Genomic DNA, 54,997 nt, shown 5'->3' with positions numbered 1-54,997 from the left:
AGAAAGTATCAAGATTTTCAGTTACAAATGTTCAGTCCATTTGTCAGAAAACATCCAGTGTGATATTTTTGAATTTATAACTTGTAACACTTCAATTAAACTGATACAAATTGCACTTACACCAAATTTTTTAGAATAAAAGGAATAAAGAATGATGAAGTACAACAGTGTTCAAGTTCAACTGCTGGATCTGGGATGTAAAATATGGAGAAAAATATTTATTTTAAACAGCAAATTTTGACTTCATTCAAGCTACATTCCAAAAAGAATAACAGAAGTACAAAATATTATAATGAAGATAATTTAATATGTGGGTTTATCAAATTGTCAATAACATTCTTAAAATAAAAGCTTAAAATCTTCAAAATTAAAAAGTTACTTGGAAACAACACGCTGAACCTACTGATAAAGAAAGAGAAAAAAATACATTAAAGTTCTCAGTCTAATTTCTTCATCATTTCACCATTGTTAGCGATAAAACTTTACTATCATCCTTAAGGCATATTGTGAGACAGAAGAAAAAACAACTCACACAGTTTCTTCCAGCATGTATAGATATGGTGTGTATTAACCTTAAATCTCAGCTAATTAATTAAAAACTATGCAGAGTGACAGCACAGTAGCTCATTTATTTTTTACTGCTGCAGAACATTTAGAAGCAATACTTATCACAAGTCTGCAGAGATTTCAAAATCCAATTTGATGAGAACAAGCTGAATAACACTTTTAGTTTGTTGGATATATGTAGCAAGATCAGTTAGTACAGGATATGTTATGTTGTTTAAATACAACTTCACACAAAACTAAATTAGATATATTTATAGTAGATAATATATTGCTGGGTAATATAAACTTTAAAAAATGTGTTATCATGGGAAATTGCAAACACACACAAGAACAGAGACAATGGTATAATAAACACCCCCATGTATCCAATATCTGGCTTCAATAATTGTCAACTAACACACAATATAACAAAACTCTTTCATCCAAAGACATTCTGCTGCTTTCACTGAGGTATTGAAAAACACAGTGAAAGTTATTTTTACTAAATATTCAATACTACTTGGTCAACTATTTTTTCCTAGTTGAAAAGCAATTAATATTTGGCAAACATTTCCAAAGACAATATCTAATAATATCACATATTTAACTATTATTTTCAGCATTTCTGATGAACTATCTTTACAACAACGGGTGTTTATACAACACTCAAATATATCCAAGGGTCCCAAAAGGCATTACTGTCATGGCAGTAATCACCCTAGCTATTACATGCTCCCTTAATTTTCACCACATATGGAAGGGAACATTTTCAAGACATTTTGAAAGAAATAAAATTAAAGATATTGTTAACATCTCACTTTCCTGACATAAACTTTGTAAAAGCTTTATGGAGGTATAACTGACATACAATGAACTACACATATTTAAAATGTATGATTTGATGTTTCAACAAAGGCATAAACACAAGAAACTATCACCTGAATCAAGACAATGAATATCTCTACTATGCCCAAGTTTCCTGGGGCCATTGGTAAGCCCTTTCTCTTGCTTTCCCCAGCCCCACCTCTGCCTCTCTCCCCTAGGCAATTACTAATCTTCCTGTCTCTATGACTTATATCCCATTTTCTAAAATTTTATATAAATGGAGTCACTTGGAATATATCTTTTGTCTGGCTTCTTTCACTCAGCATAATTATCTTTGAAATTCATCCATGTTGTAGTTATGTATCAACAGTTCATTCCTCTTAATTGCTAAGTACTATTCTATTGTATGTGTTCTATTGTATGCCAATTTATCTAGTCACTTGTTGATGGACACTTTAGTTATTTCCAATTTTGGTTATTAGAAAATAGAACTACTATGAACATTTTGTAAAAGTTTTTGTATGGACAAATATTTCCTTTTCTCTTGAGTAATTATGAGTAGAATGGCTAGATCATATGGTAGATGTGTTTAATTTTACAAGAAACTGCCAAAGTATTTTCAAAGTGATTGTACCATTTTACATTCTTTATCCCTGGCTATATTCTTTGTTCTAAAATTTTCCTTGTCTTATAACAATAGTCACTCCAGCTTTCCTTTGACTGCTATTACCATCATATTTCTTTTTCTATCCTTTTATTTTTAATCTATTTATGTTTTATAAGCAGCATATAATTGGGTCTTTTTTATCCAATCCAACAATCTCTGCATTGTAACTGGGATATACAGCCACTGGTCCTCAAGAGGTAGTTTTGCCCCCCAAGAAGCATTTGATGATAACGTCTGGAGATATTTTTGGTCTTTTTTTTTTTTTTTAATAACCTTTTAAAAATGTAAAAGCCAATCTTAGATTGCAGGCAGTAAAATAACAGGTTGCAGACCATAGTTTGCTGGCCTCTAGTGTATTTCCACCTGCTTGAAAGAACTGACTTGAACATTTCTCGTATTACAGTTCTGCTAATGATGAATTTTCAGCTTTTGTCTGAAAAAGTATTTTGCCTTTTTTTGAAAGATATTTTCTCTGAGCATAGAATTTTAGATTGACAGGGTTCTTTCTAGTAACTGTGTTGGTCTAATTTCTCGGTTGAATTGTTTTCTAAAAGAAATCTAATGTTATTCTCAATTTGTAACATTGTATCCAAATTACTTGGTGTAGTTCTTTTCAAGCTTCTTGTGCTTGGAGTCCATTGATCTAAGATCTGTGGGTCTATGGTTTCCATCAAATTTAAAAACTTCTTAGCTATTTCTTCAAATTAATTCTTCAAATTTCTTCTTCTACTCCTTAGTCTCCTGTTACAGGCCTAGTAAACTGCTTCAAGTTGTGCACAGGTCACTGGTGGCTTTTTTTTCTGTGCTTGATTTTGGATATTTCCATTGATGTCTTCAAACTCATGAATCTTTCATTCTGCAGTATCATATCTGCCATTACTTCCATCCAGTGTTTTATATTTCATACATTATAGTTTTCATCTCTAGAGGTTTGGTGTCTATCTTCCATGTCTCTAAACTTTCTGAACATATGGAATAGGTATTTCTGCAAATTCTAACATCTGTTTCAGTTTCAACTGATTTGTCTCCTCATTATGAGTCCTATTTTCCTACTTATTTGCATCTGTGGTAATTTTTGATTGGATGCCAGACATTGGAAATTTTACCTTTCTGGGTACTGGATATTTTTGTATTCCTATAAATCTTTGTTCAGGGAGTTACTTGGAAACAATTTGACGCTTTCAGGTGTTGCTTTAAATACAAGGCAAGACAGAACAGTGCTTGGCATCGGGCTAATTATTCCCCACAAGTGAGGCAAGACCCTTCTATGTACTCTACCCAATGCTCTGTGAGTGACATTTTTCCAATCTGTCCTGTGGGAACAGCCATTATTCTTAGCCCACTCTGAGCTGGACTCTATTACCTATATACTTTTGGGTGGTCCTTTTCTTGGCCTCAGGTAATTTCTTCACCTGCATGCACTGATCAGTACTCACCTGAAAACTGAAAGGAGATTCTTCACCAATTATTCTAGAGTTCTCTTTAGTGCAGCAATCTCTTCACTAGCACTCTGTGCTGGAAACGGTAGCTGCCTTGGTTTCATCAGACTCTCAGCCCCGCCTCATCAAATCAGGGATCCCACCCAGGTTCTCCCTGTGTTCTCCCCTCCCTGTGCTGTGACTGGAAACTGTCTCAAGGTAGTTAGCTGGAGCAATCATAGAACTCACTTTGTTTGTTTCCTCTTGCTCAGGGTTCACGCCCTTTATTGCCTCTTCTTTGTTGCCTGATGTCCATTATCTTTAAAAACATTGTTTCCTATATTTTGTCTATTTTTCACTATCTGTCCTGTCTCAAACTTTTAACCATTACATCCCAGGAATAAAACATTTGATACATTCAAGAAAACTATCTGGACAGATTCATTTGCTTTCCAAAACTATGAATCAAAAATTGAGTTATACTTGGTAACTAAAGAATATGAAATATTAAAGCTTACTTTTCATAAACACTAAAGAATGATTATGAGACATACATTTATCATTCTTTTGGATGAAATATGTGGGGGACCAGAATTGGCCACCTCAAAATGTGTCTCTTTGGCCTGATTATTTTTAAGATCGCTTGATTATTTTAAGAACAAAAGACTCTAAAAGAAACTTTGACCTTCCCCTTAACTGCCTAAAAGAATTTAAGATAAAAGGCCTCTCCCCAGGACAGGCCATTACCATAGATAACTCTGGGTATCATAGACTGTGAGGGTCCTGGCTAAGCCCATTCTTATCTACCAAACATTTGCTTTTCCATTTCCATGTGAATTGCCTTTCTCCCCTTTGAAGGCCCAAACTACTACCCTCAACATCCTCCTTTGTCTTTAGCTGAAGATGATATTTAAGCTGTCAGCCTTGGCCATTTTGGTGAGTTACTCGGCTTTCCTGGGTTTCTCCCATGTACATGTTATGTTTGATTTTCTCCTGTTAATCTGTCTCATGTCAATTTAATTTTTAGACCAGCCAGAAGTATCTAGAGAGAGTAGAGGAATTCTCTTTCTCTCCTACAAATACCACTGCTCATTGCAAAGTAGAATTAATGTAGTACTACTTATTAGTATTTTCTTTTTGGGGAAGATTAGACCTGAGCTAACATCTGCTGCCAATCCTCCTCTTTTTGCTGAGGAAGACTGGCCCTGAGCTAACATCTGTGCCCATCTTCCTCTACTTCATACGGGGGATGCCTGCCACAGCATGGCTTGACAAACGGTGCATAGGTCTGCACCCAGGATCTGAACCAGCAAACCCTGGGCAGCAGAAGCAGAAAGTGCGAACTTAATCACTGCGCCACTGGGCCGGCCCCTACTTATTAGTATTTTTAATACTTAATCCAATTACAAACAAAGGAATTGGGGCCAGCCCTGTGGCCGAGTGGTTAAGGTCACACGCTCCGCTTTGGCAGCCCAGGGTTTTGCCGGTTTGGATCCTGGGTGTGGACATGGCACAGTTCATCAAGCTATGCTGAGGCGGCATCCCACATGCCACAACTAGAAGGACTCACAACTAAAAATGTACAACTATGTACCGGACGGCTTTGGGGAGAAAAAGGAAAAATAAAATCTTTTTAAAAAAGGGAAAAAAACAGGGTTAATAGAGTATTAGATCTGTGAGAATTGCCCTTGTGTATCCCAGAATGGAATGAACTTATAAATAGACAGCACACTAATCACATTAAGTAAAATGTTCCCAAGTGTTTTTATGTGTGTGTGAGGAAGATTGGCCCTGAGCTAACATCTGTTGCCAATGCTTTTGCTTGAGGAAGATTGTTGCTAGCTAACATCTGCACCAGTCTTCTTCTACTTTATGTGGGATGCCGCCACAGCATGGCTTGATGAGCCGTGCTAGATCTGGGCCCGGGATCGGAACCTGTGAACCCTGGGCCGATGAAACCAGAGCACGCAAACTTAGTCACTAGGCCAGCAGGCCAGCCACAAAACGTTCCCAAATTTTTATTTGTGTTATGTTTTGGGATTATTTCTCTATGTTGTATTTAAATATTAGGGAAATTTATGTGATCATAACTTTGTTTTTCTTACAAAGTAAAGGTATCATTTCATAAAACTTTTATTTCAGTCATAAAACCTTCCTTTCTCCCTAGAAGCTAATTCATTTCTCCTATGTTAGAAAATGATCAAGGTAATGGCTTTTAATGATAAATTAATTTGTCACATACCTACAATCATTGTTTTTGCAAATTCCCGTCAGTTCACTGGAAGTCACTGAAAAAGAAAGCAGTGAACCTGCCACTACAGACTACTTTTACACAATAAACAGATGAAGCAACTCTAAGATACTTCCCAGCCCAGTGAAGTGGAACCATGCTTGTAAAAGATTTTTTCGCATCACTGATTTCACAGCATCTGTTCAGTTATGTAAGCTGAAGAGGAATGTAACTTCCTCAAGTTTTCACTTCCTATATTTTGTTACATAATTTTCTTCAAATTAATATTAATTTAAGTTTATAAGTAGAAACTAAAATGAGAAACTAAGCATACCAGAATAAAACAAAACGAGGTAAACAAATACCACAAATAAAACTTACTTAGGGCCAAATAACCAACTGCTATTGTAGCCAATAAAGATTTGCTTGCATTCTTCCTATCTGGGATTTACCAGGCTTCAGGCTTAGGTCCCATCTAAGCCCCTCTCTGACTATTTCTTAGCTATTACACTGGCAGTGCAAAGAACAGAACTCAAGGGAGTTGAAAGTTTACCATGTACTATGTCTTACCCTCTCAGTCACAAAACCTCTACTTGGACAGGCAGAAACGCTATGCTGACCACCTCTAACAGACTTTTTTCTGATGCACAAATACCTTCAGCTAAAGGTAAATACAACTGAGGCAAAATTTTAAAAGTAGTGGAAGGTAGAAAAGAGCCCTACTTCTATTAAATTAGCTGTTTGGCCTTTGGCAAATATTTAACTCTCTGGGCCTTAGTTTCCCCATCTGTAAAAACAGGGAGGTTAGAGATGATAAGCCAACAGAGGAACAGAGCTTATGGAAATTATATCATTGCTTTATAATTTTTAGTTCATATATATGAGGGCACTTTCAAAAATATTATTGAAGCCTTTCACTTCCTGATATGGATGCAATAGAATATAAACCACCACATAAATATTTCTGCCTCCCTCCCTGAAAAAGAAGTCAAACTTTAATCTAGCTAATCATCTACACTTAACTATCAGTTTACAGGAAATATACATGATAGAATAGGTTGAGTGACAGTATGAGGATGAAATCAGCCAAATCCAGAATATGGGAATTTCAACTGCACAGATGACCCAATCTTTACAACAAATAAATGTCAAAGAAAAAAAGGAGAGGAGAGCCTATTATATATTAAATAAAGAGACATAAGAAGTATCAATCAAATGAAATGTATGGACATAGTTTAGATTCTAATTCAAAGAAACAAGTGTGAAAAATCATCTTTTTGAGAAAATTAGAAAAATCCGAACACTGGATATTAGATGAAATACTATGATAGCCAAGATTTGCTTTAAAATAATTCTCGCTGAGAGTGGGGTGGAGTGATGAAGTATGTTTATGTGGTGGGGGCAAGGGGGCGGGAGTTGGGGGGGAAAGCAATAGAAACAAAATTGGCCAAATATTGATAATGGTTGAAACTAGGAGTTGGGTTGTTGGGTTCATTTTACTATCCTCAACTTTGAAATTTTCATAATAGTAAGAAAAGTATGACTTTCAAATCTATTAACTTATGTACATGTTACCTGACATATCACTAGTCCTTGTTGAAGAAACGGAATTCTCTGAGCTAAGTACAAAAGGACAAAAAATATAGTCATTAAAGGCACAATTATCTAACAAGTGATGCATTCTTTACCAATTAAGAAAATAAACCACTGAAACTTTAAAATTAATACACTCAATCAGCTTCAACAATTATCAATTCATGGCCCATCTTTTTTCATCTAAAACCCCATCCAAGATACCCCAAAAGCCCTGGTCCCATATTAGAAATGGCTTTTTAAAAAGGCTCTAATGAGCCTTTAGACTTTGATTTTTATTGAGTTGCTTTGAAAGGAATTTTGTTTGAGTCTCTAGAGCAACAATCATTTCCTAGGCTTAAATACACTTAGTCAGCTCTACTCCCCACATTTGACAGGTTCAAAATCATGCACGTAATGACTGAAAAATAATGATACGTATCATTTAAAACAAAAAATTTTCAATTATTATCAGATATCAAGATTTATTATAAAACCATAATAATTAAGACAGTGTGATGTTTGTCTAGAGGTAGACAAAAATCCATAGTTACAACAGAATAGAGCCCAGAAAGAAAACCTCATGGTATGCAGACTTGATGGATGACAGAGCTGCCATTGTTGATCAGCTAGGGAAAAAAAAGAGTATTCAAAAAATAGCCTGGGACAACTGTTATTAATATGGGAAAATGAAATTATTCATCTACCTCAAACCAAACATTAAAAAAAATCAACTCCAGGTAGATTAAGGATTTAAATGTAAAACATTCAGAAAAAAATATGAGTATACCTTCTTTCACTATAGCGGCTTGGAAGAACTGCTTAAATAGACATAAAAGAGGACAGGCCATTAAAGGATAAATCTTACTTTCATTAAAGTTAACTCCTACCCATCAGTAAGAAAAAAACAAATAGCACAACTGAAAAGTAGACAAAGATATAATAGTCATTTTATTGATATAGAAACAAGAAACATATAAAGTTATTTAACTCTCAGTTATCAGGAAAATGCAACTAAAATGACAAGATTCCACTCCTCTCCAACCAGACTGGAAAAAGTCAAGTCTTACAGTATCAGGTTTGCACAAGGATGTAGAACAAGATTTCTCATACACTGCCAGTAGGATTGTAAATTGACCCAAGCACTTTAGAAAAATATCAGCAATACTAATTAAGTTGAACATGTGCATAATTCTACCATCTAGCAATTCTAACTGTTATTAGTCTGATAGGGCTGCCATAACAAAAATACTGTAGACTGGGTCACTTAAACAACAGAAATTTATTTTCTGTTTTGGAGGCCAGAAGTCCAGGAGCAAGGTGTGGGCAGGCTTGGTTTCTTCTGAGGCCCCTCCCCTTGGCTTGCAGATGTCCTCTTGCAGACATCCTCACACAGCCTTCCCTCTTTGCATGTACACGTGCAGTGTGTCTCTGTATATCCTAATTTCCTCTTCTTATAAAGACACCAGTCAGATTAGATTACTGCTTCCCCTACAGGCCTCATTTTAACTTAATTACTTCTTTAAAGGCCCTATCTCCAAATGCAGTCACATTCTGAGGTATTGAGAGTTAGGGACTCAACATATGAATTTTGAGGAAACACAATTCAGTCCATAACACTACCTCTAGGCATATTAGCCAGAGAAACTTTTGCACACATCTGAAAATACTGATAACAGTTGAGCTGACAATAGTAAACAGATAATGGATAACTCTAGTGTGCTGTATTTCTAAAAGAAAATACTATATACTAGTGAAAAAGAATGAACTATGGCTACATGCATAAATTTGCATTACTCTTAGAAACTGTTAAATGGAAAAAAATTAGTTACAAAAGTATACATGCAATATAACTCCATTTATATGAAGGTAAAAAAGGCAAAGATACATTGCATATTTTTGGGATACATCTAGGTAGCCTTATAATAAAGTAAACTCTAAAGAAAAGCAAGGTAATGAGTAACAATGAGTAACAAAATTCAGGATAGTGGTTTCCTGTAGGAAGGAAGGAGGGGGAATACACTCAGAAAGTGACAAGGGAGACTTAAAAAGCTGTCTTAAACATTCTATTCCTTAATTAGATGTAGGCTACATGTGTTCATTTTATTATTCTTTTGTGGTATAATAAAAAACATATTTGATCTTTGTCCCTGATTCCTGGTACAGAGCTCCTTAACCCTTGGAATTTCCTGAGTGATAGGAGTGTCTTTTGTTATTCAAGAGTCCCTTTCAACCATACCCGAGTTTATGCTAATTAAGTGACTCCTGCTGGGTTGGGAGCCCTAGATAGCTTCAGGATGGAAGCTGGTCACCATAAAAACTAGGCAGGTGACTATAGGACTGAAACTTTCAGGCTCATCCCCCGAATTCCAGGGAGGGGAGAAGGACTAGAGATTGAGTTCAATCAAATAGCCAATGATTTAACCAATCATGCCTACTCAGTGAAATCCCATAAAAAACCCTGAAACAAACAGGCTCAGGAAGGTTTCAGGTTGATGAAGACATCAATGTACTGGATAACATACCCAGACAGGCCATGGATGCTCCACACTCCCTGCTCCTCATATTTTGCCATATCTATCTCTTCCTCTTCGATGTTCCTCAGTTGCATCCTTTATAATAAAACTTTAACAGTAAGTATAGCACTTTCCTGAGTTGTATCAGTCAGTCTAGAGAATTATCACACCAGAGGGGAATCCTGGAATTTGCAGTCTGGGTAGAAGTACAGGTAGCTTAGGGATGCCCAAAACCTGTAGCTGGCATCTGAAGAGGAGGGCAGTCTCATGGGATTGAGCCCTCCTTGACCTATGGGTCTGCTCTAACTCTGGGTAGTTGAATTATAGGACACCCAGTTGGTGTCAGAGAACTGTTGTTGGAACTACATATCTTTAAATTGGGTGTGTGTTTGTGTACCATATCTCTTCTCTCACTATATATTATATATTCAATAAGGGAAAATTCAACTACTATGCATTTAAAATCAAAGAAACGAAAACTATGAAGTTGCACATACCTTTAACCATGCGGTAGTCATACCTAGAGGTCTTAAGTCTCGAAAGAGCCAGGATTGCCTATATTCTCATATTTGGAATTTTATCTTTCAGTATAAAAAGGAGGGCTTCATTAATTTTATATACAAAATATTATCAGTCTTGGCATTTTCCAGCATATTTCCCAAGAACTTATTTAGAATCTGGCATAATAAAAATCGAATTTCATTGTTATTTGCCTCAGTCCTGAAAAAAAAAAAAAGATCAAACTTATTCCCAGGTGGCATTATAATGACAACCACTTGATTTCCCCACATTCAGAATTCAAGACTTTAATAACGCATAAGGAAGAAACAATGCATGCAAAAAAGAGAGAAGTTATGATGATAATTTCATACAGAGGTATACTAAATATACATTTAACATAGTCTCAAAATAATCCTTATCTGAAACATTTGCCAAATAACAAGAATGCAATAATTTTTGGAGCAAAAAAATGGTCTTCAGCACTCATTTAAATATACTTACCTGAAACTGTTTCTTAAATTTTTTTAATTGAAGCCAGCGTTATCTAAGAAATCAGCTTCTAGTCGTAATCGTATTTTATCCTATATAAAAAGATAATATTTATAAGGTCACTTTGATAGGACATAAATATGTGTGTGTATATATATATATTATAAATTTATTTATTTATATCACATATATATCTAGACCCCTAGCTGTTTTTTCTCTAAATTACACAAGTCCTTAATGCTTCAATCCAGCAATTTTCAATGATACACACACTCACTATGAATGCTAACAAAAGTTGGCAAAACTTCCAAGGTACTTTCAAGAACAAAGTAAAATAATTAAAATAATTTGAAATGTCATTGTCTTCATCTTTCTTCCGTTTGACTAAACGAAGTAACAAACTGCTGCAAATTCTATTTCCCACTTTGCTGCAGGTTCATATTTACAGACCATCCTAGCATATTAAAAGCATGAACAAATGCCTCCTGAAAAAATGTTTTCTTGACAGCCAGAAATACAAAACAAATCCTTCACAAACTACATTGATAAAAGTCTTTATCCCCAGCATTAACCTGACTCTCAAAAATATGAATTGCTCATCAAACTAAAATCTTTACTCTTTAATAACCGTTAATTGTCCATTCAGAAGAAGAAATAATTGAGGAAAATAGACTTGAGTAATCATTTACCTACGTCTCTCTTGTTTTTGAGTTACTTCTCTCATGGAGCAAGGCAAACCCATGGAACAAGGCAACACAGATTTTGATCACAAAAGATTCTTTTGCTCTTCTACAAATCCTTGAATCTATTTAGAAAAATGTATCAAAGGTACTGTGCAATAAAAAGAAAAAAAACAAAAAACCCCACTGGTCTCAATTCAATACTGCCTTTTATAAGGCTTCCCTATCACATGCAATTTCTTTTTGATATATATGTTATCATTCTAAGTCATATTCCCTAATTGTTCAAAATTTCACTTACAAATTTTGTCTATCAAAAAACATGCCCCCAATTATATTGTAGCCAGCCCTGGTGATCTAGTGGTTAAGACTCAGCACTCTCACCGCTTTGGCCAGGGTTCATTTCCCAGGCAGGGAACCACACCACCCATCTGTCCATTGTCAGACTGTGGCAGCTGCATGTTGCTGTGATGCTGAAAGCTATGTCACCAGTATTTCAAACACCAGCAGGGTCACCCATGGTGAACAGGTTTCAGTGGAGCGTCCAGACTAAGACAGACTAGGAAGAAAGACCTGGCCACCCACTTCCAAGGAAACTGGACATGAAGACGCTATGAATAGCAGGGGAACATTGCCTGATACAGCACCGGAAGGTGAGAGGATGGCTCAAAAAGACGGGACAGGGTTCAGCTTTGCTGTCCACAGGGTCACAAGGAGTCGGAATCCACTGGATCACACCAACAACAAAATTATATTCTAGTTCTTCCCAATCCCCCTCAAAAAGAAGCAATCTCTCTCATACTCTCCCATCTGCTGATGGGAGCATACAATGGACCACTCTACGAAGGGCAACTGTCAATATTTATCACATATGCAAATACATTTCCTCTTTGATCCAGCAATTCTCTGCAGAGACTCTGGCAGTTGCCTTTGCCAACGGAGGAAATGCCATGTATTCACTAAAGCACTGCTCCTAATATCTCAGAACTGGACATAACACGTGTCCATCCAGATGGTACTGGCTATAAATTGGAGTATATCTGCAACATGGGCTATATGACAGCTTAAAAATAAAGACTGAGGAAGTTTAATTAAATAGGGATAAGGAGGACTATCTGGAATATATTGTCAAGTGAAAAAAGCCAAGCGCAGGACAATGCGGGGAGTACCGAAGGAGGAGCGCGGGCGAGAGGAGGTGCCCTCGCCCGTGTGCGCGCAGAAGGCTGGAAGGATAAGATCCCGCGGCGACCCGGAGGCCCGGCGCCCACCAGCCCGGGAGCGGGCTTCCCAGCGCGCGGCTGTTGATGGAGCTGGGCTGAGCCACGCGAAAGAAACATTTATTCACCCAAAAACAGTTTAAGGGGGTCAGGGGCCCAAGCAAAGTGTTTTCAAAAACCTGCCTTTGTGTAAACCTGCAAGTAAAAACAGTAGTGGCCCGAGGCTGGCGAAGTGGCGGGACCTCGTAGAGCGGAAATGAAAACTTGTACGCCTGACTGCGGTCTATTTCGTAAATCATATTAGAATCAAAGGCAATAAACATATCTGCCTTAAACAGCTGGTTTGTAACAGAGAGGCACTTACTTACATTGACTTATTTTGTTAATAATTAAGTGTTTTGCGAAACTCATGATAGGGCAGGAATATAAATATAGATATTTAATGTACCTTAAGCCTATTTAATCAGATGCAGATTTATGTTGAAAATCAGTGAACTGCTATCCGAGACACAAGACTCCTATGATTATTAAACACAATTATTTCCCTAAAAAAGTAAACAAAGTAAAGTGACAGCAAGGGTCAAAGCTCTCACTCTCTTACACACACTGTCAGCTGCCACCCGGTGCGCCCGCGGGTGGACCGGACCCGGGCCGTGGGTGCGGCTCAGCGCCCTCACCAGCTTCGCCTGGTTCTGGTGCGGCTGCTGCGCCAGCTGAAAGGCCTCCTTAATCGGCAGCAGCCTCTTCTCCACCCCCATGGCGCCGGGACCCCGCGGGCACGAGCCCCGTCCGCGTGCGGCCACCGCAGCCGGACCCACCACCGGCCGAGTCTCCACAGAACCGCCTCAGCCTCCTATCAGCGGGCCGATGGGCGCCCAGGGCGCGGTTACCGCCCCAGCGTTCAAAAATCTCCCGCGGGCGAAGGAAACACCGCGAGACTGCCGTGGGAGAGTCCGGGAGCAAAGTGGAACACGCGCCGGTTTCGCGCATGCGCAGAGGGCCGAGCCAGCCCTTTTCCGGTGAAAAGTGGGATTTGTGTGGGTGCTGAGGTTAGGCCGGAAGTGGTTTGGGTAGGGAATGTGGAGCGAGCTGCACCGCTGCTCGACCGGCTAGACGCGAGGCTCGTGCGCTGGGCTGGAGGTGAGAAGGAAAACAGGCAATCTCTAATGGAAGTGAACCAGAGTCCGCTAAAGGGAGACATTCCGGGGTTCGTTCAGGGGACGCACATTGTGGTTTTGCTCAGGTGACGAATTGAGGTCTCTTGGGGGAAGGGGGCAACAATCTGGATCTGAAGGGAGATATTCTGGGGTCGGCTGAAAGGGTCAGGCTGAAGTTCTTAAAAGGCCTAGTTGGGTACCGAGAGGACTGGAGGGAACACTCAGGAATCTCCTGGGAAGAGAGTTCCATTCTAATCTACCTAAAGCTCCTGTCTGGAAGTTCCTACTCTTAAGGCTTGGTGTACTAATGTGTGCATAACGACAGAACGGGAAACAGGGGAGTACAAGAGATGGAAGGTAACTTTAAGTTATTGGTTATGAGACAGATTGGCAGTGCTATTAGGAAGGAATCAAGCGTTATACATCCTTTTGAAAAATTGAATATTGTAGACAGACAAAAGGTAGAAATAAAACTATAACAAATGCATGTGTACTCCCCACTCAACTGGAGAAATAAATTATTATGTAAGTAATTGAAGTCCTTTGTCTGCATCACCCTATCCCATTCTGTTCCCTCTTGCCCAGGGTAACCACTGTCCCAAACACCTTTATGTTTTAATTTTTAATTACATATATAGTGCTGTCTTGCATAATTTTAACACTCAGTGACTTATAAGTCCTTTTGCAGCTTTCTTTTACTTAATGCTTTTTAAGATTTGTCAGTGATATGTAACTCTAGTTTATTCATTGTAACAGCTGCAGAGGTATTCCTTTATATGAATATATCACTATTTATCTGTTTTCTTGTTTTGAATTCCCAGCATCGAACACATTTTAAGTACTTAAATATTAGTTGAATGGATAAATGCTGCAGCATTTGAGCTAAATCATAAAAAACGAATAGGATTTCAAACGACTTGAGGCAAGAAGAGAATTCCAGGCAAAGGGAATACTAGTCAGAACAAAAGCAGAAGTGTGAAAGTGCATGAGATATTTCAAGAACTCACAGTCTTAGAGCTTAATGTGTAGAACTGTATGGAGATATGTGATGCAGGAGAAACCTAGAAAGATAGATTGAGGCTTAGATTTAAAGGATATTATCCCGAGGAGATTACACTAGCTCAGAGCCATTAGAGGTTTTTGAATTATAAGGAAATTGATCAGAGCTGTATTTTTACAAGATAATATTCATAGCACCATGGATATATGTCTAAGAAGTAAGAATTAGTGGCAGGGAATTAAAGACCACCTATCAAGGATCATAATGATAATGATCATTGCATTAAGCACTTAAGACAATTGTGCAGACTTGCTTAAAATCCTGAAACATTTTCCTAGTCCAGTCATCATACCACTTTCCTAGACAACCATTGCAAACCTTCTGTCAAACTTGCAACATTTTCTACTGCTCCCTCCCATTTCGCTGATACGCTGCATCCTATTTCAATTAGAAAAGGACTTCTCCATGCTTTCATCCCCACATCTGCCAGGTCACACACTACCTCTACTGTCACTGTAGGTGAATCGTCTGATTTAGGAAAGAGAGTAAACCCTTAAAGAATGATTTTTGAATGCAACAGTCTGAAGCACAGCCTATTGCAAACTCCCAAGGAAGATTGGATTGAAAAGGGAATAGTAAAAATATAAAAGAACGAAATGATTAAAAGCCAATTGTTTTTATCTAAAAGAATAAATGATAACCCATACATATGGTAATATAAATGAGATATTAGTTTTTTTATGTGAGTTTCTTATTTTTAGGTAGATTTAGGTGTTAAGCTTTATAAGCTAAATCTAAATATAGTTTGCATTTATGTTTTTATGGGACCATTGTTTTTACTGCTTACCATTATAAGCAGTTTCTTTTGAAATAGGATATGTTTGATGATCCTGTTTTAAAGAATGTTTTCCTTGCCTTTGTCTTACATATTACCAAATTGTCCAAATATAGTTTGGTAATTTATTTTTCGTTGACTGATAAAAATAGAAGGTACGTTGAACAGTTTACTACAGGTGTCATTCATTCTCTCATTTATTCTTTCAGATACCTTTATTGAGTACCTACATATGACAAACACTATTCTAGGAACAAGTAGATAAAAAGATTCATTGGTAGAAAATCACTAATCTGAAACCATATCACATGACTATATTAATGCACCTTGATATGTAAGCAACTTTCAACTGGAAGTATTTGGTCACCTTAATTGGAATTCTCTCCTAAAGGATGACTAAGCTAGATGCACAACTGACTAAGGAACATTATTGCTCTGAAATGTGGTTATGTATCCCAACAGTCAACCGCAGTGCACACATCTTTAGCATCAGGACACAGATTTATGGATCTCTGAAGTTTGGTCCAGGAGGGATGTGTCCCAGCAGAACCCATCTGGTTTATGGAATCACACTGGTGTTCTTGCTCATGTTATATGTGTATGCTCTGATTTACATGGAGTTCTAAATGAGAATATCTCTGTTTATATTAAAGTTCCAAAACTTAGACCAAAAACTTCAAATTTGAATTTATTCCCCCAAACTCCTGCAACTTCCCATTAAGGCACCTTTCAGAGACATAGGTGAAGAAAAGAGAGGACAAACAAGATTTTGGAGTATGTTTTGTTTAGCATCGTTTTTATTTAGCTGTATGAGGTAAATATCCGTAAAATATCTGGAGAGAGGTGACATACAGCATAAAGTTCTAGTGGTTTGAGATTTCTTTGGGGGGAGGAGGAGTATTAAAAACAAGTGAGCATCCTTATTGGAACTTCTAACTATGAGAAGAAGAGGGTCGATAATTGTTCACATTCACCTATTAAGGGCAGCTGTATATCTGAGTCAGATTGCTTCAAGCCTACTGTGATTTGCCCTCCAGTTGCCTTGAAGCAGTAAGAGAGCTAGACGCAGGTGCTTTTCGAACAGTTTAGTTCTGGTTTATTATATTGATTATGTACATCATGCTCTGACATCCAAGAGGCATCTGCCATAAACTTTTTAGTACTGCTAATCTACCTTGGCAGACAGGACCTAAGACCTCCATAGAAAAGTCTTTTGCCTCTTTCAGACCAAGATAAAATATTTGGAACGTGTCATCTTTCAAGGAAACAGCTAACCAAAATTAAGTCAAAGGCATTTCCCAGGACCCGAATTCTCTTTGAGGCACACCTTTTTAAGTATAACCAGGTACCATATACAGTAGATCTCTAGCTACTAGGCAATAACGAATTTATAATAACTAAGCAAGTTGATATTTTCAAGGCCATCCTAAGGCAACCAATATCTAATATTGCCACCACCCTAATAAATAAACCCTGACCTCTGCCCCTATTTGTAGGTCTTCTGGATGACACCCACTGTTTATATTACTATAAATAGAAAACTATGCCAACAGAGTGCTAGCCTGGAGACAAGGTGATACATTTTGCTCTATTACGTGTTACAACTTTATTCTACTCCCTGTAGCAACAGCTCTTTTCTCAGATGGCTCCTGCTGCCACCTTCCCAGCACCCTCCTGAAGCTGCATTCCAACATTGTTCTAGGATGCCCCTTAACGCTTTCAGTCTCATATAAAAGTTTAGCTCTTAAATTCAGGATTTAACATTTGTCCAGTGCTATGCTGACCAAATCGGAGAGTCTTCTCTTGACAGCTGTCCACATCACTCTTTCTCACCGAATTAAACCAAATCACGTGACCCATCTCAGCAGCCACCTTCACCCCTGCCTGTACCGTCAGGTGTATGCCCTCTTCAGTTCTGACTTGATTTTGTTTTCTAACAATTTGTATCAGAGAGACCAACAAGGTAACTGAGTAGCAGTCTAGGTCATCACAACCCGTGAGATCCTAGAGCAGTCCCTTTGGCATTATTTGAAGTCTGTCAGTATGAATGAGTTACCTTAACAAAAGTTGGCACCATTGCAGAAAAAAAATGGACAATTATACTTTGTCTGTATAGCGTAATCTGTGCCCACAATTTTGGCATGCTCCAGCAACAAAAAGATACATAACCTTTGCTGGGGTCCTCATTAAAAATGCACTGTACATACAACCTAGCAGTCAGGCTCCTTAGTCTTTACCCAAAGGAGTTGAAAACTTACCAAACTTGCACAAAAAACTGCAACCGATGTTTAAAGCAGCTTTGTTCATAATTGCCAGACTTTGGAAGCAACCAAGATGTCTTTCTTTAGGTGAATTGCTAAGTAAACTGTGTTATATCCGGACAATGGAATATTGTTCAGTGCTAAAAAGAAATGAACTATCAAGCCATGAGAATACATGGAGGAACCTTAAATGCATATTACTAAGTGAAAGAAGCCAATCTGAAAAGGCTACACACTGAATGATTCCAACTATATAACATCCTAGAAAAAGCAAAACTGTGGAGAGTCAAAAAAAACAGTGATTGCCCAGGATTGGGGCAGAGTGAGGGAGGGATGAACAGGTGGAGCGCAGGATTTTTAGGGCAGTGAAAATACTCTGTATGATACCATAATGGTGGATGCATGTTATTATACATTTGTCAAAACCCATAGAATGTGCAACACCAAGAGTGAACTCTCGTGTAAATTAGGGACTTTGGGTCATTATGATGTGTCAGTGTAGGTTTATCAACTGTAACAAATGTACCACTCTGGTGGGGGATGTTGATAATGGGGAAGACTATGCATATATGGGGGCAGGGAGTATATGAGAAATCTCTACCTTCTACTCAGTTTTGCTGTGAACCTAAAATTGCTCTTAGAAAAATAAAATCTATTAATTTTTTTAAATGCATTGTACATGACATACTGTAACTCCCCTTCAAGTTTACTGTTGTTAAGAATAAAGTCCCTGTAGATATAATTAAGGAAGTCTCACAGAAGAATATCACCAGGGCTATAACCGTCTCCCTTCTGGCAACATCTTTTTGTTTCAAGGTTACCATCCCTATGATGCTTTATTATTAAAAGATCAGGCACCCACATAAATACAATGGCAACAGGCTGATGAACATTGATGGCATTCAGATCATTTGTAGCACGTTTTTGAGTGCTGCCTGGTATTCCTGAAACTTATACTTTGCTGTGTATTGTACCGTACTCTGTTTCACTCATAGGTGAAGGATGGGTGATAGCTAGAATGAAAAATACTTAGTTTCGGGGCTGGCCCCGTGGCCGAGTGGTTAAGTTCGCGCGCTCCGCTGCAGGCGGCCCAGTGTTTCGTTAGTTCGAATCCTGGGCGCGGACATGGCACTGCTCATCAGACCACGCTGAGGCAGCGTCCCACATGCCACAACTAGAAGAACGCACAACGAAGAATACACAACTATGTACCGGGGGGGCTTTGGGGAGAAAAAGGAAAAAATAAAATCTTTAAAAAAAAAAATACTTAGTTTGTCTCTAAAACTGGGGGATTCCAATCTTTCTCTCAAGTGATAGGGGGAATCTATTCACCGGGCAAGTAATAAAAGTAATCTCAACATACGCGTGTTTCAGCTTTAACACTATGACTTCCTAGAGGAACTCATGACATGCAAAATTTATACTAAAAAATAACAGACCTTATGGGGAAAGTAGGATTAGGGCCAAACTATGCTACTTTGTAACAAGGCAATAACAAAATAAAAATGATTTTAAATATACCAGGAATTTGTTTTAATCAGGTATGATAAGATACACAGACACAGAAATGGCCATCATGAAGTAGAAAGTTTTTATACTCACAGATCCCTAGAAACAGGAGGCAGAGCATGCCATTCCACGTGGGGGGTGGGGGTGGGTTTGGGGCACCAGGATTGGTCAGGAGGCAGAGGGAGTGGAAGGGGGACTGCAGAAAAGCCTGTATTATAGTTTTTTACGGAGGGAATGGGTGAGGCAGGGTAAGCAGGTTTGGGATTGGCTTCTTGAATAATTTCAGCAGGCTCTAAGGCATGAGGGCTGTCCCTAGTTGCCTGGTACCTGGCCCTGGGGTGAGCAGAGCAGGAGAATATTGGTGGAGTATAAGAGCCTGATGAGGGTGGGTAGTACTAGTAGTGTGGGCTCTGAATTGGTTAGAATTGCACATGAAAGTTGTGTACCTAGGTTGAGCTGTTTGCTCTCCCTAGGAATTAACTAACCCTGGGAGGATCAGTCCCTCCCTGATTAGTGAGAACCCAGATGCCAGAGCACCAAGAATACAGAAAATAAGAAAATATTGTTAATGCAAACAATCCTAATAGAAATATTAACGCTAAGACATTGAATTTGTAATAAAAAACACTATAGTAAATATGACTTTACCCCTCCCCCCAACAAGTGACATAAGTTGATGGAAAGGCATGTAAGGAAATGCTGTGTTACAGTGATAAGACCCAAATACGCTAAGATCAAAGAGAGCAGTGCAGTAAGTAGTTCCAAGATGGACAAGGCCAAACTTTACTAAGAGGAAGTCTATATGGTGAATGAGCTACTCCTCCATGACTTGCTGTATTCAATTTTGTCAACGTACTTTGCAACTCCTGACGCCAACTTCCAGGTTTTACTGACATCATTTTTCCTATTTACCAATCTTGGCTGAGGTGCTTTGCCTTACGGAAATAGCCCTAACCCTATATAGCACAGTGATGAGAAGAGCTCCAGGCTTTTTCCTTAAGCACCCATGACCTTGGATATCCAAAGGTCTCCATAGCTGGCAGTAATATTGCTCTGTATTGTGATGTGTTAATGTCATGTCTCTGGTTTTATTCCCAGGTCAAGGATGCATTCCAAGAAAGTTCTAAAAATATTACCAGCTCCAACCTGTTAGTTCACCTAGCCATGGAAAATTTCATTGGATCCTCACTAGATCAGACCATAACTGGCACTTTTAAAAACTCTTCCCATCAAAAAGTATCAAGAATGAAAATCTAAGATATATACCTGCTACTTCAAGACAGTTCTTGTACCAGCCAACAGTCTAGCAGATAAGCTAGTTTCTTTGATCATCAAGCAGACATACTCAAGCTACCAGCACAACAGAGGAAAATGTCTCTATATCAATGTTTTTCATATTAGGTATGACACAGTGGTAGGTCATGAAATCAATTCTGTGAGTCACAATGAACATTTTTTTAAAAAGAAATAAAATATATCAGGATGCTTTGCATGAATCCTTTGCCAGAATTGTGCACATTGCAAGGAATACTAAGGTCAGTTTCAGTATGTGAAAAGATAGTTCATGTAGGGGATATGATGAATAGAATGTATATTGGCCAAGAAATGGTTTTTCAATCATTTGTCCACTGGTATCTTGTTTGGTTTTCATAATAAGAAGGTTGATGTGCAGTCTAATTTATGTTGCCATGACCTGCAACTAGAAGTGAAGTCTGATGTTCAACCAAGATGCAGTTACAAACTACATTTTTTGGAAAGATGTTATCTAGGCTATAGATATATATATATATTTGAGTTAGTGGCAATTACGACATTTTAATCAAAATTACTTTTAAAATGGATCATTTCGTTTTTAAAAGAAAAAGGATTAATGAAGTGAAATATGCAGAAGCATGTTCAAGTTCAACTGTTGGATCTGGCAGTGTGAATAGTGACGGTATTGAGAAAAATATTGACTCTAATCTGCAAACTTCAACTTTGTTTGAGCCACATTTCAAAAAGAAAAAAGTAAGTGCAAGACGTTATAATGAAGATTATTTAAAATATGGTTTTATCAAATGTGAAAAACCCTTTGAAAAGGACAGACCTCAGTGTGTTATTTGTAATAATATTCTTGCAAATGAAAGCTTAAAACCTTCAAAATTAAAAAGGCATTTAGAAACTCAGCATGCTGAACTTATTGATAAGCCTCTTGAATATTTTCAAAGAAAGAAAAAAGATATAAAGTTATCAACACAATTTCTTAGTTCTACTACTGTTAGCGAGAAAGCCTTATTGTCATCATATTTAGTTGCGTATCGTGTGGCAAAAGAGAAAATGGCTCACACAGCTGCTGAAAAAATTATTCTTCCAGCATGTTTGGATATGGTGCGTACAATTTTTGATGATAAATCAGCTGATAAATTAAAAACTATACCTAGTGATAACACAATATCTCTTCGAATTTGTACTATTGCAGAACATTTAGAAACAATGCTTATTACTCGCTTACAGTCTGGTGTAGATTTTGCGATCCAGCTTGATGAAAGCACTGATATTGGAAGCTGCATGACACTTTTAGTTTATGTCAGATATGTATGGCAAGATGATTTTATGGAGGATTTTTTGTGTTGTTTAAATTTAACCTCACACCTAAGTGGATTAAATATTTTTACAGAATTAGAAAAGTGCATTGTTGGTCAATATAAATTAAACTGGAAAAACTGCAAAGGAATTACAAGTGATGGAACAGCAAACATAACTGGAAAACATAGCAGAGTAGTTAAAAAATTGCTAGAAGTTACTAATAATGGAGCTGTGTGGAATCATTGTTTTATACATCGTGAAGCGTTAGCATCCAGGGAAATTCCACAGAATCTCATGGAAGTATTGAAAAATGCAGTAAAAGTTGTTAATTTTATTAAAGGAAGCTCACTAAATAGCCGACTTCTTGAAATATTTTGTTCAGAGATTGGAACTAACCATGCCCACTTACTGTATCATACCAAAGTTCGTTGGTTGTCTCATGGGAAGATACTAAGCAGGGTTTATGAACTCAGGAATGAAATTCACATTTTTCTCATTGAAAAAAAATCTCATTTGGCAAGTATTTTTGAAGATGATATTTGGGTAACAAAATTGGCATATTTAACTGATGTTTTTGGTATTCTGAATGAACTGAGTTTAAAACTACAGGGGAAAAGCAGTGATATATTTGAACATGTCGAACGTATCCAAGGATTCCGAAAGACATTATTGTTATGGGAAGCAAGGCTTAAAAGCAATCATCCTAGCTACTACATGTTTCCAAGATTTTTGCAACATATTGAAGAGAATATTATTAATGAAAACATTTTGAAAGAAATAAAGTTAGAGATCTTGTTGCATCTCACTTCTCTATCCCAAACTTTTAATCATTTCTTTCCAGAAGAGAAATTTGAAACATTAAGGGGAAACTGTTGGGTAAAAGATCCATTTGCTTTTCGAAACCCAGAATCAATAGTTGAGTTAAACTTGGTGCCTGAAGAAGAGAATGAGTTATTGCAGCTTAGTTCTTCATATACATTGAAGAATGATTATGAAACACTAAGTTTATCGGCGTTTTGGATTAAGATAAAGGAAGACTTTCCTTTGCTAAGTAGAAAGAGTGTCCTGCTATTATTACCATTCACAACAACTAGTTTGTGTGAACTAGGGTTTTCAGTCTTAACCAAGTTAAAAACAAAGGAAAGAAATGGATTGAATGGAACAGCAGATATGCGGGTAGCATTGTCCTCCTGTGTTCCAGACTGGAATGAACTTATAAACAGGCAGGCACACCCATCACATTAAATAATTCTTACCTGATTTTTGTTTTTGTGTTTCTTATTTTGTGATGTTTTTCTATGTCATGTTTAAATGTAAATAAAACATTGTAATGTGATAATTTTGGTATGTTCTTATTTTTGTTATCTTTAAACATTAATAAAATCATAATGTATTTTTGTGTCCATTGAGCTAAAATTTAGTGAACTTCTATTAGAGGGCAGGAGCTGTTGTAGAGACATTTGGGATACAAAATGAAGAAAAAGATTATTCTCTAGTGGAGCTTACGTTCTGGCAAAGAGAGAGAGACAGTATACATAATAAATAAGCTTTATAATATTTAGAAGATAATAAGTGCTATAGAAAGAGTCATAAGAAAGGAGGTTAGAGATCTATTTGGGGATCAAATCATAAAGGGTCCTGTGACCATTATAGGGCCACTGCGTTTTTGTCAGTGAAATGGAGAGCAATTGAAGGGTTATGAAGAGGAGAGATGTGATCTGAACCAGGTTTTAAAAGACTGCTATTTTGAGAATAGATTGAATTAAATGTTAACTTCCCTAAAGAAGTCTTTCCTAACCACCTTAGTTGGTACATCCTCCATTGTTCTTCCTTTTCTCTCTTTGTAGTATATAATTTAAAATATTTTTTATTTATTTGATTACTAGTTCTGTCAATCTGATGCCCTGGAATGAATGCTCCCTAGGAGCAGAGGTCACGTCCATCTTGAGTGATACACAGTAAGGGGGTATTTCATATATATTTGATGAAGAACAAATGGACCAATGATATATCTGTAACTTGAGGTCATATTCTCAGGAATAATTATTAAGTGTGTAGCAAATTTCTTTGCCTTTTTTTATATTTTAAAATCTGATTTTGTCAGATAATCTCTATAAGCATCCAAAAATGGCATTGATGTTACTTCTCATATTGTTGCTGAAAACTGAATGACTTAGATTGCTTAGTATATCTTCAAACTAATTTCAACTTCTGCCTCTCTACATATTCCGTGATTTCATGGGGCGATGTTTCTTTTGGCATGGTCTTTGTCTAAAATCATATAGGTTAGCAATTCCTTTCCATCAGCCACACTTAGCATTATTGTAATACTTGATTTTTCAGATTTTCTATTCTATTAAAGGTAATAGATTTTCCCTTTTTTGGTGCTTGGAATAAAGTGTTGGAAGACAATTCTGCATGAATAGCTCCCATTTCTGCACTGTCTGGATCCTCTGAATGAAAATATTAGCATCCAAGTTAAGAATACTTGTATAAGGAGACATTCCAGGATAGTGAAGCTAGACACATCTTCCCTAGAGACACCCCAGGGAAGTAAAGATAAAGCCCTCTCCATCCTCTCTCCAGAGACATTTGCTTGTATTCCAGGAATAATGAGTAATCTCTCTGTAGGGGAGGATGGGAAGATGTACCAGCAGCCCCACAAAACCCTAGAGTCTCCTGGGGTGCAACCCACTGGATGCAGAGGTAACACCTGGCTCATATCAATATGCTGTGGGAATTGGGGCCTGGGGAACTGACACACAGTGCTTATCTGGCTGCTTTCTTTTTTTGCTATGAGTAATAAACTGTGTCTGACGCAGAGATCTTGTGTCTTTCTGTCAGTATATGTCACTTCTGCAAAATCCCTCTTACCATGTAAGGCAACATTCACAGGTCCCAGGGTTTAGGACTTGGGCATCTTTGGAGGGGGATTATTATTCAGCCTAACACAGTCCACTCCCTGGTCCTCAAAGACTCACGTCCATCCCACATGAGAAATTCATTCATTCCAAGGTCCCCCAAAGTCTCAGCCCTTTACAGCATCAACTCCAAAATCTCGTCTAAGTCTATCAGCTCAGAAGTCCCAAATCTCACATCTAAGTCATCTAAATTTGTATGGGTCAAAATCTTTCTGTCAACCTGTGAACCTAGACAGCAAGCTCTCTGCTCTGAAAATACAGTGGTGGGACAGACATAGGGTAACAGTGACAGCCATTCCCACTCAAAAAGGGAGAAAATGAAAGGCAAAAAGGAGTCACGAGCCAATCACTTTCAAAGTCCACCTGGGTAAACTCCACTACATTTCAAAGTTTGGAAGTAACTCTTATGTGGCTTCTGCCTTTGCCCTCTGGACCCATGACTCCACTCTGGAACTGTGCCTCCACCCTTGGAGAGCGGCACATGTCTGCCACTGAGTACTTTTTATCAGCCTGTTTTCTGCCTATAGAATTTTGGGAGTCTGACAGCCTTCTTTTATTTTGTCCTCTGTCCTTTTTAGTCCAACTTGACAAAGTTTCGATTGGTATAACATTCTTAAAAACTTTGTGGGTCACAGGGACTCACTCTGCTAGAAAAGAGGCTACTCTCTAGATTTTTCCTGAATAATCTCATCTCTTTTTAGCTTCTGCTGAGATAGCTAACCGTACTCATGCATCACACACTCCTCAAAGAACCCTCTGTGCTTGAATGCTCTACCATTTTGTACTTTCCAAGCACTAGCAAAAGGCTATCCACACTTAAAAGTGCTTAAGATGACAAATTTTATGTATATTTTACCACAATTCTAAAATTTTTTTTAAATTAAAAAAGTCCGACCACATCATTGGCTTTCTTTCAAGAGCATGCTTTCCTGACAGTGGGTCTCTTAGCTTTAGCATCTTCTGCAATCTGGATAGGCTGAGAAATTCCCAAATCATCAAATTCTGGTTTCTTTTTGTTGCAGTTCTCTCATTTTATCTCTTTCACATTTTACTGAAAGCAACAAGACGAACCCAGGTCACACCTTCAATACTTTGCTTGGAAATTTCAACTAAATATCCATGGTTATTGCTTACAAGTTCTATTTTCTATTTAATTATAGGACAATTCATCTAAGCTTTCTACCTTTATGCATATCCCCCTTTCCTCCAGTTTCCAAAAATATGTTCTTTATTTCCTTCTGAATCCTCACCAGCATTGCTTTTAACATCTGTTTTTCTACAAACAGTTTGCTTATGATTTAGGTATTCTTTAAGATTGTGTAGGTTTTCCTTACCATGCTCTTCACTGCCTTCTGAGACCTCACCAGCAGTCTTTAACACCCATATTTCTACTAACAGTCTGTTCAAAGCAATCTAGGCATTTTCTATCACGTTCTTCAAAATTCCTCCAGCCTCTATCCATTACCCAACTCCAAACGACTTCCATATTTTTAGTATTTGTTACAGTAGAGTTGCCATATTTTGGAGCCAGAAAAACTTCTTTCTTCAATGACTGAACTCACTTCACCTTTTCCACAATCTCACCTCTTCTTTGAGGTACCCTCCTGCAGATCCTGGCCAAGATTAGCAAAGAGTAATAATCTTGTTCCTGGTTCCAAGCTCAGTCTTGCAACTGAAAAAAAAGGAAGGCAGAAAGGAGGATGCTTCCAGATACCAAAATCTATATTAGTTTCCTATTGCTGCTGTAACAAATTACCAGAAACTTAGTGGCTTAAAACGACACCTAATTTATTATCCTTTGGAAATCAGAAGTCTAATGACAGTCACACTGGACTAAAGTCAAAGTGTTAGCATGGCTTGTTCCTTTTGGAGACTCCAGGGAAGAATCTGTCTCCTTACCTTTCCAAGCTTCTAGCAGCGTCTGCCTGCATTCCCTGTCTTATGGCCCCTTCCTGAATCTTCAAAGCCAGCAACGTAGCACCTTCAAATATTTCTTTGCTTCTATCATCACATTGTTTTCTCTGTGTCACTGATCTAACTGTTTCCCTGATCTAGCTGTTTCCCTTTTATAAGGACCCTTATGATTACATTGGACCCATCCAGACAGTCCATTATAATCTGTCCATCTGAAGATCCTTAACTTAATCACATTTACATAGTCTCTCCTACTATGCGACGGAACATATTCACAGGTTCCAGGGAACTAGGATATGGACATCTTTGTGGGGCTTTTACTCAGCCTTCCATAACAGAAAGTAAACACAAGGAATAAATACCGTGATGGTAACTATTTAAAACAAACATTGAGAGGACACTATGAAACACACTCTTCTAAGATCTTTAAATGCATGACCTTTCTTCAGCCTCTAGCAACCAAGAATTCCAACCAACAAAAGAGACAAAGATTTCAATAAGGAAGTTCAAGAAGTATTGAAAGCTCTTAATGTTCAAGAGATCAAAATTCAAATTAGTATTGTGTTCAAGGTCTTTAAGATATGACCTAACTTTGCTGTCAAGTCTCAACCTCCACCCTCTTCACCAGTCAAACTAAATTTTTGATCTTTTTCAAGAGAAGCTCCATGCTTTTCCATTATTCTTCCTTTGCTCAGGCAATTGGTTCCATCTGAAATCTCTTTTCCCCTAACTCTATACGTCAGCATCCTATTCCTTCTTCTAGAACTACATATAATGGGAATAATAAAGTATGTATTCTTTTAGGTCTAGCTTCTTTCATTCAGTATATATATATATTATATTTTGTATATAATATATATTATATTTTTCAGTATATCAGTACTTTGTTCCTTTGTATTGCCAAGTAGTAGTCCATGGTATGACTATATGACAATTTGATTATTTATTCTTGTTGGACATTTACATTGTTTAGGGGCTATAATGAATTAAGCTGCTATGAGCATTTCATGTATAAATCTTTGGGTAGACATATTTCTATTTTTTCTTTGGTAAATACCTGGTGTGAAAATGTTCTTTGGTGAGGTATCTGCTCAACCATTTTGCTGTCTCAATCTGAGCTTGCTGCTCTTTGACTTGCTTTGAAGTTGTCATCCTGGTTGCCTCCTTCCTGTCTCTCCTGAGTTGATGCCCAGTTTCCTGGATTCTCTGTCTTCCTCTTTCTTGTTTTATGGAGCCTATCTCCAATAGCTTCTTGAGAATATGCCATAGCGACTAAATTACTGCAAAAATTGAGGACCTGGCCCTGTAAGTGGAATTCTGTTAATCCTAGCTCTCTAAACTAATTGTCTCTAGGATTTGGGATCCATCAGGAAGTGAGATTGTGACCTCCGAGAAGTTGCTTAATTTCCCTGAGTTTCCTTATCCGTAAAATAAGGATGATAAACTTAACTCAGAGGGATGTTGTGAAAAGTAAACGAAAATTATGCTTTTAGAGTGCCTGGCACATAATAACAGCTCAGTAAATATTAGTGTTTGAGGTTATGATTTCCTGAAAAACAAGTTGGTTAACTTCCCTGAGTTTCCTCATCTGTAAAATGGAGATGAGAAACTTAGCTCAGGGGGATGTTGTGAAAAGTAAATGAAAATTATGCTTTTAGAGTGTGTGGCACATAGTAATAGTTCAATAAATATTAGGTTTTGTGGTTCTTATTTCCTGAAAACAAAGCAAGCCTACTCATCAGTGGCCGTTGAGCAAGAGGGCGTCTGTCGACGTTCTCATAGTTTGGGGGAAGAAACATCCTCCTTCCGATGACTGAACTCTCCTCATCTATTCTCCAACCTTGCTTCTTTGGGGCTCCCTCCTCCTGGACTGTGGCCAAGATGAGCCAAGAGCAATATCTTGTCCTCCGTGATGTTCCAACTCAGTCCAGGAACTGAAGCGGAAAGGGGCAGAAAGCGAGCGAGGGTGGTGTCAGGGCGACAGTCGTGCCCACTGTCAGCTGGGCGCAGCCACTTTAGTGCGAGGAGAAGCAGCGAGTCCAGGAGGCCCTCCGAAGTCTCCGCGATGTCTGCCCAGGGGTGCAAACCTTCGCGGCTGCTGCTGCCCGCGCTCCTGCTGCTGCTGCTGTGGCTGCCGCGGCTGGCTGTGGACGCCGCGGGCGCTGCCGGCGCGCGGTGGAACGGAGAGGGGACCAGCCCGAACCTGCAGAGCATCTTCCTCGGCCGCTGCAACGACTACAGGCCGCTGCTGAGCCCCGAAGAGCAGTGAGCGCGGCCGGGGAGCCTGGGGCGGGGAGGAGGAGGGGACCGAGAGAGAGAGAAGGGGAAGTAAAGGCGGGGGAGAAAAAGACAAGGGGAGGGGCAAATGGGCAATCTAGAGGGGAGGAGGGCGTGGGGAGGAGGAAATGGGGTCTGAAGGTCAGGGGCGTGGGGGAAAGTAGAGGGTCTTAAAAACAGGGGTGTGGGTGGGGGGAAGGTGGGGGTTCTAAAGGTCAGGGGAGCCGAGTGTGGAGGGTGGCGAGTTTAGAGGTTGGGGAGGCATGGGGTGGGGAACCTACGGGCGAGAGAGGCGCTGTGTGGGGTCTGGAGGTGAGGGGTGTGCTTGTGTGTGTGCATATAAATGAAGGAAGGATAGGAGTGGTCTAGAGGTGACGATTAGGTAGAGATAGGTTTGGATGACAACCAGCATATGCTGAGCCGGCACCATCAAAGCCAGGCATATGGTCTCCAGCTGGAATTCCATGAGTCCAGGTATTTGGGGAATTCAAATTTCAGATCTTCTAATCTAGAGGACTTTTTAAGTTTGAGTTTTTCTTGCCAGCACTGGCTTCTTACAATTTTTTGTTCCTTCTTTGTACCCACTTTTTCTGTTTTCATAGAGTCCCCTTCTTGTGCCAGTTTTTTTTTTTTTTTAAGATTGGCACCTGCGCTAACATCTGTTGCCAATCTTTCTTTCTTCTTCTCCCCAAAACCCCCCGCCCCGCCCCTTCATACATAGTTGTATATATTCTAGTTGTGAGTGCCTCTGCTTGTGCTATGTGGGACGCACCTCAGCATGGCCTGACTACCGGTGCCATGTCTGCCCCAGGATCTGAACCTGGGCTGTGGAAGTGGAGCGCAGGAACTTAACCACTCGCCCATGGGGCTGGCCCTGCCCGTTGTTTCTATTGTGACATATTTAAGGCAAATAAAAAAGAGCAGAAAATAAGATAAGGAACACCCATGTTACCCAGCACCCAACATGGAAAATAAAAAGTTACAAATGCAAGGGGAAATGTTTTGGGAAAGCTGGAATGTTCTTCAACACTTGTAGCTGGCAGTGGAAGTCATACTCTGCCTTGGCAGGAGGTGGAACAGCCTTTCTCAACACTTGGCGCTCACTCCTGGTTTTACAAGGTCTGGCACATCCGCCTGACCTCACTGGCTCCCAACCCCACAATGGACCACATCTTTAAATGAAGAGGCCCCTGAAGCTGGGAGCCTGTGTGGTTTATTGGAACTGTCACCTAGCTCAGTGCCTTTTCTGCTCTCTCTGTGAGCCTGGGACAAAACTGTCTTCCTTGGCTCTACAAAATTTGTGTAGCGCCTTCTGAGAGACACTTCCACTGTCAGATTTCTAAATCCATCACCTAAGTTACATTTTTGATATATGACATAAGGGCTTGTAAAACTCTTGGAGTGCTTTAATAGAAATCTATCATATTGTAATTTCTGTTTCTTTTGCACAGGAACAAGAACTGCACAGCCATCTGGGAAGCCTTTAAACTGGTGCTGGATATGGATCCCTGCTCCGTGCTTCCCTCGGACTATGACCTTTTTATCAGCCTCTCCAGGCACTCTCTTCCCAGAGACAAGGTAAAACCTGGCTGTCTGCCTCCACAGAGATAGACAGTGCACGGGCCAGGTGTGACATTAGCTGCCCTCAGCGACCCTGCAGTGTCACTGAAACAACAAACAACAAACTCACGATGTGCATGCACAGCTCTGTGGTGGGAAGGTGGCTCTGTTTTCAACAGTGACCCTGGGCCTCCTGCCTGTTGTGGGCAGAAGGAACCTTCCTAAGTCAGTGCAGGAATCACAAGGACATCAGGACCTTTTCACTGGGCCTCTGTCCCTAGCCAATTCTGAATAACCTCCGTCCTGACTGGCCCCAAAGGACTGAACCTTGAGTAATTCAGAAAACCCTCAACCTCAGCATCCTCCCAGAAAACCAATCCCTCCTTTTAACAGGCCTTAGGATTTTATCTATTTGGTACCAGTTTCTTTAAGAAAACCACATCTGTGTTCTGTCTGCAGTCAAAGTTCTAAGAAAATGAAAATAAATGAGAAAATCTGTATAAAATGCTTGCTTAGAACAATACCTTGAGTTTAAAGAAAATTTGATACCATTTTTATTTCTCTGACATAATTCTTTTTTTCTCTGGTTTTATTGAGATATAATTGACATACAGCACTATATAAGTTTAAGGTGTACAGCATAATGATTTGATTTATATATATTGTGAAATGATTACCACAATAACTTCAGTTAACATCCATCATCTCATATAGATACAAAAAAAGAAAAAGAAAACAAAAGTTTTTCCTTGTGATGAGAACTCTCAGGATTCACTCTCTTAACACCTTTCCTGTATCTTGTACAGCGGCGTTAGCTATAGTCATCGTGTTGTATATTACCTCCCTAGTACTTATTTATCTTATAACGGGAAGTTTGTACCTTTTGACCACTTCCTCTAATTTTCCCTCCTCCTACCCCCACCTCTGCTAACCACAAGTCTGATCTCTTTTTCTACCAGGTTGGTTTGTTTGTTGTTTCCTTTTTATATTCCGCATATGAGTGAGATCACACAGTATTTGTCTCCCTGACATCATAATTCCTAACCTGATTTTTTCACTGTAAAATCAGGGAATATTGACCCTAACAAATAATCTTAGCATTGATGTTTTCATTTTTAAAATCAAGTAAATGAAGCCGGGAGGTTCAGAGATATAACAGACTGAAAGCATGATTTTTAAGTATATGTTGCATTTGGAATCTTGCTGCCTCCCTATCAGTAAAATGGGGAGCCAGAAATTTTGTTCTCCTCTCTCATAGATTTTGGTGCTGGTTGGTGAACTCAGTAAATATTTACTGAGCTCCTTCCATGTGCCAGGCATCATGCAGGGGTTGAGGAGGCAGCAGGGACCAAAACAGCCCTGCCCTCAGGGAGCACCCAGTCTAGACATGGACTGACTGGACTCCCGAGGATCTGAGGAGATAATGGGCAAGCGGGATATTGTTATTTGCATTATTGTGATGTGAAAACTCTATAACTTTATAGTGGAAACTCTGACATATAATATAAAAGTAATGCACTTTTGAGGCACTTTACACTTCAGGAAGTACTTTCTGTGATCACATAGCATCCTAACCACAGCTGTGGAAGAAGAGAAAGAGCTCATGCACCCCATTTTTCCGATGTGGAAACTGAGGCACAAGGAAATTACACGCCTTGGTCAAGATCACGTCTAGTGTATGACAGAGTCAGAATTCGAACCCAGGTCCTTGATTTTTTTTTAAATCTAGGAATATATATTCAATATTGTATTACTAGGAAAATACTTCATTAGCATTTGCATGATGGTCTTGGAATAAAGGGAAGAGAGGTGGTAGCACTCTGAATGGGTAAATAAAGACAAAGAGAAGAACGTTCGGTTGTCGTGAGGCAAGCCAGAGTTCAATGAGAAATGGACGCCTGACTTAATGATATTGGACCTGAAAAAATCTGTTTTGCTTTTATTTTACATTTTAATTTGTATTTGTTTTTCCTTAGTCTCTGTTCTGGGAAAATAACCACCTCCTTGTCACCAGCTATGCAGACAACACCCGTCGCTTTACACCTCTGTGTGATGTCCTGTACGGCAGGGTTGGAGATTTCTTGAGCTGGTGTCGACAGGAAAATGCCTCCGGTAAGACTCCTGCACAAATCACAAGAAAAGTAAGAATTCCTTTACTATGCATTTGCCCTTTGTGCTAAATGCTTTCATATACCTTTACCTCATTTGATCCCCCTCGATCCTCTGAGGTAGGTGGTAATAATACTAATTAAAAATAACAATAATAGATAGAGAGCACTTAGCTTTGCTGGGTACTTTCTAAGCACTTTATAAATATTAACTGATTTAATCTCTGCAACAGCTCTGTGGAATAGGTCCTATCCTAATTCCTATTTGGACAGTTGCGAAAACTGAGGCACAGCAAGGTTAAGAAATTTGCTCAGGGTTGCACAGCTAATAAGCAGCAGAGTTGGACAGTCTGACTCCAGAGCTGATGCTCCCACCCTGCACAAGTCTGCCTCTCTATCCTCATTTTCCAGAAGGGGGAAACTGAGGCTTAGGGAGATTAATGACTTGAGGAAGTAGGGCCAGGGTTCAACCCTCTTCTGCCGGATTCTGAAACTTGTGCTCTTAAATGTCACTCCTGGCAGCCAGGAGATATTTCTGGATTAAAGTCACTGTGAAAGTTAAAGTCACAAGGGCTGCCCTGATGGCAGTGAAAACTCTCTCCACTCATCCAGCTCCCACGCTAGAAACTGCTGATACAGTGGTTCCGGCTCAGGGAGCTTGTAGCCTGTCAGAGCCTGTGCCCTGATGCGGGAGGAACTGGGAGCTAACGAGTGGCAGAGTGAGACACCAGCCCAGACCAGGGCATCGGGGAAGCTTGCAGTGGCTCTTGACTCACGAGGATCTTTAAGGAGGAGCAGGAGGAAGGCCCACCAGGAAAGGAGGTGGGGGGACGTGTTCCCTCCGTGAAGGCTAGACATTGTTCCTCCCTGGGTATTGGAGTCACTCTATGAGTTTACCTAAGCTCAGTTCTGTTTATTCTCCTCCCTTCATTCGTCTATCCAACTAAATTCATAGAGTGCCTACTGTGTGTCAGGTCCTCCTCTTCTACGCAATGAGAACATAGCAGAGGATAAAACAGGAAAATCATACCCCATCCTTACATTATGGAGGGAGGGGAGGGGATAAACAGGCAAGTAAAATATATAGTCTGCCATAAAATGAGAAGGGGTACAGAGACAAACCAAACAGGGAAAGAGGAAAGGAGGCGCTGCAGAGGTGAGGAGGGGAGAGGAAAGTGTTGCAGTTTTAATTGGTGTCCAAGGAAAGCCTCACTGAGAAGTGATATTTGAGCAAAGGCATGAAGGAGATGGGGAAGAGCATTCCCTGTCAGAGGGAACAGCAAGTGCGAAGATCCTGAGTGGAAGTGTGTCTGGCATATTTAAGGAACAGCAAGGAGAGCAGTAAGTAAAGATAAATGTAGTAGGCTATGAGGCTAGAGGAATAAACGAGGGCCAGACAGCACAGGACATTGTGAGGACTCTGGCTTTCACTGTGAGTGAGATTGGAAGCATTGCAAGGTACAGGTCAAATGGCCATGGCCATTCTTCCAGTGGACAGTGACCAGGAAGCCTCGGTTTGATCATCCTGTGGAGAATGGGGGAGAATGAGGGAGGATGTGATGGAAAGACTATGAAGAGAGAGAGTGTGGTGTAATACAAAATAAATGTTTGGTCTTTGTCCCCTGGTTCCTGGCACGCAGCTGCTAATACCTTTGGACTCTGAGGAGTGAGGAGAGTGTCTTTAGTGTGGTAATGAGATGACTGGTGGTTGGGGGCCCCTAGATAGCTTCAGGATGAGGGCTGGTCACCAGAAAGACCAAGGTATGATTAAAGAGTTGGAACTTTCAGCCCCATCCCCTGTCGTCGGGGAAAGGGAGAGGGGCTGGAGATTGAGTTAATCACCAATAGCCAATGATTTAGTAAATCATGCCTACACAATGAAATCTCCATAAAAACCCCTAAATGATAGGGTTCCAGGGCTTCCAAGATGGTGACACCTCGAGGTGCTGGGAGGGTGGTGCACCCAGAAGGGCATGGGAGCTCCACACGTGTCCCTTCAGAAAGGACACATTTTGCCCTGTTTGGTTCTCCCTGGGATGATTTGTCAATTAGAACTTTCTCCTTTTTTATAGAGTAAATGGGGAACAAATCCCATTATATATCTGCTGAATTTTGCAGATATAAAATTTAAAATTTTAAAAATTTAATATATTTTAACATTTTATATATTTAAATGTTATAATTTTTTTTTTCTGCGTTAGGACTATCACTTTTCTTAGGCTACTTTTTTGTATTCACTTCCAAGACCAGAGTTAATTGGAGAAGGTGCGTCTCCCAATAGAGCAAAGAATTTTTTTATTACTTTAGTAGAGCTCCAGTCGAGAAATAACCCAGCTGCTTAGGCCTCCACCTTCCTCATATTTGTGATGAGTAGAATGACAAATGTCTTCCTATCACGGGCTGGGTGGTCACTCACCAGGCTCCTTGTGGACTGGGTGGGTAGAGCTGTGAATGTCAAATTCCTGCATGTTGTGCAGAATGCAGGCTAAATATATTTTGTGGAGCTGGCAAATATTTTAAGTTAATTCTTCCCTGATATAAACTTTGAAATGAAACGTTTGTCTCTTTTCCCCTTAGGACTCGATTACCAATCCTGCCCTACAGCAGAAGATTGTGAAAACAATCCTGTGGATTCTTACTGGAAAAGGGCATCCATCCAGGTAATCCTGGGATGGACAGGTTGAGGTTGAGGATGAAGATTCGTTGAAAATCTCATGAGTTTATGTTGAACAAGAGTCATGCTATTAATATAATGAAACTGCTGTCTCCGATTTGATTATGTCAGATTGCTTGAAGGGTGGCAGTGTTTGCATCTGTTCTGCTGGGTGGCTGAGCAGATGTGGGACCCACGAACATGGGGCAAAGGGGTTCAGAGATTGGGCCGTCAGGTGGTTACTTAACTTCTCTGAGCCTTTGAAGCATTCTGATTCATTCTCTCCGCTCCATAAAGGTGTGAGAATTTAAGGAGCTAAAATACTTAGTATAGTGCCTGGCAGAGAAACATTTAGCTAATGTTAGCTATAGATGAGGACATGAATAGTTATTATTATTACTATTATGTCGTGGCGGTTGTTAATATTTCACAATCAATGTGATTTTGGTTGCTGTGTAAAATGAGGCAACCCCTGCTTTGTGGGAGACCCCAGGACATCTGGGATTGAGACGTGGGGGTCAGGAATGTCCATAAGACTGATAATAATGGGAGAGGAGGTGATAAGAGACTGAGAATAAACTGGAGCTATAGAAATGGTCCCCTTAAGGCAGGTCCGTTCCTCAGAGAATATTGTCACCAGAGTAAATGACAGTTACCAGTAGCTATATAGTACCAGTGACTGCAGCTTAACATTTTATGTCACCAGGGTTAGACCAAAGATTGGAAATAAAGAGGGTTAAGTCCTTAGCTGAGTGCCTGGCAAAGAGCTGTTGACTATTAAAAGTTAGCTATATCGACTGGGAGTGGACTTCAGGTCCATCCACCCACTACCACCAACCCCCTTTCAGGGCTATTAGTGTCTCTTTTGGTCCCATTTTCTCATCTGGATCGCCAGGTGTCCACTGGGCCCATTGTTAACCGAGCTGAGATGGATTGGGTCGGATCCTCCACCATGGCTGCAGTTGGGAGCTAAGCAGAGGGCCTGCTCCAGGCGGAAGACATTCCATCCATTCCCGTGCTCTCCTGCCAGCTCCAGTGGGAGTGCTTTATTTGCGCCCACTATCCACAGGTTCCATTTTGAGCGTAGGCTCCAGTCAGTTGGCAGTGGGCTGCCCGAGCCCCTCATTGAGGACTGGGAGGCTGCAGATGCATCATCACCTGAGGGTGGATCATAACAGCAAGCCAGGGGTGATGTCAACCTTCTACATAAGGGAACCGTATATCCTACCCAGCGGATCCGCACAGTGTGTGCTCCAAACCACCATCTCCTACTTCCTCCAGGTCTATAATGGGAATCTAATCATCGTGCCCACATTTCATGAGCCCTTAGAATATGCTGGGTAGTCTGGGCATGAGGAGAGGTGGTTTAGCATAGCGATGAGGAGAGGGTCTGAACCGGAGCAGAGAAGTATTCAGTAAATGTTAATAATTATTATTTTAAATGATTTGATCCTCGCAACAATCCTATGAAGTAGAGACTCTTATTACCTTTGTTTTACAGATGGGAAAAATGAGGGAGAACAGGTCAAGAACTTAAGTTTAACTTAAGCTTACAGAGCAAATAAGGAGGATAGGGAGCAGGGGGCAGGATTTGAGACCAGGCAGTATGGTTCCAGAGAGCAAATTTTCAACCACTGCATCACACAGCCTCATTGTATCTGTACACATTTTTTTAAATTAATTTTATTTCTTATCATCAATGTAATAGCTGCTTATGATAGAAAATGACAAATTATGGAAAGCATAAATGAAAAAATTAATCAACCACATTCCTGCCACCTAAAGGCAGTCTCTTTAGCCTAGTGGTCATCAGCATCTGAGGATTTAAGCATGGCTGTTAGCACTGTTTGGAAGCAATCTGACACCTGGGTGGCGTGAAGTACATTGTTTTGCTGCAGCTGGTGCTGGCATCACTTTGCCAGAGAATGAGAGTAGCCCCAGACACGTATCTCATTCTAGCATAAGCATTCTATGAGGGAAATTAAATGTTCTAGTAGTAATTGAACTGGAGATTTGGGAACTTCTCTGCACCTATCTCTCCCTTGGGAATTTCAGGCGTTGACTTTTGCCCATTTCTTTTTAACATAGTAGAGCTCATGCTCCATCCATCTAATCTTGCATTTTGCTTTGAATGTAAGTACTTCCTATGCTATAGCAAATCTTTTGTAGACTTTTATTAATGGACGGCTAATATTTCAGACATGTAAGTACCATGGGTTACTTTCCATTCCCTTGTTGCTGACTGTTTGAGATTGGTTACAAGCAACGCTGCAGTACACATCTTTGCGCACAGTGCTTGTGGTGGTCCTTTGTGCTGTTTACCAAATATTTCTGTTTCATCTTCTGAGCGTGTGGTTTGCACTACTCTGCCTCTTGAAGTTACTTATGTGTGACTTGCACTGGCCAATGAGATGTGAGTGGGAGTGACTGTGCGACTTCTGGTTGGAAGCCTCTAAGAACTGGTCTGTGATTTGCCATTTTTCCCTTCTTCCCCCTGACAGTCAGCCACTTTGCAGATGTGGAGACTTCATCAGCTTGGGTCCCAGAGCAAGGACAATGGACCTGTGATAAACATGTAATATGAGCATGAAATAGTCTTTGTTGTTTAAAGCCATGGTGATTTTGAGGTTGTTTGTAATGGCAGCATAGTTTAGTCTATTCCAGCTGATGCAATGCTGGAATCTATTTCACATTATTTTCTTAGAGTAGATTCCCAGACATGGAATTACTGAGTCTATGAGCTTTTGCCATTTCAAAGTACTCTGCTTTCCAAGATACACTAGTTGCATCCCTACCAGCCACATGAAATACCAAATTTATCACATTCTTGACAAGATGAGAACTGTTAATTGAAAAAAATATCGCTCATTTCATAGCTGAAAAATGATGTCTTAGTTTACTCAAAATAGTTTCTTCTTCTTGCAGTATTCAAAGGATAGTTCTGGGGTGATCCATGTCATGCTGAATGGTTCAGAGCCAACAGGAGCCTATCCTATTAAAGGGTAAGAACGCCAGCACCAACAAAAACAACAAAGATGCCAAAATGTTTATTTAGTTCCTTTGAGCGGAAGCTTAAAAGAATCCTCCTAATCTCCAATCTAATGCTTGTCTGGAAGTTCTAGTAGAGCAAAACAGGTCAATGACCTGGAGATAAGAGCCCAGTCTATACATTTATGCTATTAATAGCTGATGAATCCATGAATGAAATGTGACTGAAAAATAAAGGCTAAAAACCAAATTTAATATGTAAATCAATTAACAATGAAATAGAAAAGTATCATATTCCCTTAGGACTTTAAGAAATGTCTTTCCTGTTTCTCAGTTTCTTTGCAGATTTTGAAATCCCTTACTTCCAGAAGGATAAGATCACACGAATTGAGATCTGGGTTATGCATGAAATCGGGGGACCCAATGCGTAAGTTATGGTGCTATTGATGATGGTAATTGTGCAAACATGCTTTTCTTGGATGTGATATCATCAAGTCTGTTTTACATTTTCATTTTTGGGGAAACAGCAGCCTTCTTTGTTTCTAATGTAGTGGGTAGAGAAAGGCAAAAGCTTGACTTTCTGGAAATGCCACTAGCCAGTCCTGAGCCCACAGAGAAAACCTCCTTTGTCCAGATAACTCCTCCCAGCCAAGGAAAATCATGTTCCTTTCTGAGTGGCCTGGGCAGCATTGGATAGGAGACTTTCTTACGCATTTGTGTGGGTCAACACCACTTTCTCTGTCTGGTCGTCTGAAGCCCAAAAACCCTCGCCAGGAGTTCTCAGAATTGACCCAAGGACTATGTAATGAAGACTTTATTGTCAGAGAAAAACCTCTTCCACAACTGTGTCTCAAATTGGCCAAGAAAACTTGTAAGATCCATATTTTGTGGGAAACCACTCAAGTTTGTATAAACGCAAGCCCGAACACATCCTTCTCATCAGTGAAGGGCACTGGTGGCAAAGCAGAAGATAAAAAACTTAAACCCAGTTTGTTCAGAGACAAGCCAATGAGGCCAAGCCAGTTAAAGCTGTGCAGCCATGATGGCGCTTCAGAGGCAAGCTGGGGCCTTGTTCTTCAGAGCATTGATGGTACATAGAGGAAAGTGTTGCCAACCCCAGTGAGTGGATGTGTTATTGAAAGTATATTCTGGGAGAATCTTAGCAAATTCCCCGTTTCAGGCCCCCAGGACCCTCTAAGACTTACCATACAATGAATGATATTTTTTTCCTGTTTCTTGGGCAATCGATTAAATTTGCAAATGACTTATTACATAGTTATACCAGGATCTGCATTCCTCTTCCCAGAAGACAAATTATACTTTCCATTGCATGAAGAACAATGCATATAGCTTTTCTTAGTCCTGGGAGAAGTTACTCTTTGTCTAGAAATTATGCTTGCTTGTTGTTTTGATGTATCTATCAGAGAAAGCTTGTCCTTTGAACCTACTTTAATAAGATACGGAGACTGCAGTTGAAGGTCCTCTCAGGCTTCATTTCCGCTGCAGGAGAGGTGATAACGGAGTCAGAACACCTGCTCAAACATTTATGCCATAGGGTGGAGTCGCTGGCCATGAGCTAAGAAAGTGGGAATCCTGAACTGCTCAGATTTTAGGAAAAAAAAAATCAGAGGCAGGGAGCTAAAAACAACACAGCTAACAGCTGACTGTGTTTAGCACTGCTTTGGCTGTGTTTATTTAAAAAAATAGTAAAATAACCCATCGACTAAGCTCTGTGTCTAGGTGTCCTGAAACCTCCAGATCATTGCTTACTAAAAAATTCTGAGTAGTGAACTTGGCCCAGAGAAGGACATCATCCCAGATTTTGGCAAGGTTCTAAAACATGATGTCATTCAACACCTTGCCCTCTTCGTTCCTGTAACGCCCCAAATTCCACTTCTTCTGTGAAAACTTCCTCCAATGGCTCATTTCCTCCTAGTATGCTCCCTCTCTATTAATTTTATAGCAGGGAGGCTGTTTACCTTCTCATTCCACATACACTGAGGCAGGGCCCTGCCTGCGATGTGAATACCATGCCTACTAACCCCAGCTGGCAGTGCTGTAGCCACCTCTGTCTGTTGTTATAAATCCCTCTGCTTAATTGTGACCATTGGGAAGGTAAGAACTCCTGTTGATGACAGTGTGGGGAAATAGACATCTCACACTCTGTTGGAGTGGTCAGCATGGGTTCAGTTTGGCAGGGCTACTCAAGAGCCTTAAAATTCGTTCAAAACCTTGGTGCCAGAAAATCTACTTTCAAGAATTTATGCTAAGGAAACGAATAATTAAGGATATGTATGAAAATGAAGGTTTAACGAAGTTCACTGTAGCGTCAGTGATGTTGAAATATAGGAATAAATCTTGATCTTTAACAAGAGGGGGCTGGTCTTATAAATCATGTCCTGATTATGTAAGTGAGACCAAGCAGGAATTAAAAATAAAGGCAGAGGGGTATATATGTATAGACACAGACATGAGCAAACGCAAAATACAAAATGCATTGGACAGCAGAATCTCATTGTTATATTTTAAAAGTCTCGTGGGAATACATATATTTAAAAAGTCTAAAATGATACACACCAAAATGTTAGCAGCAGTTATCTCTAGTGATGTGAGATTTGGGGTAATTTTTTTTTCCTTTTCCTTATTTGCGTTTTCTAATACTTTTTTATTTGTATGTTTTTGTCGCCATTTAAAGCTTAACTGAATACACGCTAGGTTGAGCAAGTTGGCAGTCAGCATTGCGCCAGCTGGGGCGGGGGGCACTTAGCGGAGGGGTGTTGGGTGGGGCTGTGACGCTCCCTGTGGCGCACTGCGCATGCGCCGGCACAGGCGCTCTCAATGCGAATCCTCAAACTTTGAGCTCGGTAGTGGGGGTTCCGAGCGCTACGTGCTGGGGCGGTGCGGGTCTATAGCCAGCAGCGCTTTTGCGTTCAGAGACTTTCCCAAATGCTTTTCCAGAGGGGGGAATATCCAAGGAGAACATGGTCAAAAGAAGTTTTAATTAGCCCAGAAACAACTTCCTCTTTCCTCTTCTCCTTTTGTTTAATTTTTATCTTTTTGTTTTTATGTTTTAGGGAATCTTGTGGAGAAGGCAGTGTGAAAGTCCTGGAAGAGAGACTGGAGGAGATGGGTTTTCAGTACAGCTGTATAAATGATTACGTGTAGGTGGCAGATTATAATTGGTGCATATCTTCAAAGGTGGAGCGGTGATCGTGGAGCCTAGGGGACTGTTGAAAGGGTTTTGGGGCCATCAGTTCTAAAGGCCCCGGGACTGTGCCTTTTGGGTTGTCTCTGGGTGTGGGGAATGGAAGTGCCTTCTGGCCGGGGTTCTGCCTGGCCTCTCCTCCACTTCTGTCCAGAGTCCTGTTTAATGACACTGAAAGGACAGACAGAGTAGCCGTTTATCATTGGTGCTTGTCCAGTTTCCCCCTCACTTGCTTACACATGGTGAGTAAGCTGAGAACAGGGGCTGTGGTCCTGGCATCTTTGGATGCTACTCTGCAGTGGGATCCTTGCCCAGGGCAGGTGCTCAGCTACTTCCAGGTAGATACATCCTCACTGCAGACCAATAGGAAAATAGTAATAGCTACCATTTATTGAGCTGATCATGGGCCAGACACTTTATATACGTATAATGAGATATCGTTTGAGGGCGTTTCTGATTCTTGGAAATGTAGTAAGTTTGGCTCAAACCCTGGGACAGTTGAAAGCCCTGGATGGGGAATTTCTCACCTTGCTGCTTGCTTCCTGCTTCTCTGTGCGTCAGCACCTAAGTCTGTGGGCCTGTTTCATTCCTGAGGCCAGAGTCCAAAACTGCGAGGACTTAGTGGCTTTCCTGAACGTTTGTGGGTATGGCAGGTATGCAAATTACATCTGCGGTTTTGTCCAGTGCCCGTGACCATCCAGCTGGCTCTGCTGCCCTCTGTCTTCTGAATAGCTCTGTGGGCCAGATAATCCTCCCATCCGAGCCAAGCCCCTTGGAAGTGTGGGTCTCCCTGTACGCATGCCTCCCCGAAAGAATGGGCCCCTCAAAGCTGTTGTCTTTTCCCACAGCTTAAAGCTGTACTGTTTTACTCATCTCTTATTGCTAATGCTCTCAGGAAATTCAAAAGTCAGGTCTTATTAATACCCTCTTTTAAAAACAAAACAAAGCAAATACTCTTGTGGAAATAGAACCTATGTACAGAAAAATGCACAAACCATAAGTGTGCAGTTGGATGAATTTTCACAAATTCAACATATACCTGAACCAGCACCCAGATCAAGAAACAGAACATAACCTGCACCCCAGAGTCTCCTTTGGGCCAGAGCCCCTGGTCTCCTTCCCTGCCCACAGCTGTCCTCAGGGTCTCAGCCTGCTTCTACTCACTCCAGTGTTGTCCCCACCTAAGCTGGCCTTCAGTGATGTTCCCTTGCGAGCCCGACTCAGCTCCCCCAGCCCCGTTTCTTTACTGCGCATGGACTCTTTCTGTGTTAAGGTGGGCGTTTGTATTGCTTCTGGGAACACAGAGGAGATAACAGAAGGCTTAACGTGGGATTGTGACGAAGGTTAATAACTCAAACTCCAAGCCAGATGTAAATGAGAACCTCCTGCCTCTCAAAATTCAGATGACATTGGCCTCTGTCCTGCATCAGTCGAAAGTTCTCCCCGGGGTTCTTGCAAATTTTGGCTACGTCTCGTCTTTTCACAGCCTCTCTTGCCTCTTGCTTGTTTTCTGCTTAGCTTTGTGTTGAACTAGACTCTAAAACTCAATGCGTTTTGGGGGAGCATAACACAACAATAACAAACTACTCCCATAAAAAATGTCTGCGTAGTGTGGACTTTACCGAAAAGTAAACAAGTCCTAGGGAGGGGTCACATAGCATACCACAGAGGAACAGTGTATCTGCTGTTCTTCCAATGTCCTCTCCAGTCACCCTGCCACGAGGGATCCTCTGTAGGCTTGGCTCCCACCCAAAGCCCAGTGTCCATCGGTCCCTGGCTCCTCTCTTCACTGTGCCTTTTCCTTCCCCCTTGGCTGCCCTGGAGCTCCACATCTTCTCCCTCTATCGTGAGGAACAATTTAGCTTTCTTTGCTGAAGCCTGGGTACCAGCCATCACTGTGTGCTTTGAGTCCAACCTTTTGCCCAAAGTACGTATCAAGAGGTTTTTCCAAGGAAAATCGTGCATCTATACAGAACTGGTTACACACTTGGGCTCTAGAGTAAGCCCACAAGGCTCAAGTTCAGCTCCTCCACTCCTACTGTGACGACTTGTGCAAGGTCCTCTGGACAGCTTTCTCACCTGTAATTGGAGATGACAGTAGTACTTGCTCCATTGGGCTGTTGTGAAGATTAAATGATATAATCTATGTACAATACATAATCGGGTTTCTTGGTACATAGTAAGTGCTCAGTAAATGTTGGCTAATAGTTTTAAAAAGAAACCGCGTGTTCTTCGAGGTCAGAGACTTCGTATCCCCAAGTACCTTGCAGGCACATGATATATGTTTGATGAGTGAAAGTCATTTAAATAATCTCTTAAATATTTCTTTTCATTTTATAGACCAGTGAAGCTCTTAAAGTGCGTGGACCACAGCACTCATCCTGACTGTGCCTTAAATTCGTAAGTAAATATCTTAACCCAACCTCCTTGCTTCCCCAAGATAACCAGTCCTTACTATTTGCAGAACACTGATGAATTGCAGTAATGACTCTGCCCTCACCCCCTAAAACACCGGGCTGCAGAGGAAGGTTTGTACCTCTGCACTGCACTCCTCTCAGTTTCCTTGAGCTACCAGGTTGGTGCAGATTTGATGAACATCTACCCAGCTGAGCTGAACTCCTGCCCTGATGCGGCCCTCTGCTCCAGCTGCACTTGCTTCCACAGGAATTCTAGGAGTAGGGTGGCAGGAGGACCTTTTAAAATTTATTTCTTAATCGTTGTATATTTTAAAATCGTATTAAATTTTTTGAAAAGGTAATACATACCTTCATCATGCAATGAAATTCAAAGATATAAAAGGGTAGAAAAAGTGAAGAAACTTTCTTTCTCTATTCCTAGTCACCCAGTACCCTTACCCAGAGGCAACCACTATTTCTGGTTTGTTGTGTATCCTTCTAGAATATTCTGTGCCTGCAACAACACACACAGAGGCATATTTCTCTTTTCTATTCTATGCATAGGATTCTACAACTGGCTTTTTTCACATAATAGTGTGTCTTGGTACTGTTCCCTATCTATAGATAAAACTGCCTCATTGTTTTTAACAGCTCTGTGGCATTCTGTTGTATGCACGTATCATGATTTTTTTTAACCCATTACCCATCGGTGGACATGTAGATTGTTTCCAATATTTAGCTATCATCAACAAGGAATATGAGGATTTCTTTTTCCCTCCACTCCCATATCCTCAAAGTAATTTCTTTTACCATTTAGGTCCATCTCCTCCCGTATGTCCTCAATGCACAAACACATACATGTTACCAGACACACATTTAAGTTTGTTTATTTATTTGTTCTTGGTTTGGTCTTGTTTTCATTTATTTATTTGCCTTTGTTTTTGTACAAAAAGCGCTCATACTAGACATATTGTTCTGCCATGGGCTTTTTTCACTTAGCGCCATAAGGGCATCATCCGTTTAAGTCTGTTCATACTTTCTGACCCAGTCTTTGAGTGGCCACAGAGTATTCTGTAGGATGGCCTCTCCATCATTTATTTAGCCATTTTCCAGTCATAGGCTGACTCCGTTGTAGTGTAGTTGTTTTGTTATTATAAACTATGCTGAAGTATAATCATGGATTATATACCTTGAGTTCTTGTGCAAGTATTTGTGTAGGATAGATGGCCAGAAATGGAGTTGCTGGGTCAGAGGATGTGGATAGTTTCAATTTTGATGTTTCAAAAAAGCTGCACCAGCGTACACTCCCACCAACATATTGGTGGGTGCACTTTTCTCCCCTCCTTTGCCCACACTGGGTATTATTTATATCTGTATCTGTGTCTGAATCTGTATCTGTACCTGTACTTGTACCTATATCTATGTCTAATTTTAATCAGTTTTGTGGGTAGAACATGATGATTTATTGTTATTTGGATTTGTGTTGGCAGGAAGATTTCTGAAGCTGCTGCCTGAGTTCTCTTCCCTTTCTTTCCTATCTGCTAACATCATATGCATCCTTGAGGACCCAACTCCAAATGTCCCTTCCTCTGTAAGGCTTTCCTGATTCTTCAGGTGGATATTAGAACCCCCTTCTCTGCTCTCCAAGGACTTTGTGCCCAACTTGACTATAGCACTTCCCTCTTTCTAGCCATGTTTTAGTTCATTCCACATGTCTGTCTCCCTCACTCGATTTGGCGATTGCATCAACTTCCTCTTTGTGTTCCTCATCACAGTTGCACATAGTAAGTGCTCCATAAATGTCGGTAGGATCTAGTCTCCCATCTGCAAGGGGAAGAGAACTAATCAGGGCTGGACATCAACTCTGTGCCAGGTTGTGCTGTGTGAATTACAGAGCACATTTTGTGCATCCTTATAACTAGTCCATTAGATAGACAGAGAGACAGAGAAAGAGACAGGGACTGCTCGTCATGCCCACATAGCTCTTCTTCCTTTCTTCATTTAGTAATAGAACCCTTGATTTTAGTTGGGCTGATGGCTATCAATAATAATGTGTGTGCTTCCTAGCCTTCCATCTCACTGTGGCTGAGTGATGTGTGCAATTTTTTGGATTAAGCCTTTGAAAGGAAAGAATATGCATTCCCCTTCCCCTTTCCTGCTGGCTGGGGTATGAATCCAGAAGGTGTGGTGCTGAGCCATCTTCAACAGGGCGTGGCAGAGCGACACAGCAGAGGGAGGCTGGGTGCTCCCATACCGTATCAGCCTGGACAGTTACTGAGAGAGAAATAAACATCTGTCTTGTCTAAGCCACTGGGATTTGGGGTCATTTTAACAGCAACCAAACCTGTATCTGAACCAATGTGGAAGGTTCCGTTATCCTCATTTCAGAGGTGAAGAAACTCTGGTGAGAGAAGCTAAGGTAGGACTCACCCAAGACCACCCAGCTAGTGAGTGGGTCTGAAGCGAGTCTGTGAGGTTCAGAATTTACTCTGGCAACTGTTATGCTCTTTTGACTGGAAGTTGGGACAACAGATCCACCATCACCTGCATGTGTACTCGGGGCTAACATCCCGGGGGTGGGTGATGGATTTAAGTTCTCTCCGACGCTCTGCTGTCCATTCCCTGTGAATTTGGCTTGCATTTTTTTTGAGTTCTCTCACGGGAGATGAAGACCTGTGGACCTGGCTCTTCACTTTCCTCACCTGAAAATGAAATCCATCTTCCTCTCCCTGCCGCTCTAAGACCTTCAAGGTTCCTACCACCACGTCCAATTCCAGCCTGTCCTCCCAGGGTCTTCATACTCTTTCTCAACACACCGCCCACTGCTCCTCACCGGGAACTTTCATTTCAGGCTAGCTTTGATCCACTTTCCTAAAGACCCCTGTGCTTTCCTGCCCACAAGCCAGTGGACACTGACCCTTTGGTGGTAGTCAAAGCACTGCAGGTGGAGACAGATGGCCTGAATTTGGCAGTTTTCTCATCTACAAAACTAAAAATAATGGGAACTGTCTTACAGGTTAGTTGTGAAGATTGAATAAAACCAAGTGTGTCTAAGTGCCCACCCTCTTTCTAGACAGTGCAGGAGGAGGGCTTTCCAGAGCCTGGGCTGAGCACAGGGTTGGGTTCCTATAGTTCATGTAGAGAGCACATCAGCTGAAATTCTTAAATGCAAGCATCGCACACCAGCTCCAGGTAGTTCAGTAGAAATGGGATGTGTTAAAGGGTTTGAGGTTGCTCACAGTATCTTCCTGGGAGAGCCAGAGAAGCAGGACTGGAGGCCACACCAAAGTGTCACCCAGAACTGTCCCAGGGCAGACCCCGCTGCAGCCTGTCTGGGTACAGACACCTCAGGGAGTGCCTGTGATACTCGCACCTGGATGATGCTTCTGGAATCTCTACCACTGCTGCCTTGGAAAGCTGGTGCCTTGGGCACTCTCATGGCTAGAATGGACCCTATATGGCAACTGCTGTTTTAATCCATTGTGCTCACCAGGGCAGATCTCGTTGGCAGAGTTTTGGTCATGTGTTTGTGCTCTAACTGTGAGGAAGTCTGGGAAAGTGAGTCCCTGCTTTAAATCCAGTCCCATGGCTTTAAATCTCATCTCGATGCTGGTGACTCCAAAATGAATCTCTCTAGTCCAGGCCCTCACTGAACACCACACTTATATACTCAACAGTGTACTCAGTGTTTCCCCTTGGATGTCTAATAGATATTTCAAACTCAACACATCCAGAACTGAACTCCTGAACTTACCTGCTGTGGTAGGTTGAGTCATGGCATCCAAAGATATCCAGGTCCTAATTCCTGGAACCAGTGAATTTTACCTCATATTGCAAAAGGGACTTTGCAGATGTTATTAAGTTAAGGATCTTGAGATGAGATTGTACTGGATTTTCCAGGCAGGCCCTAAATGGAATTGTAAGAGTCCTTGTAAAGGGGAGGCAGAGGAGATTTGACAGAGAAGAGGAGGAGAAGATGACATGATAATGGAAGCAGAAACTGGAGTGATGCTCGAAGGTAGAGAAAGGGCACGGAAACAGATTCTCCCCTCAGGAGATGTTCCAGAAAGAACCAGCCCCACTGACACCTTGACGTTAGCCCAGTGAAACTGGTTTCCAACTTCTGACCTCCAGGACTGTAAGAAAATGAATTTGTGTTGTTTTAAGTCACTAAATGTATTACAGGAAACTAATACACCCCTAAACTTGGTCTACCCATAGTCTTCTCTGTCTCAGTTGATGGGTGGGGGTAACATTCACCTGTCCCCAAATCCCCAAACGCCCCTTCCCGAAATCTTGAAGCCATCCTTGACTCCTCCCCTTCTCTCACCCTTCACCAGAAAATCCTATTGGTTTGACCTACCAAATTGGTGGAAGATTCAGTCGTCTACTGTGTCTAGCCTGGTCTGAGCCACTCTCATCGCTCACCTGGATTATGGCCATAGGCCCAAAAGAGTCTCCCTGCTTTCACCTTGCCCCGTTCCCCCCATGGTGCCTTTGAAACTCAGCTACTAGAGTTAGCTTTTGATTTCTATTGTTTATTAGGGAAATTTTCCAACATATACAAAGTGTAGAGAATAGTCCTTTAAAATTTTAGTCATGTCACTCAACTGCTCAAAACACTGCCGTTGCTCCCACGTCACTCAGAGTAAGAACCAGACAGCCTGCCCTGGCCCCACTTCTCTCCACTTTCTTCTGTTACTCCCCTTCCCTCACTGAGCCTCAGCCACAGTGACCTCCTGGAATGTGCCAGGCACATTCTCACCTCAGGGCCTTTGCCCTCGCTGCTGCTGTTCCCTCTGCCTGGAAGCCCCTCCCCCATGTGGCTGACTCCCTCACCTACAGTAAGTATTTGTTCCCATCTCACCTCCATGAGGTCCCCTTGACCTCAGTATTTAAAATTACAGCCTGGGCCATAAATTCCGGCTCTGGGAAACCCCTTATGTTGCTCTATTTTTCTTTTTTATAGTGTTTACCATCTTCTGACTTATTTGCTTATTAAGTTGATTTTTTTATTTCCCGTCTCTCACTTGTTAGAACATGAGCTCCATGGGGACAGGGGCTTTCACCTGCTTTGTTCACTGATGGTTGTCTCCCAGGAACCTAAAACAGCCTGCAGCTTGGTAGGCACTTAGGAATGAATGAGTGAATGAATGAATGAATGAATGAACGAAAGATTGTTTCTACCATGGGTAGGAATAGATTTGAGACAAAGAGTGTTCAAAGACGCCGGGCAACTGAAAGGAGTGGCATGTGTCCTACAAGAGGTGGAGTGGTGTCCAGCAGCAGCATATGTATAAGGTCCAGATTTTGATTGCAAGAAGCAGAAACCAGCTGTGGCTCACTTAGGTGGAAAAGGGGGACCAAGGTTGCTGGGAAGATTTGATAGAATAGACAACTCGGTGAGCCAGGGACCTCATAAGGCCTGGCGGGGTGGATGTGTGTAGTGTTACAGTGTGACATAGATCTTTAAGGTTTTACTCCTTGTCTCCTTAACAAGACTGTAAACTTTATACAGATACAGATCCTGTAAAATTCCTTTCTCTAAAACCCATTGCACCCTACACTGCCATTCCTGAAATAGCTAAGTGGTGCCACACTGGCGCCAGTGCCTTGGTTTACCTCCCCTGCTGCAGGATGTGGAAGGTGAATGAGGGTGGCTCTCCTCACCTGTCCTCAGGTGTTTCTGAGCACTTCGGATGTGTCAGACTTTCAGCCTGGCGTTCTGGAGTCATCATCTCATTTTGTCCAATCACATTCCTAGAAGGTGGGCAGTTTGATCCTCATCAGTGATGCTGAGGTTCAGAGAAGTTCAGCAGTCACTCAGGGTTGGCTAGAGCCAGAAACAGAAGCCAGGTTTGTCTGTGTGTAAAGTCCTTGTTTTTCCCACCGAACCACACCGCCTCAGTGTGCCGCTGGGGTTTGCAGTACAGCAGCTAAGGAAGGGGTTATAGTTCCTGACCTGCTCTTCTTTCTTTGTTTGGGCATTCTTTCAGGGATTGTTAAATTGATTTATTTATGACGGTTCTTTCCCAGTTCCTTTGACGTCAAGAATAAAATCCTTTTTCACTCTTTGCCAAGTTTTTCTCCTCTTTTATTGCTGTGAAAGGAATTTTACTAAACTCTTTTTAAAACAACCTAGCAAAGAATATTGGTAGATAATTTATGGAAGAGGAACCACCAATGGCAAATATGGAAAATTATTTCATCATTTAATAACAGTGAAATGCAAATTGAATAAGGTGCAATTTCCACCTTGACTTCATTGACACATCTTAACAAAAAATAGCATAAAAATATTTTAAAGATGTTATTCAATGCTTGATGGAGTTGTGAATTGGTAAAATGCTTTGGGAGAACAATTTGACAATATCTTTCAAGAATTATAGAAGTGTCCTTAATGCTTGACCCAACTCAGACCTTAGGGTATTTCTGATACCTTATTCTAAAGAAATTATTCAAAATGTGGACACAGCCTATATGCTCAAAGATGTTCACCAAAGCATTCTTTATAATACTGAATCAGAAATGCAAACATTGGGAGCTGGGCCTAAATATCCAATGGCGAGTGAATGGTTACATCAAAGGGTTACATTTACTGGATGGAATAGAATGTAGCCATTAAAAACAATGGTAGATGTTATATGCCAATTATGTCTCCATAAAGCGGGGGTGGGGGGGTGGGGAACCTGATGGATAATCATAGAGCAATATGGAAAAATTCTCATGAACAATTAAATTGAAAAAATATGTAGAAAACAACTTTATATGTTTATAGGTTATAATATTGGCTAAAAATTCAGTAGACTGATAATCTACAGGATTGGTGAGGATATGAGAAAACAGACATACCTTACTGAAATAAGGACTCACTATTTTGGTCAGGGTCAAGGGAAGACATCAGATCTCTCATCTTGGCCCAAATTCTCTGTCCAAAATGTGTGTCATCGTTGTGTCCAGTTCCTCCTCCACAGCCATCCCCTACCCCCACAGCTACTCAGGTCCTAAGCCACAGAAGTGGGAATACCAAATTCTACTTGCTTAGGAATAGTGGGGTAAAGGACTGTTAATCTGCAAAGACTTAGAATGGAATAAACAGCTCGCATTATTATTATTAATACTTTTGTGGTAAGTTTAGGAGCAATCTGTATTGTTTGGTATTTAACTTATTTGCAACATTTTAGAGAATTTAGCATATAACAATAGCTGTTGGAATAGCCCTGTGATTCCAATATGGTAATTATTAAATAACTGATTTTAGACTTGGGATTTTTAGTTGAAAGTTATAAGAGAATTTTACTAAGTTTTTAATCATTATTGGAATGTTTAAGAGAATTAAAATTAATTTTTATACATTTATTAGATTTATTAGAATCAAGTATTTGAGAAGGTTTTGCTCATCTAAAGTCATTTAAAGTATTAAAGTATTTTTAAAAGAACGTAATATTTTTAAACTTAAGTTTAAAATAATTTAACCTGAAGTAATTTGAGTTTAAAATATTCAAGGGAATTTGAATAAAGCCTCCTTAAAAATTATCAGAACTCACCAGGTTTTTAAATAGAACAATATGATTCATAAATTAAATAGAAAAGTGTGTGGGAAAATCAGGCTTTTGAATTTATGTATTTAATAGTTAGAACTAATTTTTTTAAAAGATTGGCACCTGAGCTAACATGTGTTGCCAATCTGTTTTTCCTTCTTCTTCTCCCCAAAGCCCCCCAGTACATAGTTATATATTCTAGTTGTTAGAACTAATTTTTAAAACCAAAGTAACTGCAAATAGTGTTTTTTTCTGTGCATAAAAGCTGCCCTCAAGCACAACCTCACGCCGACATGAAAAGCTTGAGCTAAATTGTGACAAATCAATGCATAGAAGGTGGGCCCAGACATGCAAAGCAAAGGAAAACAAAACTGTGTTTCTATTTGTGCATGATAATGGGCATGAATGATAGAAAGAGGTCTGAGAGATGAACTCCAAATTGCTAACAGTGGTTACTTCCAGGGAACGGGAGTGAGAACCGGAAAAAGATGAAAGGAGACTCACTATTACTCTGTTTAGTTCTGTATTATTTTATTTAAACAAATGAAAATGTATCCTTGTATTAATTCATTAATTATTTAAAGGTGAAAAAAGAAAATCATCAATTTTGAATGAATCAAGTCTGGGACGTGAACTGAATCAGAAGTGCAGTGGTAGAACATGTCCAGCAGGAGGAGCCCTAGTACAGATTTGCGGGCTGCTGGAGATTCCTGTAGCAAAAAAGAGGGGAACTGCTGAGCAAATGGAGTAAGGAGGTTTCAAGGACCCCGGCCACGAGTCGAGAGCCAAGGGATACATTTCCAAACCAACATCAGATTGTTTCCTAATTTAAAAAATTTCTCTTTTAATTGGTTTCAAAGAATTCAGTAATTTCGGTTTTTAAAAATCCAGTGGTCAGACCCTATTGGTTATGACCAGAGTCCGTGTTTTGGCCAGGTCCTGTCTTGATGTCTTTATGTCAGGACAGGTTTTCCTCACCAGTTAAACTCTGATGGTGAAATGTCCGTCAATGGAGAACTTGGCTGACTTTATGGTACATCCACACAAGACGAGTTCATCCTTGAGGAAGAATGAAATAAACTTGATATGTACCATATGGAAGGATGTCCAAAAAATGGTGTTAGGTGAAAAAAGCAAGTTGCAGATTCCATTTGTTCTTAGATAAAAAGATATGTGAATGTGTGTGTGTGTGTGTGTGTGTGTGCATGCATACGTGTGTGTGTGTATCTCATTCCTGGAAGGACAACTCAAACTACCAAGATTGATTCTCTATGAAAAGTGGGAATGAGGGGCTGGCCAGTGGTGCAGCGGGTTCACTGGTTTGGATCCCGGGTGCGGACATGGCACTGCTTGGCACGCCATGCTGTGGTAGGCGTCCCACATATAAAGTAGAGGAAGATGGGCACGGATGTTAGCTCAGGGCCCGTCTTCCTCAGGAAAAAGAGGAGGATTGGCAGCAGATGTTAGCTCAGGGCTAATCTTCCTCAAAACAAAAAAGTGGGAATGGGGAGACTAAGGGAATTTTACTTTGCATTTTATAACTTTCTGTACTAGTTCCATTTTTCTGCAGTGTGCGTTTATATTTTTGAAAGGAGGTGCCATACACTAACACTGACATTTTCTCTATTTCCTTTTTAATTTGCAGGGCAGCAGCATCTACTCGAAGAGAAGTCCCAGCCCTTTATGCAGAACAAAGTGCCGGCCTTATCGTTCTTCTCTTAGTGGCTTTGGCTTCAGTTGCTGGAGAGTAACTAGAGACTCAGCTCTGCTGCCCTAGCGAGCCCCAGCGCTGACACCTGCCCTCACACACTCATCCCTCTTGTTCTGTGTGCACCAAGCAATTCCATTGTCTAAAGAAGCTTCCCACTGGGAAGACAATGTCCTGAAATGGGTTTTTAATGATACACATGCTCAGGATTTCAGAAATAAGACATTAGTTCTATTTCATAGGTTAAAACTGCTGCATTAGAATTAAAGCACATTATTATTTTCTTATTTTCATAATGGTACAAAGCATTGAAACCCAGATTGTTTGTTATACAATCAAACATTTTTAGAAAATTCTAATAGAACCGTATTTTATATATTTTCTAAGTTTTTCTATATACCCAGCAGGGCACGCTGCATGCTTGTTGATAGCTTATGATATATGTACACTATATAAATGTATGCCTATATATTTGGTAGGCAAAGATTGATGTATAAAGATGTTCATGGGGCCAGCCTGGTGGTGCAGTGGTTAAGTTTGCACATTCTGCTTCGGTGGCCCGGGGTTTGCTGGTTCGGATCCTGGGTGCGGACATGGCACTGCTTGGCAAAAGCCATGCTGTGGCAGGCGTCCCGTGTATAAAGTGGAGGAAAATGGGCACGGAGGTTAGCTCAGGGCCAGTCTTCCTGAGCAAAAAGAGAGGATTGGCAGCAGATGTTAGCTCAGGGCTAATCTTCCTCAAAAAAATAAATAATAAAAATAAATAAATAAATTTTAAAAAAAGATGTTCATTTAATCGTTATTTATAACGCAGGGAGGAACCCAAAATGTCTAATAATAGGAACTGTTTAAATATGGTTTGGTGTATGTATTCCATCTGCAGGATGGAATATCATTCAAATGGTAAAAGTCGTGTTTACCAATCCAAATGTCCTTCAGCTGATGAAGGGATGAACTAATTGTGCTACATCTATATGGTGGAATACTACTCAGCAATAAAAAGTAACCAGCTATTGGCATTGTGCTAAGTGGAAGAAGCTAGATCAAAAGATTACATACTGTATGATCCTATTTACATGACATTCTGGAAAAGGCAAAACTATAGGAATGGAGAACAGATCAGTGATTGCCACAGGTTAAGACTAGACAGAGGGCTAAGTAAAAAGGAAGTGTGTGGGGGAATTTGGGGGAAGTGACGAAACTGTTCCATGTTGTGAACCTACGTATTTGTCAACACTCACGGAACTGAACATCAACAGGAGTAAATTTCACTGTGTGTAAATGAAATGTTTTCCAAGAAAGTTTAATCACAAAGGAAAATATCAACAATAAGTGCAAGAGATGGGATATAAAACTGTTTATCATATGATCCAATTGTCTAAATATGATACAAATGTAATATATATGTGTGTTTGTATGATATACATGTTGTGAATGAATGAAAGGAAAGGCAATAAATCAAAAGAAAGATCAATTATCACTGGATAGTGGTCTTATCAGTGATTTCTATTTTTGACTTTTGACTCAGTATTTTCCAAATTTTCTCTCATGAGTATGCATTACTTTTATAATCAGATGAAAGAAATACACACCCACATACACACATGCACATATCATATATGTGTGGTAATTTGACCCAAAAAAGAACATTTCCAGAAGAGAAAGACAAAACCAAAAGCTTGTCCCAGACACTTCTCTTTTCTCCTTACTCCTTTTCTTACCCAAAGCAAGTGTGGGT

General features: G+C 40.4%; 2 protein-coding genes and 1 long non-coding RNA gene across 4 annotated transcripts; 2 read left to right on the top strand and 1 right to left on the bottom strand.

The window, feature by feature from the left end:
* Nucleotides 1-8,190: 8,190 nt before the first annotated feature.
* Nucleotides 8,191-13,500, bottom strand: LOC124237371 (uncharacterized). Its single transcript, XR_006887990.1, has 4 exons — nucleotides 13,339-13,500; nucleotides 11,454-11,569; nucleotides 10,777-10,856; nucleotides 8,191-10,494 (listed from the first exon to the last, which is right to left on the bottom strand). It is a non-coding gene; the product is annotated as an uncharacterized LOC124237371 (long non-coding RNA).
* Nucleotides 13,501-13,715: 215 nt separating this feature from the next.
* Nucleotides 13,716-23,319, top strand: FAM200B (family with sequence similarity 200 member B). Of its 2 annotated transcripts, none has more exons than XM_046655687.1 (3): nucleotides 13,716-13,801; nucleotides 20,522-20,958; nucleotides 21,283-23,319. In XM_046655687.1, exons 2-3 carry the CDS (start codon nucleotides 20,906-20,908, stop codon nucleotides 23,231-23,233), a joined length of 2,004 nt encoding a protein of 667 aa, XP_046511643.1. In that variant the 5' UTR covers nucleotides 13,716-13,801; nucleotides 20,522-20,905; the 3' UTR covers nucleotides 23,234-23,319. The 2 variants fall into 2 exon arrangements, with proteins under 2 accessions (XP_046511643.1, XP_046511644.1); XM_046655688.1 differs by having other exon boundaries at nucleotides 13,759-13,868.
* A 5,311-nt stretch (nucleotides 23,320-28,630) lies between these two features.
* BST1 (bone marrow stromal cell antigen 1) lies at nucleotides 28,631-53,873 on the top strand. Its single transcript, XM_046656704.1, has 9 exons — nucleotides 28,631-29,088; nucleotides 30,552-30,678; nucleotides 32,637-32,772; nucleotides 35,346-35,428; nucleotides 38,347-38,423; nucleotides 38,744-38,836; nucleotides 41,484-41,570; nucleotides 43,955-44,014; nucleotides 53,197-53,873. Exons 1-9 carry the CDS (start codon nucleotides 28,736-28,738, stop codon nucleotides 53,300-53,302), a joined length of 1,122 nt encoding a protein of 373 aa, XP_046512660.1. The 5' UTR covers nucleotides 28,631-28,735; the 3' UTR covers nucleotides 53,303-53,873.
* Nucleotides 53,874-54,997: the final 1,124 nt, after the last annotated feature.

The sequence above is a fragment of the Equus quagga genome, chromosome 3 (genome assembly GCF_021613505.1).
Source record: "Equus quagga isolate Etosha38 chromosome 3, UCLA_HA_Equagga_1.0, whole genome shotgun sequence".
Taxonomy (NCBI): domain Eukaryota; kingdom Metazoa; phylum Chordata; class Mammalia; order Perissodactyla; family Equidae; genus Equus; species Equus quagga.
Note: the sequence above shows the minus strand (reverse complement) of the source record. Positions and strands in the feature narration are given on the sequence as shown.

What these genes read in the sequence shown, in the direction of transcription:
- FAM200B (XM_046655687.1), top strand. Translation starts at nt 20,906, where the DNA reads ATGCTTTGCATGAATCCTTTGCCAGAATTGTGCACATTGCAAGGAATA. An exon ending in ACATTGCAAGGAATACTAAG is followed by an intron (nt 20,959 to 21,282) that starts GTCAGTTTCAGT and finishes CGTTTTTAAAAG; the next exon opens with AAAAAGGATTAATGAAGTGA.
- BST1 (XM_046656704.1), top strand. Translation starts at nt 28,736, where the DNA reads ATGTTCCAACTCAGTCCAGGAACTGAAGCGGAAAGGGGCAGAAAGCGA. An exon ending in ACTCTCTTCCCAGAGACAAG is followed by an intron (nt 30,679 to 32,636) that starts GTAAAACCTGGC and finishes GTTTTTCCTTAG; the next exon opens with TCTCTGTTCTGGGAAAATAA. An exon ending in GAAATCGGGGGACCCAATGC is followed by an intron (nt 38,837 to 41,483) that starts GTAAGTTATGGT and finishes TTTATGTTTTAG; the next exon opens with GGAATCTTGTGGAGAAGGCA.